Source organism: Tamandua tetradactyla, chromosome 1 (genome assembly GCF_023851605.1).
Source record: "Tamandua tetradactyla isolate mTamTet1 chromosome 1, mTamTet1.pri, whole genome shotgun sequence".
NCBI lineage: Eukaryota > Metazoa > Chordata > Mammalia > Pilosa > Myrmecophagidae > Tamandua > Tamandua tetradactyla.
In genome coordinates this window covers 87,882,468-87,954,556 of record NC_135327.1, presented here as the reverse complement: position 1 = coordinate 87,954,556, position 72,089 = coordinate 87,882,468, and the positions used below count along the sequence as shown (strand labels likewise).

The following is a 72,089-nucleotide window of genomic DNA, read 5'->3' as shown; positions in this document are numbered from 1 at the left end:
CATTTGTATTTCCTCTTTGGAGAAATGTCTATTCAAGTCTTTTGCCCAATTTTAATTAGGTTGTTTGTATTTTTATTGCTGTATTGTAGGATTTCTTTATATATTCTGGATATTAAAACTGATTCAGACATTTGGTTTCCAAATATTTTCTCCCACTGAGTAGGTTGTCTTTTTACTTTTTTGACAAAGTCCTTTGATGCATAAAGGCTTTTAATTTTGTTGTGCAACAAAATTTCTAAGGAAATCAGAAAGTTTAATTATCAATGTAAACTTTACTATTCATATTTATATAGTGCAATGCCAGTTTTAAATGCAAACATGAGCATATTTAACTCATAGATGGAAACATAGAAATTATACAATTTGTATTTCCTGGCCAGTTCCCGGAGGATGCTTCAAGCTCACCAAAATGACAAACACAGCCAGAGTCAGGAACATTGTAGGTTAAAAGAGATGATCCCTTAGGCATGGAGGCTGCTCAGGGGTGAACCCTGGCACTGGGGTGCTCTGGATGAGTACAGACTCTCACGTGTGCCTGAAACCCCATTCCAAGATGTGGGACACCTGCACCCCTCTCAGGTTTGATGGATGCTGATTTTCCTCTCTTGCCAGCAGCTGGTCAGAGGCATCAGCCTTGGCTTGGGGCAGGGTCTGGTGAGGTCCAGTCAGGCTTCTCCTCTTCCCACAGTCCTGCCACTTCAACCCATGGCAGACTGGCAACCCTCCAAACAGCTTTAAATCTCCATGCTGAGACTCACTTGGTAGGTAGATTGGGGGTGGGGGGAAGCAAGAGGTACCTTCAGCTGAGATGTGATCACTGGCTTGCCACCTGCCAGACATGCTGTGGTGCTGCCAGTCCAGGGCAGGGCCAGGCTGCCATGTCACACCCCAAGGTGCTGTGGGGCACACACCACCCCTAACTATGTCATTGCCCAGAGTCCTACTGGAGATGGAGGGTGGCAGCAGTCTGGGATAGGGACCTGGCAGGGGAGAGGTTGGGGTAACACAGGAGGAGTGGACCAAGTACCTGAGAACCCGTCCTGAGGAGGTGGCGGGGCCAAAGTAATTCAGACTGCACATGAGCTGAGACTCAAAAGCCCCTGGAGGATGTTCCATTGCCCCATTAGGCTTCACTTACAGAACAAAAATTCAAAGATAGAATTATTAGGAATTTCAAGATGGCCACCACAGAGCATTAAACCTCAGCGTTCAGCCATTCTGAGCATTCAGACCTGTGTGACTACATTCACTGCATGCCATGGGAAGTTGGGAAATCTGAGCAAAAGAGATTAGCCAATGTTTTATTTACACCCTGCCACATATGAACACACCTCTCTGTCTTGTAGTTGGCTCATTTATAATCTAGTGTCTTTATGGAAATGCTTTCCCATGGGAAAACATGATCAAATGTCAGATCGAGTGAAATAGTTAACAGTTAAGACTGTAGCACCATAATACTTCCTGGTCCCCTGAGAGGCTGATCTTATCATCAGTTTGCATAAAGAAACAAAGGAAAGAAAAGAAATGAGAAAGGAGAACTAAAGAAAGTAAATGGGAAGAGAAATGTGTGAAATTTTGTGCACAAATAATAAAAGGGTGTTTTTTTATGAGCAGGGAAAAATGTTGTGCAAGCATAAAGAATTTTGTTACCTACAATAAGGGATTGTTTTTCTTCATCAAGCCTTTTATTACTATGGAAATTTTTTTAAGTGTTGAAGTTTTAGATATTAAAAAAAATGAAAATAATTACAAATTACTGTGATCCAGAACTTAATGTATTTTGAATATTTTTCAACAGACTGGATTTTAAAGACAGCACTTTTTAGAAATCAGGATTATTGTTTGACAATTTTGTTATTCATGTTTCTGAAAGGCTTACGCCAGCCACGCCTCAACCTCTGCATCCACAGCCATTGCCGAAGATGTCTTAAGTATGCCTCACCCCAGCTCTAACAACCCTACAGTCCCAAATCCTGGCTCTGATATATGTAGGATGTTATTGTTCTGACTTCAGTGCCCCAAAAAGAAGATTCTGCGTACAATGAGCTTTCGTTCTACTTAGAAGAGAAAGACAAGAGCAAATAACTCGATAATTTCATAGAGCTCTAGGTGCCAGGAAGAAAATGAAGCTGTGTAATGGGACAGAAAGGGGAATTGTGAAGTAGAGAAGAAAGTGTCTTGAGAGGATAGTCAGGGAAATTTTTATGAGAAAGCAACGTTTGAGTAGAAACTTGAGTGGAAAAAAATACTGGGGGGAAAGCCTTTCAGAAAGAAAGCTCTGTGAATGTAAAGCCCGTAAGTGGATATGACCCTGAGCTGTCTAGGAAGACAGTGGCCGCCCAATGGCTAGGAGCACATGACTGATGGGAAGTGGTTCCAGATGAGATCTGGGAAGCAGGTGGGACAATATCATGTAGAACCCGGAAGGCCTTGCTAAGGGGTATGGATTTTATGCTGAGCAAGTATAATTTAAAGCCTATTAAAGCTTTTAAGCTGGGAGTAAAATGATCTGATTTACATTTCATAAAATAACTCTCATGTATACTAATGCACTCCAGACGACAAGAGATATGCAAAATGACTAGGCAAGAGTTTACAGCAGTAGACAAAGAAATTAAGGGAGGAGGGATGGAATGTCAGCTAAGCCAAGGGAGACATTTCAGAATGTTACTGCATAGGGACCTTGCTGAAGAACCAACGGATTTTCTAAATTATTATTATTAAATATAATTTGTGTTGTTTTTCAAGAAAAGATGTTGAATTTTATCAAGTGCATTGTGAGGATTTCTGGAGATGATATTATGATTGTTTTCCCTTTTTATTAGTAATCGGTATCTTACATTCTTGCATTCCTGGAATTATATCCACTTGGTCTTGTTATATTATCCTTTCCAGTTGTTGCTGTTTTTTCTTTGCTAATAGTCTATTATTAATTTTAATATTTATACATGTTATAGGATTTAAATTTATATTTTCTTTGTAGGATTTTTGAAACAGAATGCATGCTTAAGAACTTAATTTTTTGTGCTTTGGATTAGAATATTTCTTAATGGTTGGTAGAATCCCTCTGTGAAACTACTTGGACCAGGTGCTTTTTGTTGAGGTGTAGCTTCAGTGACAACTTTTAAATTTCTTCTATGGTAATTAGTCTAACTACATTTGCTAATTTATATTTTCCTAAATATATCCTTTTAGGATATATAATAAAAATGTGTCCTTTTTATTCATGTTCTGAAAGTTATTGCACAGAATTAAATAATATTTTCTCTTATCATTATGTTAATACACTTTATATTTTTCTCTTTATCCTGTCTTATTTTTTGTATTTTTACTCTTTTATTTTATTGTGTGTTTATTTTCTCACAACTAGCTCTAGGATTGATTTATCTGTTTCACTATTTTCTCTTTATTAAATATTACTTCTGTTTTATACTTTATTAAATCCAGATTCATCTTTCCTGGCATTTTTCTATTCTTTTTAACTCCCTATTTCTTGCTAAACTCACTTCTTTTCATAGTTTTTATTTATTTATACAAGTATATAGGACCATGAATTTTTTTCTCTAAGCATTATTTTAACTGTATCCATAACTTCCAATATGGTGTGTTATTTTGAATTTTTGAATTTTTGTTTAATACAAAACTCTATGATAAAAAATGTTTTTAATTTCCAGGTGATAGGCATTCTTCCATTTTAGTACTTAATTTCTATTTTTATTTAATTGTCATCAGAGAATGTTGTTCTAACTTTCTGCCTCCGGAACTTAATTGATGATTTAATTGGTGGTTTAATCTATGGTCAATTTTGTGACTACTTCATGGACACTTTATTTTTTGGTTCAGAGTTCAACATATGCTTAAGAGAAATAATTAATTATTTAAGTAACAGAGGCTCCTGTAACCAAGAGTTAAGAATGAACAAATAATATGATTACTGAATCATTATACAGATTCTTACTTTGTTGCATTCTTACTTTTCTTACTTTGTTGCATTTTGTAAAATGACCGAAGGGAAATGTCTGAGGTGCTGAACTGGAGCCAGCTGCCTTGATCTTTGATAATGACTGTATGACTACATAGCCTTTAATCTTGTGATGGTAAAAACATTCCGACTGGCCACACTTGTGCCCCCTTATCCTGCTTTTCAATATTAGAGTCCTATGATCATAAAAGCCTGCCTACAATGTCTATTAATGAAGAAACTAGAGTCAGCCAAGAACTAACCCACCCGAAGTTCTAAACTATCTTTATTAGAAGTCAGACCTCACCAAAATGGGCCCACCTGACATTTGCAGTAACTTCAACCTATATGTGACCTCTACCTCTTTAGATACTAAAAATAACATCCATCATCATATTAAGGTCACCATTTTCTTACATACCTTCTGTGATTAAGCTTGTAATTAATCTCTGCATGCTCAAAAATTTGATCCTCTCTAACTTCCTCATGTCAAGCTAATACACTCATTATCCTAAAACCTGCCTATCATTAGATGCTATATAACTATCATAGTTGCAGTTCAGAAAGACATATTTTAAGACTGATAGGCCACCTAATCTCTTGGTTATGCTTATCAATAAACTCTTTCTCTCTTTGAAATCCCTGTGTCTCAGGAATTTGTCATTTGAGTGCATCAAGTAGAGAACCCCTTCTTTTGATCATGATCACTTCTTTATCTTAACAAATTTTGAACCTACTTGAAATCTTGTGAACTACGTGGAGTCAAAGTTTCCATCTAATGATGTGTTTCTGCCTGCTTCTGCTTAAATTTCCTATATATTTTCCTCTATGACAGTTGGTGACAGGAATTTTAGATTTTTATTATGGGTTATAGCTTTCACCATTATAAAGTCCTCCTTTTTCACATGTAATGTTTATGGTTTGAGTCCAAGCCTATGAGAAGGTAAGATTTAAATATTTTCTCTTTTTCTCTGCATTAACCTCTCATGCCTTTCCCTATTCTTATCCTTTCAAAGTCATCTCATTTAAGTGTGCTTCTTGTGTAAAGTACGCATTCATGTGTTGCTTTGTGATCCAAGCTGAGAGTCCTTTTATTTGAACAGGTGGGTTTATATATGTTTGGTCTTAGAATTTTATTTCACTTTTTTTTTTTTGCTTTTATTGTTCTCTTTATTATTTTATTTTTCAGTAAATGGTCTGCCTTTCTGTTGTATTCTTTGTGATTATTTGGGCAGTTTGTGTTTTTATCTGGCAGCTATTTATAATCATGTATAATTTACTTAATTTTTAAATTAAGATTCTCTACTATATAAGCAGACAGAAGTAGTATAATTTTACTTCACCCTCATTCCTAAAATAAAATGGGTAAACTGGAAATATTGCTGATAAAAATCCATCTATTTTTCAGTCAAATAAGCCTAACATTCAATGTTATCAAAGGAAAATATAAGTCCAAGGCTTGAAAATAAGAAACGGAGAAGTGACTTTCCTCAAGATACTGCTCTGGGAATACACAAGCACCCATGGGATCTTCAAGTCCAGATTTTCCATTTCAGTTTCATTATATCCTTTGCAAAGTAGGCCTGAGCAGGAAAATTTATTAAGCATAATCGTTTCTGGGTCATAAGATGGCTTTTAATGGTTTATGAGATAATTACCTTCCTGTGATGGGCAAGGACAAAAAATCCTATGATAGAAGAGTGTGAAGGAATAAATACTAAAACTAAATGGAAGGTTGCCACTTGCATCTTCCCTCCTGCACTTCTCCAATGAACAAGTAGTGATTCCTGATTTAAACATTTCTGAATATTGCTGAGTGGAAAAAAATTTATAAGACAGAAGGTGTTCCATGGACTGTATTTATTAACCTGTTCAACAACCTTATGAATAAAGTACTATTAACATTCTTACAGATGAGAGAACTGAAGCTTATAGGAATTGAGTAATTTTCCTAAGGTCATAACATTTATTAAGTAGCAAAAGCAAAATTTATACTCTGGCCATATGACACTAAAGTACATACATTTTTTTCTTCTACTACACTATACCTTATGAATCTATGGGCAGAACTGCAGCGACTTTTCATTTTATAATTCTCTTCTTGGTTTCTTACAATGTATATTTATCATTACTATAATAAAAGCTGAGGAAAAAAGAAGGCTTTTGAGAAATTTGCAAAAGCATTGATTTTCTTACTATTCAAATGCATATTTATTTATTCATTTTTTCCATTTCTGCTCCCTTCTCAAAACCTCACTCCCAAATTTTATAAAATGGATAATAGGAACCCATTATAGACCTTTTTCTTTGACAGCTCAGCTACCCAAATAGTATTATTCCAGGACTAACAGTTTTCCTCTTCGATGGAGATTTGAATGAAACACTGGGAATTCTCCAGGGATGGCTTTTACTGGATAACACATACCAGCTGTATTTTCAATCAGCAAGTTGCCTTTAGGCTGCTTGTTTGCTTTCTCGACTGAGGAGAAGTCTCCCTGCCCGTTCCCTAAGTGCATAATGAGGGTGTTTTATAGGACGCAGGGTAACTTTAGAATTTCTTCACAATATTTCTACTGTATGTTATTTCCAGTTTAGTGTACACACTTAGGACTACTTTTTTAGCTGCCACATATGTCATGGTTTAAAAGGAGACATGTTCTCCTTAAGTTATTTGTCATGCCTTTTTAAAAAATCCTATATGGGAAAATCTCTTGACATTGTTCTGCTAAAAGTATATCTCAGAGGGGTGCAAGGGTAGTTCAGTGGTAGAATTTTTGCCTGCCATGTGGGAGACCCAGGTTTGATTTCCACTCCATGTACTTCCCAAAAAAAACAAACAAGCAAAACAAGCAAAAACCAAACAAATAAACAAAAAATTCAACAAATGGTGCTGCAATTACAGAATACTCACATGGGAAAATAATGAAATGTGACCCCAAAATAGAGCATACAAAATATAAATATTTTTTGTTTTTCTGGAGTGCATAGCTCTAAACCACCACAGTCTGGTATTAATGCAGCCCGTCCAGCCTATTTTTGATCAGTATTTGCATGGCATATTCTCTTTTTCCTTTCTTTTACTTTTAACCTATCCATGTCTTTATTTTTATCTTGTGCCATTGCAGATAGAATGTAAGGATTTCTTCTTTAAATCTAATGAGGCAACCTCTGACTTTTCATTGTCTATTTAATCTATTAACAGATCTATTTATAGCTTATATAATTATTGATAAGATAAAGTTTGTCTTCCATCATAGTATATTTTTCTGTTTAACCCCCATTTTTTCTATTTTTCCTCATTCCCTGATTTTAAAAAATTAACTGATGCTTCTTAATGCCCCATTTTATTTTTTCTGTGACTTTTTGGCTAATCTTTCTTATTTCATTTTTATTTTGTATTGGTTACTCCAGAAGTTACAATAGGTGCCCTTAAGTTACCACCATTTGTCCTGAATACATGTTAAGCCATATTCGTGTATAATATGACATTTACAACGATATGTTTTCATTAACCCTTTCCCTTCCTTTGGGTTAAATTTGTTATACATTTTGCTTCTGTGTTTGGGATGAACTCTAAAACATATTTACTATTATTTTTACTTTTAAGAATCAATTATCTATTCAGAAATTTTTACAATGAGGAAAAAAGTCATATTTAACTACTTCACTTAGCATTTCTAGTTCTCAATTTTTTTTTTTGCATAGATCTGAGCTTCTATGTAGTGTCATTTCCTCTCAGCCTGAAGAACTTCCTTTAAAATTTCTTGTAGTACAGGCCTGATAGTGATTAATGCTCTTAGCTTTTTTTATCTAAAATGTCTTTATTTTTTCTTTCTTTTGAAGGTATTTTTGTTGGATATAGAATTATAGATTGATGGAATTTTTCTCCCCTTCTGCCTCTTTCAGGTCATTAAAGATGTAATTCCATTATCTTCTGGCTTTGTTTCTCATGAAAAATCAGTAGTAATTCTTGTCATTGTGTTGCTCTATGTAATGCCTCTTTCCTCTGGCTGCTTTTCTTTCATTTTGAAGAAGTTGATTATGATGCACTAGGTGGTTTGTGTGTACGCAAGAGAGAGTGGGGGTGGGAGAGGGAGGAAGAGAGGGAGAGAGTTCATTGTGCTTAGCATTCACTGGACATCTTAGGTCTGTGGGTTGATATTTATTATCAAATTTTAGAAAATCTTCCTCTTCTTCAGAGACTTCCACTTCACATATATTGGATGACTTGATGTCGTTCTGGATGTCATCTGGGCATTCTATTTTTGTTGTTTGTTGTTGGTGGTGGTGGTCTTTTCTCTCTCTGCTTTATTTTGGATTGATCCTGCAGATAAGGCTTCAAGTTCACTGATTTCTCTTCTGCAGTATCCAGTCTGTTGTTAAGCCCATTTAATGAATTTTTATTTCAGATATGGCATTTTTCAGTTATAGAATTTCCATTTGGTTTTGTCTCTTCTGTTTCACTGCTTAGATTTTCCATCTGTTCACTAAACTTTTTTTTTAAGTCATTGGACATATTTAACTGCTTTAAATTCCCCATCTGTTCATTCAACCATCTATGTCAGCTTTTTTTCTGTCTCTATTGACTGCTTTCTTTTCCTTCTGATTATGCTATGTCTTTTCCTGCCTCTTCTTGTGTCTAGCCATTTTTTAATGTTAGACATTGTTTAATGCTAGCCATTGTAGATACTATATTTTTAAATGTCTGGGTTTTTTTGTCTTTCTTCCTATGAAGGGTTGAATTTAGGTCATATTATGGTGGACATAGAGTAGACTTGGATCTATAGCTTAATTGTAATTACTCCTATGAGTAATATTTTTTTTGTTTGTTTTTAACTCTATGCTTACTATATCTGGCAAAGTGACATTATTTTGGCTGATCAAAATTTCAACATCTTCCACTGTTGTGTCACCTCTGATATCTTCGTTCATGTCATGGCCCCAAATCAGAACGTTATGCCAGAATTTATGGAGCCTCTTCCTGAGGACACGCAGATAATATTCAGCCAAATACTCAAAAGAATCCCTGTACAGATAGCTCTCTTATGGGCCATCTCTGTGCTGTCATCTTCTCTTCAGTACCCAGTCCTGAAAATCTCAGTCAATCACAGTCCTTAACTCTAATATCTAAATTTCTTCTGCCCAGCAAGCCTGCTGCTCTTCACTTTCCACTGTTAACAGACTCTCATATATTGTTGGTAAAAATATAAATTGCTAAAAAAAAATCCTGTAGAGGACAATTTTACAATATGCATTAAACTTCAAAATGCAAATGAGGATGTTTTCTGTGACCTCCAAAATAAATTTGGTGGAGAAAGTCAGGTGAAAGGGGGTGGAAGGATAATTCAGTGTTAAAATTCTTTCCTGCCATGAGGGATACCTGGGTTCAATTCCCAGTCCATGCACTTCCCAAAAAACAAACAAACAAAAGTCAGGTGGAGCACAGTGTGTATAGCATATAAATATATATATATATTTTTTAATCGCAAGTCTTTGCTTGCAATAGCTTGTGTACACATAATGAAACTTGAAACAATTAAAACCTTTGGAGACATGTGAAAGTAGGGATAAATGTGTAGATGGAAAACTTTTTCACAATTTACTTTTATTTGCATTTAAAAATTTTAAACTATGTGAAAGTTGTACCTATTTAAAATGAATAAATATGTTAAAATAAGTATCACAAAGGACTGAAAACCTGCAAATAATACATCTAACGATTCACAGAGGTTCACAGGACCCTACTTTGAGAATTTCTATTTTATAAGTTTGTTTGATTAGGAAACATGTACATGGAATATATTCAAACAGTACAAAAGTGAAAGTTAAATTTCTATCACATTTCCGACCCCTCTCTCTGTATATAACTGCCAGCTTTTAGCCATAGAATATCTCCAGATAGTGCCTGTGTGTATATTTTTTATGTACTTATACACATTCTGTATATTTATAGACCAGAACCTTTTATGAATACTTGACAATATGATGACATGTGGCATTCCTTTTATGATTTTTGGTCTAAAATACTTTCAGTAATTTAAATTTTCAAACAACATCAGCATTTTAATAGAAATTGTTCCACTTTTTGGTAAGGATTTATTTGTGAAAGCCTCCTATTAGCTGTTAAGACCCTGTGCTTTATATCTAGTCCTTTTGTAATTTCTGAGATGGTTTATTGCTCCTTTACCTCTTTTTAGCTTCATAATCACTGAGATTCATTAAAGAGTATTCTGGGCTTTTTTTAACAATAGTAATTTTCAACAATACAACTCTTGGATGTGTTTACCACTTCTACTTTTTCTTTCTAGTTTCTTATTCATTAACATCTACTATATTATTTATTATTTCCTTTTTCTTTTCTTAAATTTATCTTTTTCTATTCTTGAGTTACAAATTAGTTCATTTATTTCTATTTGTAATTATAATTTTAAAATCATTAAAAATATGAATTATTATCTGATGACATTTTGCTATGGTGTATTATCATTCACGAAGAAGTGCAACTTTAAAATTTCTAGATTACTAAAATATTGGTCTAATTGCATTGTGACCAGAAAATTGGACCTGTATAGTTTTTCCTTGTAAGAAATCATCAAGGTTTTCTTTGGGGCCTACAATAGGATTAAGAGGATTCCTTCTCTTCTTATTATATTAGATACTTGACACAAATATACTAAATGAAGACTTATGATGCTAAATTTCATTTATTTTCTTGCTTGTTGCCTATTAGATTTTTCAAAACCTGGAAAAATATCTTTTATAAAATTCCACTGTAATTGTTATTTTACTGATTTCAGTTTTTGATATAAATGAAGATTTCATGCTATATAAAATATTAAATGAATGTGTCTGCTCCCTTACAATTTTAATCTCAGTGAGAAAAAGCAATTTTTTTCTGGAGGTAGGTTTCTAGATGCCTCAAGGCTAGAGAACAGATGTTTCAAGGCTAACGAACATTCCTTTGAAGTTGATTCTATTCCTTCTTGTCTATTGCCTATTTTAGAACAAATTTCATTATCATCAAACTATATATTTACCAAGAAAATATTTCTGGCCCTAACATATGACTAACTTATTGTAAATTATATCAATAAAATAAAATTCCAGCAAAAAAGATCCTAAGATTGAAGATCCCAAGAATTTACACTTGATTTTAGCATATTTGTATAAATTGCTAACTTTTCTTAACAACGATTTGAAGAATGCAAGTTCAAAGGGCAGAATTATGAGCTGAAATATACTGCAAGTTCACCTGCAATTTGTGTGTGTGTGTGTGTTTGTGCATGGTCCAAGTATTGACCAGGTCTCCCACATGGAAGGTGAGCATTCTACCACTGAACCATCCATGCACCCTTATATCTGCAATTTTAAAGCAACCAAGGCTTCACTGTGTATATGGATACCAAAAAAGGGCAGATGGTCCACCACACTCCTTTCACCCACACCACCACTTTCAGGCATTATCTTTGGCTATGCCAGACACTGAAACAATCGATTTTTACCTTTGCCTGTTATATAAATATTCTCCTTGTCAAGAGACTAAACTTTGTTGGGGCAGTACATAAAAAGCCAATTCAAGGTTTTCAAAAAGATCAAATGGATGGATATTGATATGACTATAGTACAGGCACTAACTTGCAGAAATGTACTTTATGTATGTTATCAGAAATATTGCAACTCTTGTTGAAGTGGTTTCTGCCATAATAAAGAATCAATCCAAGCCAAAAAATTTTCATAGAATTATAAAATGTTAGACCTTGTAGGAACACTAAAGAGCATCTGAAATATATCAGACAGGGTCATTTCAAAAAAACAGATAGTATATATAAAAAAGGATAATTTAAGGAGAGCTTTAAAAAGAACTAATTACAAAGGCATAAGCAGTGAGTAGGGAAATGATAATGGATGATGCAGTACCCTGGGATTAGTAATGGTGAGGTGTAATTTCCACCCTTAAGCCTGAAGGAGGGAGAGAAGGAAGTGGTTTCTTACATAGAATGAGAGACAGACCTGGAGAGTTCCAACTTGAGAAGAACTGAGGTGCATGGCCAGCTCAACAGTAATGCAGAGAAGGAGCTGGAGGAATAAATACCTCAGCGTCCTGCTCCTACCTCTCTCCCAAATCCTACCAGTGCTCCCCATAGGCTAAACTCAACTTAAAAACATGTGCAATGAAAGCCACAAAATACCATTGAGAGGCATTAAAGAAGACCTAAATAATTAGAGAGGTCTTTCCTTTCATGAATGAGAATACACTTTTTGATTAAGACATCAATTCTGCCCAAGTTAATATAAAGATTCCACCCAATCCTAATCAAAACCCTAGGAGGAATTTTTGCAGAAATCTGAAAAGCTTATTCTAAAATATAGGTGGAAATTCAAGTAATTTTAAGTAGCCAAAACTATTTTGAATTCGAGGAACAAGTTTGGTAGACCTACATGATCTGATTTCAAGACTCAGTTTTAAAAAAAAAGCTACAAAAATCAAGCAGTGTGATTTTGGTAAAAGAATTTAAATTAGATCAATGGACCTGATGAATCCAGAAATAGGTCCACACTTATACGATAAATTGATTTTTGACAAAGACGCAAAAGAATTTAATGGAGACATGACAAAAGTATTAGAAATCCATATAGAAAAAAATGAACCTCAACCCCAGCTTTACATGATCATACAAAAGTAAATTTAAAATGAATCATAGACCAAAATAAAAAAGCTAAACTTCTTGGGTTTCTATACTAAAATATAGAAGAATATCTTCACAGCCTCTGGGGAGGCAAAATATTCTTATTTAGTACATAGAATTCATAGAGCATAACAAAAAACAACAGTAATTTGAACATCATCAAAATTAAAACTTTTTGTTTATCAAAAACCACAGCTGAACTCCTACTCTGGCCAAGATGGAGTAAGAGAGACCGCATTTGCCTTCCCACCTGAAACAACCATAAATCCGGACAAAATCTATGAAACAATAGCCTTCATGACAGTGGTCATCAGGCAACAAAGGAAAGTGATCGCGGAGAGACAGAAACAAAGGAAGTGAAACCTAGGATTACCCCAGTTTAACACCTGGAGAAAGTTTCCAGGCTATGGCACCGGGAGGGGAAGAGTTTGACAGTCTCCCTGAGTTAAGGAGACAGGATTGGGAATCCAAGAAATCCAAGGTAGTTAGAGTTCTTGGGGCAGGGAATTGGTGAGGAGAGAGCTGAACAGAGAAACGTTTGGAGATGGGCAGAGGGGCCCCTCAAATCTTCAATTAAGTACCGGTCAGAGCTTGTAAGAGAACTAGTAAGGCTGGGAAATGAACAACTAGAAAGTAATAGAGGCAGGAGTTACTGGGGCTCACATGGGCTGCCTGAGTTGGGAAAGTTCACAACAGCAAGACTGAAAGACCTCACAGGTTATGGGGCATGAATTAGAGTACTAAAAAGGATCTTGGGTGGTACGTTGGTGGCTCAGTGGCAGAATTCTCGCCTGCCATACCAGAATGAAATTTCCAGGTATCAAAGGCATCACTGGTGAATTCTAACAAATATTTAACAAATATATATATATATATATATATATACAAAGATACTTCCAAATATACAAAAATACTTCCAGAAAAATGAAGAGTATAATTCCCAGCTCATTCTATGAGGCCAGCTTTATTCTAATATCAAGACCAGACAACAAATAAAAAGGAAAGTAAACCAAAGGCCAAGATCTGCCATATGCACAGATACAACAAATAATATTTTTAAATATCAAATTGAACCCAATAATATATATGCATGATAATACAATATGACATAGAAGATTTTATCCCATAAATGCAAAGTTGGTTAAATATTTGAAAAACTATTAAAGTAATTATTTATTAAAGTAAAAATATAAAAAAGAAAAAAAGGATAATAGATGCAGAAAAAGCACTCAACAAATTCAACATCCACTCATCATTAAATCTCTCAGCAAAGTAAGAACAGAAAAGAACCTCCTCAATCTTTTAAAGGGAGTATCTGTTAAAGGCCTACAGCTAATAACATACTTAATAGTGAAAGACTAATTAAATATTGCCCCCTCCAAGACCACAAACAAAGACAGTATGTTCCTTCACACCACTTCTGTTCAACATTGCATTGGGAATTAATTTTGCAAAAAGAAACAAAAAGCATCCAGATTGGAAAGGAAGAAACAGTTGTTTTATTCATAGATTATGGTGGTTTACATAGAAAATCCTATGGAATCTATTTAAAAAGCTACTAGAATTAAGTGATTTTTTAGCAAGGTTACAACATGCAAGATCAATATAGAAATATCAAATTTATTCCTATATAATGAGCCATCAGAAATTTAACTTTTAAAAAAATAATTTATCATAACACTAAAATACATGAAATTCTCAAGGATATAGCAAAAATTGTGAAAGCTATGATTACTAAAAATTACAAACTATTGCTGAGAGAATTTAAAGAAGAGCAAAATAATTGGACAGCTATGCCACTTACATAAATCAGAGCATTCGATATTTTTAAAAGGTTATCTCCTCAAATTGATCTATACGATTCAATGTATTCCCACTCAAAATCCCACTAGACATTTTAGTAGAAAGCCACAACCTAAATATGAAATCCCTTTGGGAAAAGAAAGTATCTAGAACAAGAAGAACAAAGTGGTAAGGCATATATTACCTGACTTCAAGACTTATTATAATGCTAGAGTAATCAAGACAGTCTGATGTGGAGAAGTAATAGACCAATATATCAATGGAACAGGATAGTGTCAAAATAAATTTTGACAAAGGCGTAAAGGCAATTTGCTTTCCAACAAAAGATGCTAGAACAACTGGAGAACTATATATAAAAGCAAAAGAAAGCAGATGCTCAACATTATTAATCATTAGGGAAATGCAGATTAAAACTACAATGATATACCACCACATATTTATTAGAATGAATGAATTTTAAAAAACTGATTATATCGAGCATTGAAAAGAATGTAAAGGAACTGAAACTCTCATTCCACTCCTAGGTATTTTCCTAAAAGAAACGAAAGCATATTTCCATACAAAGACTTGTACAAATGTTCATAACAATTTTATTTGTAATAGCTAAAAGCGGGAAATAACCCAGATATCTGTTGACAAGTAAACAGATAAGCAAAATGCAATATATCCATACAATGGAATACTATGTGGCAATAAAAACAGAATGAACTATTGATACATGGAACGACATAGATGGATCTCAAAATAATTACCCTGAGTTAAAGAAAACAGAAAAAAGAGATTTTGCTCGTTATGTCTCATTCATAAAAAATTCTAGGAAATGTAAACTAATTCATAATGGCAAAAATGGTTTCCCGGGGAACAGGATATGTTGGGTGTGAACAGGAAAGATAGATTCCAAAGGGATTCAAAGAAACTTTTTGAGTAATAAGATATATTACATGGATTGTAGTAATACTTTCACAAGTGCAAACATATGTCAATACTTATCAAAGTGATTATTTTAAGTATGCACAGTTTATCATATGACAATTACATATCAATTATTTTCTTCAAAAAAACAGAACACAGTTAAGAATTGAATGGGTAAACATGGTTGGGGAGAAAATATTTGAAATATGCATATCTGACAAATGGTTTGTATCCAGAATATATATAGTTCTAAAATCTCCTATACCTAAAGAATAAATGACCCAGTTTAAAATGGGCAAAATATTTAAACAAATATTTCATAAAAGAAAGTATGAGAGTGTCCAACAAGCACAAGAAAAGATGCTCAACATTTTCTTCACCAGGGAAGTACAATTTAAAACCACAATCCATGCCCACTACAATCATTTAGAACAAAAATACAAACAATCCAATTGTAAGCCACGATATTAAGGTACTAGAAATTTCACACAGTGTTTGTGGGAGTGTAAGACGGTAATCATCTTAGAAAATTCTTTGGAAATATTTTATAAAGTTACACTAACCCTACACTTACCTTATGACCCACCAGTTTCACACACCATAGCTAAACTATCATGCAAACCCAAAGAAAAGGCTCTTTCAGGTACATAGTGACTCAGAAATGTTTTTCTTCTTCATAGTTATTATTGGGGAGTCAGTGGAAATATGTTCATGCAAAATCAGAAAAACATATTAATTGAAAGATATAGGGTCTAAAACCAATGAATTAAAAGTGAGAGATTAATAAAAATAGCTCCCAAATTTACAGTTATATTAGTATAGCAAGCAATTAGGATAGCTAGAAGTATAAGGAGAAAGGGAGAAAGATGGATTCTCTAGACTGAGAATTCAGAACAGCATAAGGAAAGATAAAGGTTGATAGCGTATGGGAAAATTTAAGACAGCCAATCTTAAAATATTTAAAGGAATACAGCACCTATATGCCCAAATAAATCTGCAATAGAAAGGCTACAGTAAAAAGGACTGCAGAGAGCACTGATTCTTTAAAATATAGACTGAACACTAAACAACTGTGGCAACTCTTAATGTCATTTTAAATTACTTTTTCCCTTAAATTAAAAGGATATTTGAGAATCTCTTATTTCTTGGGTTAAGAAAAATAAGAAAACAGAAATACAACAGATACTTCAGTTTCACATCATCTTCTGCGGTGGTCAATTTCATGCATCAGCTTGATCCAGTGATGGTGTCCAGTTGTTTGATCAAGCGAGCACTGGTCAAATTGTAACTGTGAGAGGACAGCATAGATGGATTCATGTAATCAGTTGATTGTATCTATGACTGATTTCATTTACAATCAGCAAAGGAGACTGCCCTCAGCAATCAGAGGAATCTCCTCATCCAATCAGTTGGAGTTCTTAAAGCAAGAACTGAGGATTTTAGAAGTCAAAGGGAGCATTTCTACCTTTTCTTCAGCCAGTCAACTTCTCCTAGGGAATAAAAACCTTCATCAGTTTCCAGCTTGCAAAGTTACAGAGTTCGGACTTGTGGACTTGCCAATCCCCACAGTAACATGAGGCAATTCCTATAATAAAATCTCTTAATATTTTTATTTCTCTCTTCTCCTCTCTTTCTCTCATCTCCACCCCCCACCCCCAGACCAGCCCTCTCTCTCTCTCTATCTCAGAGAGAGGTTCTGTTTCTCTGGATAATACTGACTAAAACAGTTTCTTTTCTTTCTGTTAAATTCACAAAAAAATAAATTTCATACCTTCTTACCAAAAATATTATGTAAAGTATATCCCATAGTTATGAAAACTATTTCTCAATCTAGTTGCCTAACCCCACACAACTTTCCTTATGTGTATATGCACAGAGAGCTGCCTGCAATCATGCTTATTTAATGTTAATTATATCTCTCAGTAGTGGGATTTGGGTGACTTTTGTTTTTTAACTCTCATAGTCATACATTTTTATACTGTTTGAATTTTTACAATAAGAATGTATCATTTCTGTAAAGATAATAAAGAAGCAAACTTTAATAAAGGAAACTTCACCAAAGCATGCAAAATGTATAATAGCCTAAAGCTACATGGGGTGCTGTCATTTTTCCAGGGAAAACTCAGAAGTCAATCTGCACAAGCTGGGAGCCGGCTGGCAGTTCATCTGTGTCTGCTGCCATACCCCAGAGGCTGCATCTGTGTTCTGGAGGCTATGGCATCCTCTGCCCCCCCATATCCCTAATGCCTTTCCTTGGAGGAAATTGTCATGACTACAAAGCACTCCAGCCAGCATGCTTGGTGCAACAGAGACAATTTAGTCATGTCGCTATTAACTTTACTATAAATAAGGATATACAAGTGTAGACCATTTAAAGAGGCACAAATACAAGGGCCTCCATCAGTTATCATCCTAAGAGGGATGTAAACCAGAATAAAGTTTTAAATAATTACTTGGGAATGGTAAGTCCAGAAAAGAATGAAAGAGGTACAAACAGAGAAAGGAAATGATGTTATAAACATTCCACATTCCTCTATTCAATGTGTATTCACTTATTGATTTATTATTTATTGAGACTCTGACAATGTTCGTTGAGCTAGAACTGCAGGGTAAACAGATAGGGTAGACTGATTCATGCCTTTTTAGTGCTTTTTTAGTGGGAAAGGGAGAAAATAATCAAACAAGTGAAAATTATAGTCGGTGCATTAAAGAAAACAAACAGCGAATGAGATAAACAATAGCAGAGTGTTCAGGGAAGGTCGCTCTGGGAAGAGATGATTACTGGAGATGAGAACCATAGAACGAGTGAGTCATGCAAAAAGGATGCAATGGAGTGCTTTCCTTGTAGAAAGTGTGAAGACCCTGATGGGGTAGGGAGTTTGGTGAATTTGAGGACCTGCAGAGGGTCAGCACAGCTGGACAGCTGGGGGGAAGAGGAGAGTGACCCCACCCCTAGAGAAGGGCTGAGGACAATCCAGAGCAGCAGGCGGGCTTACCTTTTTGGGAGTTATACCATCTTTAGAACCAGGCCTCATTTACTATCTTTGATACAATCTTAGAGGAGATTTCCTCCCTGATTGCTATAGTAGGATCTGTGGTCCCAGAAGATATGTTCACCAGAAACCTGTGAATCTGTCCTTATTAGGAAAAAAGGGTCTTTGCAGATGAAATTAAGTTAAGGACCTCCAGATAAGATCATTTTAGATTAGAGTGGGCCATAAATCCAAGGACAAGTGTCCTCAGAAGAGAAGAGAAAAGAACACACACAGGAGGCCATGTGAAGGCAGAGGCAGAGATGGGAGGGATGCTGTCATAAACTGAGAAATATCTGGACCACCAGAAGTTGGAAGAGGCAAGGAAAATTCACTCCTATAGCCTCAGGAATGTGGTCTTGCAGATGACTTTGATTTCAGACTTCTGGCTTCCAAAACTGTGTGACAATAAATTTCTCTTGTTGCAAGCCATCCAGATTGGAGTGATTTGTTATGGCAGCCCAAGGAAACTAATAGCTACCAGTGTTTCTCTCTACTTTTCTTTCCCAAAGACTTACTCACTCAGAATAACCTGGAACAATTTATCTACAACAGGTGATGAGATGTAGAGGGGGCAACAACAAGCCTCCCCAGAAAGAAGAAACTTGGCTTAACCCACCTTTTCAGTGTCCCACCTTTCAGTGTCCACTGGAATTGTCCAAAGAGCACAGCCCAGGGCCACCAGTCCTGCCTTCTAACACCCTCTTGCCTAATGTACTGAGAAGAGATTTTTGGATGCTTGGCTTTTTAAAGACTCCCTCTTTTAATGCTTTAGGATTCTGGCATTCCCTTGGGGCCATCATTTAACCAACTTCTATTAAAACAATCAGGAAAGTGTTCTTTGCTTTTGCATTTTTTATTGTGTTTTCTATATCTCCATAACCGATTCAGAATTCTCTCCATCTTTGACCTTAGACATATCCAGGCCAGACTCTCCTCAGGAAGAAGGATTTATGCTGCAGGATCTTAGAGCAGAACATTCAACTGAAATTCTCACTAGTGGTATCTACACCCCCAAGGGAACAAAATCACTTCTAATGAAGCCATGGACCTTCCTCCTTGAAATCTTGTCCTTGCCTGCTAGCTTGTGAGAGCTCTGTGCCTATTAAGGAAACCATCCGTATAAAGGTGCTTCCCTCTCCAGAGACAGGAAAGGGCTCCTCATGGGACCTCTCAGGTTTTCTATGTGGTCACAAGTCACTCAGGGGCAGACTGGCCAGCCTCGGAACACAGAGAAGAACCGAGAAGGTAGAAAAACCCCAGCTCTGGTAGCAGACAGAGTAGGCTGAGTTTGAGCAGTAGGACTGTGCATGTTTGGCTGGAAGAAGGGGTCTCTTACTCAGAATAGGACCACACTTTGAACCAAGAGCTGAATGAGGAAATGAAAGCATCAATGAAGGGTACGAATAGCTGAGTTTTGGCCTTGGGTGTGAGGCTGGGAATCCAAAGGGGAGGTGGCTGGACCACAGTGGAAGACTGCTGTCCACAGCTGAGTCCTCAGTGCCAAGATGATAAGTCAGGCAGATCCCAGGCTTCAGAGCAGAAGCAAAGAGAAACCTAAAGTCGTTTCACCTGGGCCACTGGACTATGTGTCAAATGACAGCGGCTTGTTCACCAACCTTCTCTGCATCTCCAATCTTAACAAGACCAAATGTTCAAACCCTAAATAGAATATGACCATTAAGACATGTAACCTGTAAAATGTAAACTCCCCTAAATTATCCTTAGGAATTTAGGGACCAGCTTATAGTTGGAAACATAGATCACCATTGATCCAAAACCTATCACAGAGAATATTCTCTAATCGTTTACTTCTCTTTCACTATTTCAGAAGTTCCCAAATGTTAGCTGCTCATCACAATTACTTGGGGGAGTTTCCTAAGTGACAGATGCGCCAATCTCACTTTATCTGAATAGCTGAATAGGACTAGAAATCAACATTTTGAGCAAATACTCTGCAGATATGCTGGTGTGGCTTGTGCAGTGGGAACCATGTTTTGGGAACCACTCCCTAACTGGGATGGCCCCAGAGTGAGACCCAGTCTTGGTCATGTTTTTACACCCATCACAAATGCTTATTGGCCTGAACTGAACTAATAAATGCATCTCTGAAGTATGGATAGGATGCTAGGGGGAACACCTGGAAGACAATTACACAGACTCAGGGATGTTTAAGCTTAGCGTTATGGATTGACTCCTGTCCCCATTCCCCACCAAAGGACATCTCAGTCTTATGGCTGCAAACTCATTTGTAAACAGGATCTCTGAAGATGTTATTAATTAAGATGAGGCCAAACTGAATCAGAGTAGGCTTTGCCCCAATATGACTGGAGTCCTTAAAAGCAGAGGATGTTTAGAACAGTCAGTAGGAGACAGATAGGAGAGAGACGGCCATATCATGGAGGCAGAGACTGAAGTATGGATTGCTGCAAGCCACCACCAGAATGCTACAGACCTCACAGAAAACATGGCCCTGAAGATACTTGGATTTTGGACTTCTGGACTCCAGAACTGTGAAACAATAAATTCTTGTTCAAGCCAACTAATCTGTAGTACTTTGTTATAGCAGCCGTGGACAAATGAAGACACTGAATATCAACCCATAAGTAGAGCACTGGCAGGCAAACACGGGTGGGGAATAGGAAATTCCCAAACAGGAAGCAGTTACAAAGAAGGGATGTAAAGAAAGTGGAGGAGAGGTGGCTGAGGATGGGCTACAGGAGACCCTGCTCTGCTCTTCCTCCTTAGGTACTGAGAGGGTAGGGCCAGACCAGCCAGAAAGAGTCTCTGCGGTTGTAGGTGATTGTAGGATGATTGTAGGAGCCTGGAATTTATATCTTTCCTTGACTTCTTCAAGACTCAGACATCTTCAGTCCCAAATGACACTCTCACTGTGAAACTCTTCTGATTTTTATTTTTCTGGTCTTCCAGCCCCATACCCCTTATTTATTGCCTGCCCTTTGCCCTACTCTCTGACTTTTCTCTTTTCCTTGCCTTGCCCTCTGAGTCAGTCTCTTCTCTATCTGGAACTCAATGGTCCTCTCCTGTAAATCTCAGCTCTGCCCAAGAGGGGCAAGGGAGGAGAGGAGTAGAGAAAAAGGAAGCAAGAGAGGAAGGAACACAAAGAGAGAGGGAGAGAGGGGGGAAGTTAACCTCTACTAAGCATCTGTGTTGTGCAAAGCACTGTCATAGATGGCATTTTGTTTAATCCTTATGACAAGCTTTTGACACAGCTACTTCAAGCCCAAACTGCAAACTGAAGCTAAATAATTTGCCCAAATTATACAAGGGTTTTGCTTCCCTTCTGTAGATGCATGATTAAATGGTTTATCCTTGCTGGATGTAATTTCTGCAATCAATCCCAATTGAGTGGCAAAAGGCATATTTATATTTTTGTATTAACCACAGTAATAATTAGTACTAGTATTCCATTGACTTCCTATGCAAGAGAAACATCTTTAGGACCAGTTCCTTATTTACAATTATACCCAAGGAAACTTTTGAAGGCTTTTCTCAATTCAGAAGGAGTTACTGTAAAGGAAAAAAATTCCCAGCAGAGTTCCTGGTTTGAGAGCTTCACTCTGGCTCTCAACGTTCCAGTGAAGTTCTGGATACAGTGTGTTCCAGTGAAATTCCCCAGAGATCCAAGTATACAAGCTCCCTAAAATCTCAATCAATGGTACCTAAAGGGATTTTTTAGAGAATTAAGCATTTCTCAAAAAATAATAAGTTCCCATACTCTGATTGTCTAACATAAAATGGAGGCAGCGGGATCATCCAAAAGATTATTTGCCATTGGATATGGAAGGACAAGGCAGGACAACAGCCTGTGTCCCAAGAAAGTAGAGATGAGAAAGAATAGACTCACACATTCTGCCCCTCACTATCATGGTATCAACCATTCCCATCCCCAATACTTTCATTGCATCCAGCCCAAAGCTCCAAAAGAGTAAGATCAACCCAATGAGAAATAGTAGATTATCTGCATGACAATGTCAAGTTCTCAATCCTTTTTGTATGAGTGATATAATACAAGAGTGAATAAATGATCATGTGGTAATAAAGAATTCGCCTCCTAAAGAAAGCACTATCAGATACAGCAAAGAAGGATAGCTGTGAACATGTTCCTATTTGATAATACAAATTGATCAATGGGGTGTGCTTGCCCAGCTGGGAACATTTCCGACCCCCTTCTAAAATAGGTATGACCATATTAAATAATGAGCAGTGATGGCTGATAGAATTATAGTGGAAATAATGTGTGTCAGTTTCTAGCCACAGCTTTTAAGAAGTGGGGTGCCAAGTGGATAAACAAAACGTGGGATATACATGCAATGGAATATTATGCAGCAGTAGGACAAAATGAGGTCCTGAAACATATGAAAGCATGCATGAACCTCAAGGACATAATGCTGAATGAAATAAGCCAGACACAAAAGGATAGATACTGTATGGCTTTGCTATTCTGATCTTGGTAAAGTTAAACTCAGAGGCTTATAATGTAGAATATAGGGGACCTAGAGAGTCACAGATGCTAGAGATGGGTGAATAGTTAGCTAATGAGGTTGAACTTAAATGTAAGGGAAGAGATAGAAGTGAAGGCAGTTCATTAGTAGGTTTATAAGTAATATTTCCATATCGAAGGTGAACATGATTGAAAGGGGGTGTATAGAGTCATGTATCCCACCAATTAACACTACAAATATAAATAAGTTCTTGCATGAATTATTTCAAAGCACTTTATGTACAAAGGGTAAATAATAGAGGGTTATAGGGTGGAAACTATTAGGGCAGGCTATGGTCTATGTTTAACAGGAAGACATCAGCAGCACCACAGCAATACTAGGGGTAAATAATCGGGGGAGAGGGACAAGAGTTAATGGGAAATTTGGATTTTCTATCTGATGAGGGCATGTTAATCTGTTATTTTTCTTATGGGGGCAATGAAAATTGTATAAAAGTGAGAGTATTGATGGTTGTACAACTAAGTGAGGATAATGTAAGACATGGGTTGTTGACTTTGGACATTATACATGATGCCCAATGTATGGAGGTGGCTGAAGGGTACATTGAGAAGCAGAATGGCAAACTGTGGTATACGCATATGGTAGAATGCTGCACCACAGAAACTAACAAAGTAATGAAGCATGTAGCAATGTGAATGAAGCTGAGGTACATTATATGGTACAAAATAAGCCAGAAACAAAAGAACAAATATTGTATAGTCTCTTTTAGAAAATACTTATAAGGAAATTGGGGCCTAGATAGTAACTTTTTATATCAATCACATTTAGCCCAGGGCTATAAATGTTATTTCTAGATTTTGAGATGCTGTGCTATATATATATAACCTGCTATATATGCTTTCCTGGAGCTTTGAGTATCTGTGTAACACCTAAAGGTCAGAATTGGAGTTCTGCAGCTCAGAAAGTCAGCATTGCTACATACAATAACTGTTAAAGAAACTGAAAAAAGAGATCAGTCTTCAATTATAGATAAGAATGAAGCTGATCTGGTCAGGGCTAAGGTAAATCAGAATACAGAGTAAAGGATGATATTGTCTGCATTTTGGAACTTTATCTATTGTGTGAGACCAAAGGAAGAAAGGTTTGTTTTGTCCAGAACCTAAATTTTCTGTAGCACATAATCTAACTCAACCTGTCTGGATGGTTAATTTAAATAACCCAAACACAAGGAGCCCAGAATGGGAATGAGGATTTGGAATTCTGCATAGCTTCATATAAGACATGAACACATCCCAGAGTAAGGTGGGCAGATAACTAAAAGGTATGGGCAAAGTCTCTTGAGGGAATGGAGAAAAAATAGGCGACTGTTACATTTTCAAATCAGGGAAGCACCTGATACTGTTTCAAAAGTTAAGGATTCCCATGTCAATAGGCCAAGCCCTTGATCCTGAGGCTTGTTCTTATGAAACTTATTTCTGTAGCGGAGAAGCTAAGCCTACCTACAGTTATACCTAAGAGTTACTTCCAAATAGCCTTTCTTGTTGTTCAGATGTGGCCTTTTTGTCACTAAGCCCAACTCTACAAAGAAAATTATTACCTCCCCATTATGTGGGATATGATGTCCAGGGATAAAAGTCTGCCTGGCAGTATGGGACATGACCTCCTGGCCCTGGCACCAGGGGATTAATAACACCTTCTGAGCTAAAAGGAGGGAAAGAAAGATAACAAAACCTGATATCAATTGCTAAGAGAGTTCAAACAGAGTCCAGAGGCTATTCTGGAAACTACTTTTATGTAAGCTTTAGCTAGAGATTGCAAATTACCACCTGTGCCGGTTTGAAAGGATTATGTACCCTAGAAAAGCCATGTTTTGATCCTGACCCATTGTGTGAAGGCATCCGTTTCTCTGTTAAATCCCTATTCAGTACTGTAGGTTGGGAATTTGATTAAATTCTCTCCATCGAGATGTGACACATCCAATTGTGGGTATTAACCTTTGATTGGAGGGAGATGTGATTCCACCTATTCCAGGTAGGTCTTGATTTGTTCACTGGAATACTTTAATAGAGGAAACATTTTGGAAAAAGCTTCAGAGCCACTAGATCCATGAAAGCTGAGAGCCAAAGCAGCCAGGGCCTTTTGGAGATGAAGAAGAAAAATGGTCCCAGGGGAGCTTCATGAAAGAAGAAGCCAGGAGAGAAAGCTAGCAGAGGTTGCCATGTTCGCCATGTGCCTCTCCAAATGAGAGTGAAACCCTGAATTTCATCAGCCTTTCTTGAGCGAAGGTAACTTCTTGTTGGTGCCTTAATTTGGTCATTTCTGTAGCTTTACTTTAATTGGGATATTTTCACGGCCTTAGAACTGTAAACTTGCAATTAATAAATTCCTCCTTTTTAAAAGCCTTTCTGTTTCTGGTATATCACATTCTAGCAGCTAGCAAACTAGAACACCACAGTTTGCCAAACCCTAATCAAAACCATTCCTGTCAACCCTAAAAGAACAGCTAGGGCTTTATCTGTGATTCTACAAAAGTTTCAAGCACTATGATTACTTTTCAAAAGCATACTACCTCCAGATGGGTTCTAGACCAGATAAGACTTGAAACTCAGAAGGGCTAGCTTCTCTAAGAACATCAACTCGTTCCAACACCCATCCTATATTATTATTAACAGCTCTTTCCAACATGAAAAAGTAGAATGGGCTAACACCTAAAGATTGAGAGAAGGATCAAAGGAGAAGGAGGAGTTATAACAGAGAAGGTAGGGTTTAAAAATGAATATGACTGCTGAATCATATTGATATTTCTTTTAGTCTCCAGTGTCTTCAAGCAACAAGAAGGAAAACTTTGAAATTGTGGATGTGTAACCTACTCTGAAATCTGTTCTACAACTACTTGTTAAAATGTACTTTGAAATTTATTGCTTTTCCTGTAAATATGTTTAAAAATGTTAAAAAAAAAAAAAAAAAGAAGTGGGGTGCTTCCCTCTTCCCTTTCTGCCAGATGAATTCAAATAACTGTGGGAGTTGTCTTAGTTTGCAAAACTTCTATGACAATATCACACAGTTAGATGAGTTAAATAATAGGAATTTATTGTCTCAAGATCTGAGACTAGAAGGCATGTTTCCTCCCAGGATTGGTAGCATTCTGGTGCTGGTTTTCCACCATCCTTAGGGTTCTTTGGTATGAATCCCTGTCTCATGTCACATGAGGAGATACTCTCCTTCCTCTCTTCTGTGACTTTCTGATTCTCTTTAAAAGGTCTCCAAATCTAGATTAAGTCTTATTGGCCCATACCTTACCTAAAAATAGCATCATCAAGAGATCCTATTTACACAGTGCTCACAGCCGTGGGAATGCAGATTAAGATTAAAATCTTATTTATGTTGGGGTACCTGATTCAATCTACTGGCGGGGCCCTAGGTGTCCCTGAATCCCAAGTGGGTAAACACTGCCTGCCATACAGAAACACCCACTTCAGACTGTCATGTAAAGATGAAATAAATTTCTTTTGCATTTAAGTTCTATTTCTTAAGGCAGCTCCACCTACTTATAACAATGGAAACATGGGTTCCAGGTTAAATCTGGAACAAATAGTATTCTTTTACAGTCCAACAAGGGGCCATCTTCCTGCTGAGAAGGTTGTCCATGGGGGCCTGTCAGGCTGATGGGATTCTAACCCTCAACTCTGTGCATCAACATCAATTTGATTCAACTCTAAAGTTGAAACCATGGGGAGTTTGAGTCTCATCCAAGTGTGCTGGGAAACTAATAGAGTTTTTGGCAGGGAAGCAACCTAATTAGATTTACATTTTAGGACCAGTAATTCAAGACCAAAGCAGGGCCACTAGGTAGAAGCTATTGCTGGGATCTAGGCTGCCAGCAGTGTAGACTGAGGGTAATGAATCTATTCAAAAGATACCTAGAAGGGAAAAGGAGGAAGGACGCTAAAGAATGAGTAGAGTGAACACTTAAGAGATAGGTAGAGACAAAAGAGCCTGCTAAGGAGACTCAGAGAAAACTAGGGGAAAACACAAAAGGCATTTCCCACAAGGATGGGAACCAAGGATAGAGAAGTAAATAGGCTCAGATATTGCTGAAGGTCAAATGAGAACCCTGTCCATTTGGTTGTTTAATAGTTGTTTAATCCTGTCCAGGGGACAGGGTGGGGTGAGGGCGGAGGAGGGTAGCTAAACCACATTGTAAGAGATTGAGACATGAATATAATGTGAGGATATGGAGATAGAAAACTCATTAAGAAGGGTTGGTTGTAGTTAGGAGGCTAAATAGGAGAGTAGGCAAAAGGAGACACAAATTAAAGAATCTCTTTCTTTTTTTTTTTAAGGATATGAGAGAATTGTTCAAATGCCACTGAAAAGCAACGTGCGGAGAGGAAGCAGTTGGACATACCTGGAAGACAGAGAGAATAATTGATGGAGCAAGTCCTTGATGATGCTTGGGAGATGCAGGGAGTGTGGGGTGCAGAGTAGGGAGAGAACTTGCTGTTTTCAGGATGAGGGACCCTCTAATTTAAAATAAGAAGTAAAAAAGAAGGAGTACAAATGTTTGGCAGATTAAGTTTGAATGGATAATGAGACCAAAGACATTTATCTGATCTACAGAAGAGGAAAGAGAAAGCATCTATTAAGTCTACTTAGAGCCTCTGTTAATTCGAGAGAAAGCAAAAGGGCTCACACAGGATAACTTAGAGAGGAAACACACACATGAAAAATGATCCAGGAAAAATCTAGAGTGAAATCTCAAGGAAATTCTGGACCATGTAAACGAGTAGTTAAAAACGTGGGCTTTCGCATCAGAGAAACAAAACTTTGCCTCCCAGTTTTATTTAATAGTTGTTTAATCTTGTACAATTTGCATCACCTTTCTAAAGACTCCAATTCCTAGTATATGTAATGAGATTATATACACAAGGCAATGAGCATTTGGGGTAGCATATTAGTACTCAAACTACTTTTGGCAGTTATCATTATTATCTGTCAAAAGAGTCCAAGGAACTCTGACCTTCATGGATCGAATGCAGGTATCCAGAGATCATGAGTAGTGATAGGGAGAAAAATGGGATATTTTCCCACAATATTCAAGAAATGGACAGAGATTTAAACAATAAGAATAATGATGGAGATGGAGGGCAGATTTGAGTAACTGACATTCTATCATGAAAGACCAGGTGAAGAGTAACATGCTATGAACGAAGATGTGCATTCACTCTCTTGTTCTTATTAGGAGTTTTTACACAATATGCCATGTATTTATGAACCATCCACTTTTGCAATATGAAGCAGAATTTGTTTTCAGGTCTACAGTGTTGAAGCTGGTTGCAGTCACATTGGAGGTATGTAACAGGAAGTTTTGCTCATGTGTTTTTCAATTCAATTAGGGTTAAAACTGAGTTGTATCCTTAATAAAATTTTAATCTGTTACAACATTGGCTTTTCAGATACATTTCAATAATCACCTGCAATTTGTACAAACTAACAAAAAACTGGCAAAATGACAGGCACTGATGTTGCCCTTATTTTCATTACATCAGGAGTTTTTTCTTAATTTATTTCTTTAATGATAGAGATTGTAATTATCTACAGTATGTCATTACCAGCACTCATTTTTCTTTTCTATTAATAAATGCACAGCAGTTTTTACATTAATGCTAAGGATAAAATTACTTTTTGTTTTTTGGCCCACTAGCTAAAACTTAGGAGCCAATTCCAATTGTATGAGAGAGGGTAATTGAATCATGTATCAGAGTACCCTGCTGACCTGGAGACATGTGTGTGTGATCGAAATGGCTCCCAGAAATGCAGACAAAATCAATGCCAATAGAACCATACTAAAATTCATCCTGGCAATTTTTCTAATTGCCTAGGATAAATATAAATCCTTCAAGTGTCAGAGTTTGCAGGGAATAATAAATCAAACCTTCACCACACCCCTTCCTCTAGGTTTAGAAATCAGTCAACAGAGGCAGACAGATGGAGAACACATAAGTCTATTACTATATTACTAATAATGCTGATTAGGGAATGCAATTTAGCATGCAACCAGAGAGGCAACCTGATTCACTATTGGAACACAAATATAAACCTGGTAACCTGGTCACTATCAGTGCTGGACAACTGCCCAGTTGCCCAAAAAGGCAGGATCCTTCCTCAAGCAGAGGAGGAAAGAAGGTTCATTCTAGGTGGGAGAGTCACAGAGGGTTCCTGGACACTCCCACACATGACCTTTTCCCTGAAGAAAATGTGGACATCTTACATGACAGCTCAGGGCTCCAACACGGTGGAAACAGAGATTGCCAGTTCCCTTGAAGACTAGCCCCAAAGCTGGCACATCACTTTCACCATATTTTATAGCTCAAAGCATTTCAGGCCAATGCAGATTCAAAGGTGTAAAGGAATAGAGTCCTCTTTTGGATCAAGAACTATCAGATTCAAGCGATTTCTCACAGTGAGCCTCTGACGGGGCTGCAAAGTTGCCTCTGCATACCAATTTCAGGCTCATCAACATCTCCTACAAGTTTCCACTGAGGGATGTTGCTCTGGGTTCTAAGGAATGTGAAATAAAGAGAGCTCTGGCATACACAGGATTAATAAAATTCTCCCCTGCTAGGGATCTTACAGTTCCTCAATTTAGATAATGATGTATGAAGCTTGCTATGCCCTGGCTATTAAATGAAAAATGAGTCTCATGAAAGGTGAATCACTACAGTCTGTAGATTGTATTTGTAACAAGAACCTCATCTTCTTAACATTTAAAATAATCTCTTGTGTTTGAGAAGCTGAAGGAAAATCACTTTAATATGTGTTACAATTTTTCATTTCTCCATTTAAAATTGTTTTCTCATGCATTTTCAATTTGAAACTGATAACAGTCCTATGTGCCTAGACACAAAAAGTTTGGGGCCTTGACTAAGAAGCTAGTCTTCTCCCTTTAAAACAAAACGTTGCCTTTGTTCATGGGAAGGGAGGGAAAAAAAGAAAAGGAAAGAGGTGAGGGGAGGGGAAGGAGGGGAATGGAGGAGAGAGGAAGGCATGCTGGTTTGAAAGTATTATGTACTCCAGGAAAGCCATGTTTTAATCCCGATTCAATCTTGTGGGGGCTGCTGTTTCTTTTAATCCTGATTCAATACTGTAAGGCAGAAAATTTTAATTAGATTATCTCCATGGAGATGTGACACCCCCAGTTTTGGGTGTTGAGCTATGATTAGATGGAGATGTGACTCCACCCAATTCCAGGTGAGTCTTGATTAGTTTACTGGGATACTTTAAAAGAGGAACTATTTTGGAGTCAGAAACAACAGAAGGTTCAGAGCTAGCAGGGCCCAGAGCTAACACAGATCTCAACACCTGTAGAACAAGAGACACGGATTGTTTGGAGCTGCTTGATCACAGCAGACATCACCATGAGATGTTAAGCAAGCCAGAAACTGGAAAGAACCAATGGAAGCCAAGAGATGAGAGTCATCCCTGGAGAAGCAAGTGAGGAACCCCCACAGGAACAGGGGCTCAAGGCAACAGAGCCCAGGTGCAAGGGACCAGCAGATGCCATTCACATGACTACCCAGCTGACAGAGGTGCTCCTGACACCGGCCTTCCTTGAATTAAGGTAACTTTCCCTTGATGTCTTAGTTTGGACAATTTAATAGCCTTAGAACTGTAAACTTGTAACTTATTTATTTAATTCCCTTTTTAAAAGCTGTTCCATTTCTGTATATCAGGTTCTGGCAGCTTATAAACTAATACAGAAGAAATGGGTAGGGAAAGAAAAGAGAAGGGGCAGGAAGGGAAGATGAGGGGGAGGGGAAAGGAGGGGAGGGAAGGGGAGGGAAGGAGATTTTGTAGAAAATCTGAATAAACAGAAGCTTTAAGAATCGAAACAAACAAGCATAAAGCACATCTCAGAGATGATGCTTATGGTGATTTAATTTGCAATATACTCCTATTTTTATCCTTAGTTAACCACAATAATAAACCTTAATACTTTCAAAATCACAAGTGCAGTTTTCCAGTAGTTCTCATACTATAAAACAATTACATATAGCTTTATTTCTCCATGTCACAAAACACTCTTCAAAACATAACTTGTAAGTAATGTTTTTTAATTTGATCATCTAAACTGATATACTATAAAATATTACAGAAAAGTAATAAAGGTGAATTTAAGAATTCTCTGTAAGCCTACCACTCACAGATTATCACTACTATCATTTATGTGCATTTCCTTTGAGAAATATTCTAATACAGGTAAAGGAATTGAAAGCCAAATATACCTATCTCTTTACATATATGTATGTATATATTTTTAAAAATTAGGATAATTGCATGTTCTATTTGCTAAGCTTCATTTTTACTAGATAGCACATGATGAATATCGCCCCAAGTTTTACCTTCTATTATGCTTCCCATTTGTTTCAGTTTGCTAAATCTGCCGGAATACAATATACCCCTAATGGAGTGCTTTTATAAAGGAGATTTATTAAGCTACAAGTTACAATTCTAAGGCCATGAAATATCCAAATTAAGGCATCGAATAAGAGGATACCCTCTCAGAAGAAAGGCCAGTTTTCTCTGTCTGGGGTTTCTCTGTCACATGGGAAGGCACATGGTGACATCTGTTGTCCTTCCCTCCAGGCTTTGGGTTTCAAATGGCTCTCTCAGTTTCTGTCATTGCCTGGGGCCTCTAGCATCTTCTGCATCTCCAACTGTCTGTGCCTGTGTCAGCTCTGAGCTCCTTCTCACTCTGTGAGCTCCTTTAGGATGTCAATAAATTGATTAAGACCCACCTTGAATGGATGAGGTCACAGCTCCATCTAATCAAAAGGTCACACCCACAATTGGGTGTGTCACATCTCCATGGAAACAATCTAATCAAAATATCCCACCCTACAATAGGTCTGCCCCAACAAGATTGGACTAGGATGAAAAGAATATGGTTTTTCTGGGGTACATAATAGTTTCAAACCAGCACACATTCCACATTATTACAAAAAATTCCAAACACACAGTCTGATGGTTTGAAAGGATGCATGCCCCCTAGAAAAGCCATGTTTTAATCAAAATCCCATTTCATAAAGGTAGAATAATCCCTATTCAATACTATATGTTTGAAACTGTAATCAGATCATCTCCCTGGAGATGTGATTTAATCAAGAGTGGTTGTTAATTGGATTAGGTGATGACATGTCTCCACCCATTTGGGTGGGTCTTAATTGGTTTACTGGAGTCCTATAAAAGAGGAAACATTTTGGAGAATGAAGGAAATTCAGAGAGAGCAGAGAATGCTGCAGCACCATGAAGCAGAGAGTCCACGAGTCAGTGACTTTTGGAGATGAAGAAGGAAACTGCCTCCTGAGGAGCTTCATGAAACCAAAACCAGGAGAGAAGAAGCTAGCAGATGATGCTGTGCTCACCATGTGTCCTTCCAGATGAGAGAGGAACCCTGACCGTGTTCACCATGTGCTTTTCTAGATGAGAGAGAAACTCTGACTGTGCTCACCATGTGGCCTTCTCACTTTAGAGAGAAGCCCTGAACTTCATCAGCCTTCTTGAACCAAGGTATCTTTCCCTGGATGCCTTTGATTGACATTTCTACAGACTTGTAATTGGGACATTTTCTCGGCCTTAGAACTATAGACTAGCAACTTATTAGATTCTCCTTTTTAAGAGCCATTCCATTTCTGGTATATTGTATTCTGGAAGCTAGCAAACTAGAACAGACAGAAAAGTTGAAAAACTTGCACAGTAACACCCATATACCCACTGCCTACACATTACAATTTTCAACTCCAATTTTTATGACTCTTTGGATGAGGGTCATTCCTGGGATTCTCTCTGATACTTACAACCAGTTGGGAAGCAGGGGTTGGGTAGATGCAGTGCAAGCACTCTTGCTAGCAACAAACACCCTCAGGCAGAGGGACTCCACAAATTGTTAGAAAGTGCAAAAATTATCTGCTAGTGGAGTTGGAGTAAGCAAAAGGTGATGAGCAATCCTTAGAGTCAGAAATAATTTATCTATGGTTACATGGTCAATGATCAATTCTCTATTGCCACTCCGGATATCCTCTCTCTAGCTTTCATCACAGTTCTTTGAAGCCTTCATCTAAGTTGTGGGTAGCTTTCCAAGTTTATTTTAAGGCAGTTGAGGAGAAAGGTTTTATCCTTCCAATGCTTGTCAGCATGAAGAAGTCAGCCCCAGATCTGACAGAATTCATTGTATTGTAAAGAAAATTTGCTTCTGTTGTTAAAAAATAGCTGGGATTCACTTTTTAGCCCTTTACGCATATTATCTAAAATGTCAAAAAGCTTTGCTATTTGAGAATGTAATGGTCCTCTAGGACGATACAGACATTCACACCAAATAAACACACTGACCATGAAAAACTTAGCAGTTTGGGAAAAAACATTGCAGTCAAATTCTATGTGAAACGGTCCAAGTCTGTGGTCTAAGTAGAACCCAAGCATACACAAAGAGGTAGAAAGAGTTGCTCTCTCCCCTGGAGATCAATTTCCACTAAGTGAAGGAAAAGAAGTGACTAAGAAATTGCTCAACTTTCCACCAGCAGTGAGATTCCATTCAATCCCACTGAGCAATAAAGCCTTGACCACCCCATCTCCACTCCTCCTGCTCATGGTGGGGTGAAGTAGAGAAGAGCTTTGAGTTCCTCCTTGAGAACAAGAAGTACTAATTGTGAACATCTAAAAACCGTCTTACACCATGCTGTCCCTGACATTTCATTTGAACCTCACCTCAGCCTTGTGATGTGAGCACAGAGATATTTCTGGATTCAGTGCCTCAGACGGTTTTTAGGACTTAGGTGTTCTGAAGCCTAATTCTGTTCTTCCCACGACACCACTCTTATCTCTCCTCAAATTAAAAAGAAATTTGTTCCAGATAAAAAGCTGAACAAAATAACAGGCAATGAGGTTTTATTAAGAAACCACCCATTTGACAGCTTCCCTCATTCCACAATATGGTGTTTATAAAATGTTTATTGCCTTCAAGGAATTTAAGAAATTCAATCTTCCTCCTTTTCCTCGTATACCTCCCAGCAAATTGAAAGCTATTCTGACAAAATGAAGGGAGCAGAACCCTTGCATCAAGGTCCCATAACTCTCATTCTGCTAAAATGAAATTAGGAGGAAACTGCCCACCTGAGATACTTTAGACAAAGTAATGGGCAGGGCCCGTGAATCAGCAGGGCATTCGTTTATCCTGGTCTCGTTCTGGGTCTCTGGGGAATACCCTCTCAGCCTTTGGGTCTCAGGGGAACCTCAATAATTTACTGTCATAAAAATGAAAAATCACTGCATGCAAGTGAAACCAATGAGTTCTGTGCAACTAACATAAAGTGATTTTTTTTCCCCTCCCACAAAGCACTCAAATCAAGAAAGGACTACATCAAGGAATTTCCAAAGAGCTGCCTCTTTCCTCACACAACCCACTTAGTCTGAGCTCCTGACATGCATTCAGGAGACTATCATTTGGCCAGTGTCTAGGGGTAATGTAGAGTTCTGTGATAACATTTTTCTGGAATAACTAAGGATGTCTCCATAATTGCCTCAGATAAATTTTGATTCGTTTTCCTTGAACTCACAATGTATATTTTATCTCCACAGTGGTGAGTCATCTGCTTTTGGATATTTAATTGGCTTTTTAAAGATTAAAAGATAACACCTCACCCAAGCCTCTGGCACTCAGCAATTAATCCTTCAGGCTAGTGAGAAAAGTGTAGAGGCAGACAGAGAAGCAAATGTGGAAACCTGGTCTTAGTGGGTTTTTAACTCTATGCTAATACATTTAGTTGCCACTATTGATTTTCCTATTCTTAAGTAAGCAAGCCCTTGAGACCCTCAGGCCTAATTATCTAAGGAGAAAATTCTGGGAATATAGCAGTAACACCCACAAAAAAGTCTTCAGTAAATCAGGGTCAACAATTGTCATGATTTTCCTCAGAGACCAGACTTAAGGACCTACCAAAGTTCCTACTTGATTGACTTCTAGAATGCTATTCCAAATCTACAACATCAAGTCCTTGATCTTCTTGCATTTCTCATCAGTGATCTTAGTTTCCTAGGGATGTGTAACAAACTGGGTAGCTTAAACAACAGAAATTTATTGTCTCACAGTTCTGGAAGCTAGAGGTCCAAAATCAATGCTCCCTCTAAAACCTGTAGGAGAAAATCCTTCTTGCCTCTTCTAGCTTCTGGTGCTCTCCAGCAATCCTTGACGTTCCTTGATTTGTAGCTGCCACAGCACCTCAACCTCTGCCTGTGTTGTCACATGGCCATCTTCTGTTTCTGTCTCATGTCTCTTCTCTCCTTCTTAGAAGGACACCAGTCATATTGGATTGGGGCCACTGCAATCCAGTTTGGCTTCATCTTAACTAACTACATGGTCAAAGGTCCTATTTCCAAATAAGATCATAGTCAAGGGACGGGGGTTAGAGCTTATCTTTTGGGGACACAATTCAACTCATAACAGGAGTCAACTCAGAAAGTTGGAAGAAAATTTAGTAATACTTCATGCAGTTATCTAGCCACCCTGGCCACCCGTTACCTTATCTGTAAAATGGGCCTGTTGTGAGTTCTAATGTATCGTGCTTACTATATTGTGCTTCCCCCTCCATCTCTCTTTTCCTGACTTCTGCTATACTTCTTCCCTTCTCATGTTGCTGTCTCCATCTTTATTTTAGGAAGTTTGCTCTGCTGACAAAAAATAGGTTTCAATTAGTTCTGATGAATCATACAAAGTTTGAGCAGGAAAGAAATTTAGAGATCACCCAATCAAACCTCTTCATTTTTTAAATTGAAAAATCAAGCTTCAGAAAGATAAGTAATCTTGATCAAGATGCTGCTGCTTGCTTTTGACAGAAACTCTGCCCTGGTCTTCTGACTCAAAGCTGCACTCTTCACATACACTCACACATACACACACATACACACACGCACGCACATCAGGAGTTCAACATTTTTTTTTTTAGACAGTGGAATCTTTCTGGGAATGAAATATTATGACAAGGGCAATTTATCAAGAGAATAAATATAAAGTGAAGAGCAGAGTCTGGAGAATACCAGCTAGACCTTCCTTCATCCCCGTCAGAGGCCTCTATCCTACGGCACCTCCTTAAGATCTCTGAGAAAGGTAGTGTGCTGGTTTGAAAGGATTATGTACCCTAGAAAAGCCATGTTTTAATCCTGATCCAAGTTTATGGGAGCAACTTTTTCTTTTAAGCCCTATTCAGTACTATCAGTTGGAACCTGATTAGATTATCTCCACAGAGATGTGACTCACCCAGTTGTGGATATTAACCTTGGATTAGAGGAAAATGTGACTCCACCCATTCCAGGTGGGTCTTGATTAATTTAATGGAATCCCGTAAAAGAGGAGATATTTTGAAGCAAGCCATAAGAACCATGAGAGCCCATGCAGCCAGAGACCTTTGAAGATGAAGAAGAAAAATGTCCCAGTGGGAGCTTCATGAAACAAGAAGCCTGGAGAGAAAGCTAGCAGACATTGCCATGTTTGCCATAAGCCTTTCCAGTTGAGAGAGAAACCCCGAACTTCATCAGCCTTTCTTGAGTGAAGGTGACCTCTTGTTGGTGCCTTAATTTAGACATTTTTATAGAATTGTTTTAATTAGGACATTTTCATAGCCTTAGAAACTGTAAACTTACCACTTAATAAATTCTCCCTTTCAAAAACCATTCCATTTCTGGTTTATTGCATTCTGGCAGCTAGCAAACTAGAACAGGTGGTTATAAGAGTATTTAACAACCTGGAAGGCCTAGACTCAGAAAAATCAATACAGAAGCCTCAGTCAAAAAGTTAGGTCACATGAGTGCATACCGAGTGAACACCTGCACCTCTGCACAGTGTGTAAACCATTGCACTTTACCATGCTGGCAGGGACACAGGTGGAAAACATTAGGCATCCCGCATGTTACCAACTGGAAAATTCTAGAAATTGGTATCCATAATATTTTCTGCCAGAACACTCACATCTAGTCACTGGTTAATCAGTGTCAACATTCTTTGAACGTTGACTTTAACTCTAAATTAAAATACAGAGTTAAAGTTAATGACAATTACTTTGGCTAAGCAGAATAAACTCAAAGTACAGCATAGCAACTTGGTCAAAATTTCACACAGTGGGAAAGCAGGAAGTGTCAGCAACCCGTGAGAAAAGGCAAGCATTTAAAAAAAAATAGAGCTTGAAATACACACACACATACATATGGAGGAGCTTCTGAAAAACAATATGGCAACTGAAGAATACTTTTAGAAGAGTCATGCTTGGAAAAGCAGTACAAAAAAAAATTAAAATCATAAAAATCCCAACATACTTCTCCATTATTTGCAGATGGAAAGAACCAAGAAGCTGAATCAATGTTATTGTCCCTCATATCAAAACTGTATATTCTCTTTTGGATGTCCAGGATGGCTGCTTAGTGAGGTGTGGGATTTAGTTCGTCCTCCAGAGCAGCTAGTAAATAGCCAGGAACTGTACAGAACAACTGCTGGGGCCACGTTAGTGACTGGACACACAGCACAGACCAGCCAGGACAAGCTGGACTAGCTATGAGCCCACCCGGAACCATGAGTCCCCCAAGCCTTGGAGGCCAGCGCCCCTCCCCCACAGGCTGATTTCTTGAGGGGAAAGGAAAGAGACTTTACTTACAGCAAGGGGCTGAACTCAACCAAGCTCCAATTGTGGAATTAATTAACAAATTCTAGCTACTAAAAACAGATTCCCAATTCAGCTGAACCTTGAATAAATGCTGAAGTTGCTGGGTTTTGCCCTGCAGCAGAGTGAGGCAGGGCTGACAAAAAAAGAAAATAAATAAAGCAGAGGTTTTGTCAGCACAAAATACTTGAAAGGTCTTGGCCCTGAAGGGAAGAAGGGAGCACATAGGACCTAGAGATACATAGAGCAACATACAAACTTCAGCTCTTGATTGCCAAACCCAAGGAACAGGGTCCTGCTCTGAAAATAATTTTTTTCTTTTCTTTTTTGTGGCTGTGTTTCTATGGGTTGACTGCTCTTTGTATACAATTTCAAGGCTTCTCAGGCTCCAACTGCCTCCAAGCAATGATGGAATTAAGCTTGTCTGAGAGGCAAAGAGGATGGTTAGGTGAAAGGAAGTAATTCCCTGAAGGCTGTGCCTTCCCCAGAGAGGAGTGGGACCCAGCTCAGTTTGAATGCCTCCTTCAAGTAATTCAGATCCCAGGGCCTGGAAAACTGAAGCAATTAAAGCCAACATACAATCTCTCCTCTGTCTCAACCACAGCCCCAACAGGGAGGGTCTGCTGAAGTTAAAGGTTCCTCATCACTTTATGCTGGTGGGACCCACAGGCAGATAAGCACCACATACTGGGCAGGACAGGAAAAACAGAGTCTAGAGGCTACATAGGAAAGTCTTTCAACGTGCTGGGTTTCATCCTCAGGGAAAACTGATGCAGGTGACTCTTTCTTCCTGAGAGGAGCCAGTATGTTCTGGGAAAATCTGACTGTGGTTTATAGTACCCAAGAAAAAGACACTCCTAAGGGAGTGAAAAAAAAAAAAGGAACCATACAGGCAAAGCAAGAAACAGGAAAACAAGAACGGAAAAATTCTGATCTGTTAAAAAAAAAAATCTAAGCTAGAGTTCTAGAATAAGCTGAACTGAATATCAAAGAACAACAGATAGACAACAAAGTCATCCAGCAAGAAAATCCTAAGTAAAAAAGTGAAAACAATCTCCAGAATAAACTAATTAAGGAAATTAAATGTCTAGATGTTAGCAAAAAAAATAAAGAATCATGCTAAGAAAATTGAAGATACAGCCCAGTCAAAGGAACAAACCAATAATTCAAATGAGATACAGGAGTTGAAACAATTAATTCAGGATGTTCAAACAGACACGGATAATCTCATCAAAAATCAAATCAATGAATTCAGGAAGGATATAGAGAAGACAGGGATGAAAAAAAGGAAAAAAAATCATATCTGAAAAAACAAATCACAGAACATATGGGAATGAAAGGCACAGTAGAAGACATTAAAAAAAAACAATGGAAATCTTCAATGTTAGATTTCAAGAGGCAGAAGACTGGATTAGTGAACTGGAGGACAGGACATGTGAAAAGCAAAAGAAAATATAGAGAAAAGAATGGAAAAATATGAGCAAGGACTCACAGAATTGAATGACAACATGAAGCACACTAATATATGTACAATGGGTGTCCCAGAAGGAGAAGAGATGGGAAAAGTAGGAGAAAAAATAGTAGAGGAAATTATAACTGAAAATTTCTCAATTCTTATGAAAGACTTAAAATTACAGATCCAAGAAGTACAGCATACCCCAAACAGAATAGACCCAAATAGACATACTCCAAGACACTTACTAATCAGAATGTCAGATGTCAAAGAGAAAGAGAGAATTTTGAAAGCAGCAACAGAAAAGCAATCCATCACATACAAGGGAAGCCCAATAAAACTACGCATAGATTTCACAGCAGAAGCCATGGAGGCAAGAAGACAGTAGGATGATATACTTAAGATTCTAAAAGAGAAAAACTCCCAATCAAATTTTGATTTCCAGCAAAATTGTCTTTCAAAAATGGGGGGAAATGAAAACATTTTCAGATAAAAAAATCACTGAGAGAATCTGTGACCAAGAGACCAGCTGTGCAAGAAATCCTAAAGAGATAGATAGGAAACAACAGTAGAGAGAGGTGTGGAGAAGAGTGTAGAAATGAAGACCATCAGTAAAGGTGGAAAGAAGAAAAATTAGATATGACATATAAAATCCAAAAGGCAAAATGGTAGAAAAAAGTACTGCCCATACAGTAATAACACTAAATGTTAATGGATTAAACTCCCCAATCAAAAGACATAGACCGGTAGAATGGATTAAAAAAACAGGACCCATCTACATGCTGCCTACAGGAGACACATTTTAAACTCAAGGATAAACATAGGTTGAAAGTGAAAGCTTGAGAAATGATATTTCATGCAAACAATAATCAGAAAAGAGGAGGAGTAGCTATTCTAATATCCAACAAGTTACACTTCAAATGCAAAACAATGAAAAGAGGCAAAGAAGGACACTATATATTAATAAAAGGGACAATTCAACAAGAAGACATAAAAATCATAAATATTTATGCACTGAGCCAGAGTGCTCCAAAATATATGAGGCAAACATGGACAACACTGAAAAGATAAGCAGACACATCTACCATAATAGTTGGAGAATTCAATTCCCCGCTGTCATCAGTGGACAGAACATCTAGACAGAGGGTCAATAAAGAAACAGAATTTGAATAATACAATAAACAAACAGACTTAACAGACATTTATAGAATATTGCACCCCACAACAGCAGGATATACCTTTTTCTCAAGTGCTCATGGATCATTCTCAAGGACAGACCATATGCTGAGTCACAAAGAAGTCTCAATAAATTTAAAAAGATCTAAATCATACAAAACACTTTCTCAGATCATAAGGGAATGAAGTTGGAAATCAATAATAGGCAGAGGACCAGAAAATTCACTAATATATGGAGGCTCAAAACACACTCTTAAACAACCAGTGGGTTGTTTAAGAACAAGGAAGAAATCACAAGAGAAATCAGTAAATATCTCAAGGCAAATGGAAATGAAAACACAACATATCAAAATTTATGGGAGGCAGCAAAAGCAGTGCTAAGAGGGAAATTTATTGCCCTAAATGTCTATATTAAAAAAAGAAGAAAGGGCAAAACTCGAGGAATTAACTGCTCACTTGGAAGAACTAGAGACAGAACAGCAAACTACCCCCAAAGCAAGCAAAAGGAAAGAAATAATGAAGATTAGAGCGGAAATAAATGAAATTGAGAACATGAAAACAATCGAGAAAATCAACAAAACTAGAAGTTGATTCTATGAGAAAATCAATAAGATTGATGGACCCTTAGCAAGGTTGACAAAAAGAAGAGAGAGGATGCAAATAAATAAAATCAGAAATGGAAGAGGAGACATAACCACTGGTCCCACAGAAATAAAGGAGGTAATGGGAGGATACTATGAACAACTTTATGCTAATAAACTAGACAATGTAGATGAAATGGACAACTTCCTAGAACAACCAACATTGATTTGAGAAGAAACAGATGACCTTAACAAACCAATCACAAATAAAGAAATTGAATTAGTCATTAAGAGGCTCCCCAAAAAGAAAAGGTCAGGACTAGATGGCTTCACATGTGAATTCTACCAAACATTCAAGAAAAAATTAGTACCAAATCCTGCTCAAACTCCTCAAAAAAATTGAAGAGGAGGGAAAACTACTTGAAGCAAACACCACCCTCATTCCAAAGCCAGACAAAGATACAAGAAAAGAAAATTATAAACCAATCTCTCTAATGAATTTAGATGCAAAAATCCACAACAAAATTCTTGCAAATTGAATTCAGAAGCACATCAAAAGAATTGTACACCATGACCAAGTAGGATTCATCCCAGGTATGCAAGGATGACTCAACATAAGAAAATCAATTAATCTAATACACCATATCAACAAATCAAAGCAGAAAAAACATGTTACCATCTTGATTGATGCAGAAAAGGCATTTGACAAATTCAACATACTTTCCTGTTGAAAACACTTCACAGGATAGGAATAGAAGGGAATTTCCTCAACATGATAAAGGGAATATATGAAAAACCCACAGCTAGCATCATCTTCTATGGGGAAAAACTAAAAACTTTCCCCTTAAGATCAGGAACAAGACAAAGATGTCCACTGTCACAATTGTTATTAAATATTGTGTTGGAAGTTCTATCTAGAGCAATTAGACAAGAAAAAGAAATACAGGGCATCAAAATTGGAAAGAAAGAAGTAAAACTAACACTGTCTGCAGATGATATGATACTATATGTTGAAACCCCCCCAAAATCCACAGTAATGCTACTACAGCTAATAAGTGAGTACAGCAAAGTGACAGGTTACAAGGTCAACACTCAAAAATCTGTAGTGTTTCTATACAGTAGTAATGAGCAATCTGAGGGGGAAATCAAGAAAAAAATTCCACTTACAATTGCAACCAAAAGAATAAAATATTTAGGAATAAATTTAACTAAGGATACAAAAGACCCATATAAAGAAAACTGCAAGAAATTGCTAAAAGAAATCATGGAAGACCTAAATAAATGGAAAGCCATACCATGTTCATGGATTGGAAGATGTCAATTCTACCTAAATTGATTTATAGATTCAATGCAATACCAATTAAAATACCAAAAACTTAGTTTTCAGAAATAGAAAAACCAATAACCAAATTTATCTGGAAATTGCCCCAAATATCCTGAGAAAGAAAATGAAGTCAGAGGTCTCAAACTACCTGACTTTAAGGTGTATTACGAAGCTACAGTGGTCAAAACAGCATGGTACGCCATAAAGATAGATATACTGGCCAATGGAATTGAATAGAATGTTCAGATATGTCAGACCCTCTCATCTATGGACAATTGATCTTTTTTTTTATTTTTTATTTTTTATTTTACATGGGCAGGCACCGGGAATCGAACCCAGGTCCTCTGGCATCACAGGCAAGCATTCTTGCTTGCTGAGCCACCATGGCCTGCCCTGGACAACTGATCTTTGATGAGGCAGTTACGCCAACACACCTGGGACAGAACATCTCTTCAATTAATGGTGCTTGGAGAACTGGATATCCACATGCAAAAGAATGAAAAAGGATCCATATCTCATACCCTATATAAAAATTAACTCAAAATGGATCCAAGACCTAAACATTAGATCTAAGAACACAAAACTTTTAGAAGAAAATGTAGGGAAATATCTTATAAATCTTATGACAGGAGCAGTTTCCTAGATCTTACACCCAAAGCATGAGCACTGAAGAATGAAATAGGTAAATGGGAACTTTTGTGCATCAAAGTTATTTATGCACAAAGTTTTTATGTTTATATAAAAACACTTTTGTATGTCAAATAACTTTGTCAAGAAAGTAAAAAGACAGCCTACCCAATGGTAGACAATATTTAGAAACGATACATCAGATAAGGCTCTAATATCCAGAATATATAAAGAAATTGTTCAACTTAACAACAAAAAGACAAACAACCCAATTACAAAATGGGCAAAAGACATGAACAGACACTTCTCCAAAGAGGAAATACATATGGCCAAAAGGCACATGAAAAGATGCTCAACTTCCCTGGCTATTAGGTAAATCCAAATCAAAACCACAATGAGATATCATCTCACACCCACCAGAATGGCCATTATCAATAAAACAGAAAATGAAAAGTGCTGAAGAGGATGTGGAGAAAGAGGCACACTTATCTACTCTTGGTGGGAATGTAAAATGGTACAACCGCTGTGGAAGGCAGTTTGGTGGTTCCTCAGGAAGCTAAGTATAGAATTGCCATATGATCCAGCAATACCATTGCTAGGTACCTATTCAGAGGAAATGAGGACAAGAGCACAAATGGACATTTGTACACCAATGTTTATAGCAGCATTATTTACAACTGCCAAGAGAGGGAAATAGCCCAAATGTCCATCAACAGACAAGTGACTAACCAAACTGTGGTGTATACATACGATGGAATATTATGCAGCTGTAAAGCAGAATCAAGTCATGAAGCATATAACAACATGGATGGACTTTGAGGATATTATGCTGGGTGAGATTAGCCAGAAAGAAAAGGATAAATACTGTATGGTCTTACTGATATGAACTAACATTAATGAATGAACTTGGAGAATTTCAGTTAAGAACAGAGGCCACCAATAGTCAGAAATATGGTAGATTTTGGGTAATTGGAGCTGAAGGGAAACAGATTGTGCAAAAAGGAAATTGTGCAAAAATTCAGAAATGGATAGCACAATACTACCTAATTATAACACAACAATGTTAGTACACCTAATGAGCTGAATGTGAGAACTATAGAGGGGGGAGGGCTGGAGGCACAAATGAAACCAGAAAGAAAGACAGACAAAAACTGAGATGGTATAATCTAGGAATGCCTAGAGTATACAATGAGAGTGACTAATTGTACAAATTAAAAAATGTTTTTGCATGAAGAACAAAGGAATGTCAATATTGCAGTGTATTGAAAGTAGATGGTAGCTCATATTTTAAAACTTTAATTTATGTGTGAGACTAAAGCAAAAAATGCTTATTTGGTACAAAATTTATATTTTGACTAGTGCATTTCCTAATATAACTTACATGGACAGTTCAATTGAACATCATAAGGACATGGAACCTTGAGAAGGGCATGATATTTTGTAGGATTGTCCAGAGTGATGCCCTGATAAATCCCAGAATGATTTGAACAGTGAATAAAAAAGTATTTGCAAAGTCCCATTGGGGGAATGTCAAGAAAGGGGGAAAATTCTACTTCCCCATTTGGAGAATCCCTGATATTCTCACAAGCAGTGGAGACAACCAAATCAACAGGTCAAGCCCTCAATCTTGGGGTTTGTTCATATGAAACTTATCCCTGCAAAGTATAGACTAAACCTACTTAAAATTAGGCCTAAGAGTCTCCCCCAGGGAACCTCTTTTGTTGCTCAGATGTGGCCTATCTCTCTCTCTCAGTCAACATGGCAAGCAAACTCACCACCCTTCCCTACATGGGACATGACTCCTAGGTTTATACTCCCTGGCAATGTGGGACAGAAATTCTAGAATGATCTGGGACTCAGCATCAAGAGATTGAGAAAAACCTTCTTGACAGAAAGGGGGAAGAGAGAAATGAGACAAAATAAAGTGTTGGTGGCCGAGAGATTTCAAACAGAGTTGAGAGGTTATCCTGGAGGTTATTCTTACACATTTTACATATACCCCCTTTTTAGTTTAAGTTGTATTAGAGAGGCTAGAGGGAAGTGCCTGAAACTTTAGAGCTGTGTTTCAGTAGCCATGTTACTTGAAGATGAATGTATAATGATATAGCTTTTGCAATGTAACTGTGTGATTGTGAAAACCTTGTATCTGATGCTCCTTTTATCTATGATATTGACAGATGAGTAAAAAATATGGATTAAAAATAAATAAATAATAGGGGGAACAGAACAAATGTTGAAATAAATTGAGTAGATTGAAATACTAGTGAACAATGAAAGGGGGTGGTAAGGGGTATAAAAAAATAAGGGGAACAAAGGTTAAAATCTATTGAGTAGATGGAAATATTAATGGTCAATTAGAGGGAGGGAGGGGCAAGGAATATGGTATGTGTGAGTTTTTTCTTTTTTCTTTCTATTTCTTTTTCTGGAGTGATGCAAATGTTCTAAAAAATGATCATGGTGATAAGTATACTACTATGTGATATTGTGAACCATTGACTGTACACCATACATGGAATGTTTGTATGTTAAGAATGTTCACATTTGCGTGTTGTTTTGGTTTGATAATACAAAATAAATTAAAATTTTAAAACCTGTATATTCGCTTGGTTGGGAAATAAATATAGAAAGGAAAATAATTCAGATTTCCTGGCGATGACAAATAGGCTTGAAAGTCTTATGTTTGCCACTGTGCATTTCCTAATCATTGTCCCATGTTGCTCATCCCATTGTCTCCATAAGCTAAAGACAATGCCCATGGGCACATCCAAATCTTCTCTTCAAGTCCAGGTTATGATGCAGAGAACACAGCATAAAACCACAACTCTGAGGTGACATAGATCCTGTTTAATCTCCCGGCTCCCCTGGTTGTGGGAAACCATTAGTTGTAGGAGCCTCAATTGTCTCACGTGTTGAATATCGTGAAGCATTGTGTTTAATCATTTTGTTGCTAAATATAATTACTGTTAATTTTAAGTTTATTACTATTAATATTTCTGAAAAATTTGAGGATGACTATTAGTGGCATATGGCCTAAGGTCTACCATATTTTAACAAAGTCCACAGAGAATTAAGGGGAAAGCATCAGACAGAAATTTCACACAGAAACTGCAATCTGAGACTCAAGGAGCCATTTCCAGTTCTCCTCAGTTTTGGGTAGCTCACTGAGAGCTACATCTATGTGCTGATAGCATAGAGAGAGTTAAATATTCTAATCTCCAAATTTTAGGTTTATTTCCACTCATTGTCTATGTAAGCAAAAAAAAAAAAAGAACTCAGAAATATAAAACAGATCCCACACTAAACTTCCTTTGCCATTTTTTAAGGATATTTTATTTAACAAACACTTGTACAATCCTTATTACTATATGTGGGGGACTCTTCTAAAACTACTATAAATATTACCTGCCTTAATCCTCAGCCCCATGAGGTAAAATAGCCTCATGGAAAGAAAGGTTAATTAATTTTCCCAAGATCACACAGCTAGGAAATAGTAGTGTTGAAATTCAAATCCAGATGTCTGATTCCGAAGTTTGTGTTTTAGCTATTATATTACACTGCATCACTAAGAATAAAATGTTGTATTTTAAAAGTTTTTTTGCCATCATATAAATAGAAAACTGAAATCACTAGCCTCCAGGGAGTTTCAGAAGGTACTCAGGAGCCAAGAACAAAAGTACAATGATTCTCTTAAATCTCTTCTTGACTGCTAGAACCGCAAGGTATTTAATCTTCTTCACTTAATCTTTAACAAGTGGATGCCTCTTGAAAATTATGAAGGATAAACTAGATGGGTTTTACAGGCAAAGGCAGTATTCTAACTGCCCTGTTGAATTAGCAGAATGGTGAAGGAGTAGGCCTGGGGCTATGACAGAGTCCCCATGCTTTCCTTCCAGTAGGTCTCCTCAAGCTTGGACCTCTAGCCTCACAAAGGCTGTATGAATATATGCTTCATTTATCACTCTAAATATATGGTTGCAATGGTTGTTATTTAGGGGTTGTTCTAGTTTGCTAGCTGCTGGAATACAATATACCAGAAACAGAATGGCTTTTAAAAAGGGGAATTTAATATTGCTAGTATACAGTTCTAAGGCCAAGAAAATGTCCCAATTAAACAAGTCTATAGAAATGTCCAATCACAGGTATCCAAGGAAAGATACCTTGGTTCAAAAAGACTGATGAAGTCCAGGGTTTTTCTCTCAAGTGAGAAGGCACATGGTGAATACAGTCGGAGTTTCTCTCTCAGCTGGAAGGGCACATGGCAAACACAACGTCATCTGCTAGCTTTCTCTCCTGGTTTCCAGTTTCATGAAGCTCCCTGGGAGGCATTTTCCTTCTTCATCTCTAAAGGTTGCTGGCTGGTGGACTCTGTCTCGTGGTGCTACAGCATTCTCTGCTCTCTCCGAATCTCCTATTCTCGAACATGTTTCCTCTTTTATAGGACTTTAGAAATTTATCAAGACCCACCCAAATGGGTGGAGACATGTCATCACCTAATACAGCTTAACAACCCCTCTTGACTAAATCACATCATTCAGGGAGATGATCTGATTATAGTTTCAAATGTACAGTATTGAATAGGGAATGGGATTTTGATTAAAACATGGCTTTTCTAGGGGAAAACCCTTTCAAACCAGCACAGGGGTGATCTCTTTTATGGGGCTAAGGAAGGGACATGCCTTAAGTAACTGATTCAGAGCTCTGAAACTTACATTCTCTGGCTGTTTCTTTTGCTAGTATTAAAAAGAACTAGCTCTTTCATCCATCATTATCTAAGAGCCCCAAATACACTGAGGCATCGAGACAAAAAATGCCTGAACTGAAGCATAGGAAGACATCTCTGATGATGAGGACCTCCAGCCTTGATGATTTAGCTAAGCAAACATGAGATTTCATAACAAGCATGGGTCCAGGAAGAAGAAAGGAGGACCAATGTTATTACTAATAGGAGGAAATCAGTTCTTCAAGTGAGCCTACTCACTTTCCTGGTTTCTCTTTGGAGAATTAGAAATGTTCACAATAGCTGATGGGTTTCCCCTTAAGTAATTTGGGAAAAAAATAAGTTACAGCCCCACTGACAAGTGAATAGACATACTGTTTAAGCCATCCCCATCCACCCACAGGGAGACAACTAAGAAGTGATCCCTCCCCTCCCTTCCTCAGAATGACAGAACCATGGGAAACCCAGAAAGAGAAAAAGTTCACTTACGAAAAGCTGTAAACTGAGATCAAAGCTTGCTAGAAATGGGTAGGGAGACAGGTGAAAGTTACTGGGGCTCCAGTTATTCTTCAGCAAGAAATGGAATAATGTCCTGAGAGACGAGGACACAGAGGACTGCAGAGATGGAGATAGTTGGATGAAAGAGGGACAGTTCCACCAGGGGCACTCCCTAGAGGCCCAAGGTGGGACTCTCATCTCTGACATCTCCCTGCAGCACCCACACTCCTTTGGAGTTCCAGAGGATGGACCAAAGTCACAACTCCCAGTTCTCAATCTCTGTACAGGTTTGGGATACGTACTTGAACCCTGTAACAAGAAAGTTGTTGTGGAGATATTTGGGATAGAGAACATAAAGCACAGGTAAGCTGGGTCTCAAAAGGAAAAAGTAAACCATTTGTAGTATTTGATGATTCCTCGGTGTGACTACTCCCATGATGGCTGATTTCAAGCTCCCGAGTTCACTGGTGTGCAGCGTTGAAAGCGAAGTGCACACTCTCCAGCCCACCACAACACTGGGGGGAGGCCACATCCCCCTAGAATCACCTGGCTCACCTGAGCAATCAGCCTGTGCTTTGTAGATGCTTCCTTTAGAAGTTTACAAGCCAGCAGATGACACTCAGATAAAAACAAATCTGGATTTAGTAAGGAGAGTTTTTACTCTAAGGGATTATTCCAGGTGGGGAAATGAGAAGGAGGGGGCCCCTGCAATAGGGTGAAACTGCTACTCATGAGCACCTCAAGGGTTAGGGAAGAAAGGTTTTCCTTTTATAGGGAGGAGAAACAAGATCAGAAAGAACCAGGTGTGGGGAAGTGGGGCAGTGGGGTGAAAGAGTGGCACGATCCGATTGTAAGTAGATCAGAGGGCCCTTTGGAAGCAGCTGAGTACTGGCCCAGGCTGAGGGCAGGCTAAAGTATAGACACCTGGCAGAAGGAGAAGAAATTAACCAAAGTTTGATTAAGAAACATTTTGTTCGATCAGTGGGCACAGCAGTTCAGCTAATCACTTATGAAGTAAAGAATGGAAACTCGGAGGGTCTGTGTCTGCCCTTGTCTTAAGTAAACAAGGGGTCATCTCTGAGTCTTATCTAAGTCTGATGAGGAAGGCTGGTTCTTTATAGGAACCCAATTTCCAAAACACAAAGGGTGGAATATTTTTTAACCTTTGCTGTTTTCCAGAATACAGAGCTTGGATAAAGTTCAACATTGTCATGATCCTATAAACTTCAGAGTCCATTCAACTAGTTTCCTTGGCCTTCACCCTCCTCCAGAAGGTATGGAAGGGATAAGGATAATTCAGGTGCTTGCCTTGAAAATATAGGGTGATTATAAGCCTCTATTTAGTGTGACAGTTCTTGGGACTGTTCACCCAAGCCAAAGAGCCCTCTAATAATACCTGGGTGCTGAAATCCACCCAACTTGAAAAAATAAGTCAAAGAATGGTAAACAGATAAGGGGACAAAATGCCACCTTGTTACTGGAAATGGATACTAGAGGCAGGGTTGCAGAACAGGCTTATATTTGTGCTCAAGTAGACTTCCGAATAGAAAACTCCAAAATTACAGACTTACCCACCCAGCAGCCCTTGATCAGAGCAGGTCACTCCCCAGAAGTAAAGCGTTGGGAGGAGTAGGCACCTACAAAATGGGAAGCATGAAGGATTGTAGTGGAGAATCCATGCTCTCTGCAAGAAACCTGGTCTCCGAAAGTTTAGGGGGAGGAAGTGATGAGAGAATGTGCCTGTCTGGGCCCAAGCACTACTGGACCAGAGCAGAGGTCCTGAAACATCTGTGGATTTTTGAGAGAGAACTACATTGTGAAGGGGTAGAGGGGAAAGTTGTTCCTGATGGAGGCTTCTCCCAAGAAAAAGAGATGGGGAGGGAGGGAGCTAATCTGTCCAGTTTCCCCTCTGTAACTCAGATAATTCACCTCAGAGGCCAGGAGTGTCATGCTAAATGATGACCTTCCGCTAGAAGAGGGAGGAAGGCACCAACTTTGCCCCTCTACATGGCCTAGCTTATGTCCATCTTAACTCACTGAGCTTTACCATTAAACTTTTGGTCAATTAGGGATGTGGCTGTCCCCGCAGGAAGAAGCTCAGGTCTACAGGGAAGTCCTGTTCTCACTTTCATCAGGTCCCAACCCCAGGAACGAAACTCTGCTTCTTTGTGTATTTTCTTGAGACTGCTGATAGGCAATTGAGTGCCTCCAGAAGTGCCTTAGAAGAGTTAATTAATTAAGATGACCCTAAGGGCATTCAGTTCCCAAGGCTGAAAATTTGCTGCTTTATATCCCATCCTAAATTATGTCCAGTCAGCATATCGAGGTTCTGCAATAAAAATACATGAATAAAATGGGGATGGATACTACCCTGAATTTGATTAAAACTTCTCCCTTAATCAAATTCTAAGAAAGAAATGAAAAGTTCAAAGATTAGCTTCCTTGCTTATTAAAGAGGAAAAATCATTCTCTCCAATTTAATATTCTGCTCATGTCAGCTAAAGTGATTATTATAGAGCCTTTAACCTGTAATAAAGGCTCTGCTTCCTGCAGAACTCTCCAGAACAACGTAGCAGGCAAAACACCTCACACAGCACTCACTCCCTGGCAGTGCCAACGCCCAGCATTTCTTGATTGGTCTTCTTGTTACAGGTCCAAGTACTTTTTCATTTTTTGTCTCTCCTGACCCTTCTCAACTCCCAGTAGGAGCTGGACAATTAATTTGCTTACCCTAGCTGAGCCTCGCGGTCTATTTTTTTGTCCTGAGTCCCAGGTGGACATTAACCAGAACTTCTCAGTACTGCTTACAAGACTAAGATAACAGAATAGCATCAAGAACAATGTGGTCCAGTGAATCAGCGTCTTCCTCCTCAAAAAAGAAAATTTAACATACCTGAACGGTCAGCTGAAAAAAGAGTCATGAGGACCCTGCATGTAATAACCTGCACGTCAATATCCAGACCTAATCCCTGACGCTGGCACAACAAGGCATGCTGGGGACAGCACGAGATTGAGAAATGTGCCCGCGCCCTCCTCACAGAGATGTAACATCATCACTGACCTGAAAAAAATAAATCATGTAGCCATTGCTTAGTTTTTGATCCTTACCCCCTTTCCTTTACCTATAGAAACCCTAACTCACATCCCCACTTTGAACTCGTTTTGGGAAGATTCCTCTAGTTCCTCGCGAAGTACATTTGCAATAAATTGTCTTCACGCTGAGAGATGTTCGCCCTTTGTAACTCCGGGTCTGGCGGGCCCTTTATTAGAAAGAGCTGGTATCAATTTGGCATTTCTGCCAGGCCCCACATGCTGCTCTGAGATGCAGCCCTCATTCATGTCTTGAAAGCCGCAGGGCTTTCCTGGATCCCTCACGCCGCGCTCAGCAGCTGCCAGGAGATTTTCCTGGAGGACTGAGGCAGGAAGTTCCGGTGAGCTTCTACCATCAGCCGACGCAAGGCACACTTGGATGATGGTGATTTCAAAGTTAGGACTTTCCCTGTGCTAAGTAAGTGCGTATTTTCTCGTCTAATACGTATTTACTTTCATTTTATCCGTCTGTGCTGTATTTGCTTTCACTTTGTCCGTCTACTTTTGCCAAGGAGACTGTTGAATTGGTGCAGGCTCGTAAATGTGGACTCGGTGGATTTGAGCCCCGCCATCTGTGACTCCAGGGTTGTGCCCCACCTCCTTGGTTTCGTATATTGTATTTTTAAATTGGGGAAGCTGTTTATTATTGAGGAGCTCCTTGTTTGCATATTTTGGCTTTGCGGTTTTCTTTTGCTCTTAAATTGGAGAACCTCTTAATTGTAAGGAACTTTGTCTTAATGTTTTGTCTTTGCAATTTTCGTTAATGTTGCCCAGCCATGGGAAATTCTCAGGACATGCTGGCTATGTCTCCTTTAAGTTGTATTTTAGGTAATTGGTCTTAATTTGGTGGGTTCCCCCTTAAAAAACAACAAAAGAAATTATTTTCCTATTATAATGCTGCCTGGCCACGGTATAAATCGGACAACACCAAAAAGTAGCCTAAGATGAGACTTTAAATTTCAATACCATCTTGCAGCTAGTTTTGTTTTATAAAAGAAACCACAAATAAGGTAAGGTATCTTATGTTCGTGCTTTTAAAAAATTATATAGTAATCATAAAACTTTGAAGAAGTGTAAATTCTCCTTAAAATTGCCTATTAGTTTCAAAAATATATGTTTTAAGTATCTGGCATTATTCTCATAAAGCTGATTTTGATGGTAATTGTATGTTGTGATATGTTTGCCTAAAGATAGTTTCCAAAATTATTTTTGTAACTTTAGTATATAAAGTAAAAAAGATGTGTTTCTATTAAGGAAAAAATAGACTAGCTTTTTACTAAAATAAAATGACTGGTTGTTACAGAGTGAGAAAGAAAAAATTGTCAGAAAAAACTGAATAGGTATAGTAAGGCACAAAAGGGTCACAGAAAAGGAAATTATGGTCAAAGCTGGGAAAAGATTTAATGGGTCTATCTAAAAAATATTTTAAAGCTTTGATATCAAATAATATACTGATGCAAAACTAAAATTTAATTTTTTCTCTGTTAAAGTGGCAAAGTTTTCTTAAATTATTGGTCTGTTTTTAGTAAAAAGTTATGAACTATATTTTCTGGGTAATCAGTGTAAAAAAAAGTAGAAAATCTGTGTTTTATCAGACTAATTTCTTATACTTTATGTTGAGTTTATCATGTTTCTAGTTATTTAAGAAAAATAAGTCCTCTCACTTTTAAAAGAGCTGAGTCTTTTCCTTAACTTTCATTAAACAGAAAACCAAATATTGTTTCAAACCTACAGTTTTTAACAATTTGTTTTCTCAAGGTTAGACCCTGAAAGGTACCTTTTTATCCCAGTTACAGATGTGTTATTTTACCTTGTGAAAAAATGAAGTGCTAAAAACAGTTACGTGCATTTGCTATGTCTTATTAAGAATAAGAAGAAAAACTACAAGGGGAAATTAATAGCTGGAAACTATGCCCAGCTAAGCTTAGCAGTCTGCTTTTTGTAGGAAGTCCCAGAAGGAATTAGCCGGACCTTTTCAGTTCTGCTACTAGAATGAGATAACAGAATAGCATCAAGAACACCCTGTGGCCCAGTGAATCAGTGTCTTCCTCCTTAGAAGACCAAAATTAACATTTTGAAAAACTGCTTATTTTGTTACTAGGTAAGAGTAAAACTCAAAAGTTTTCCTTGAGTTTTAGAAAAGCAGAGATCTCTACATCATCCCTTTGCCAAAATGTGCTAATGTCTCCTACACATCAAGAATTTACCTTTTCTTGCTTTCTGGGAAGTTCTGAGCATTAAGTATGCTAAGAAAATAAATGACCATTTTTTGGGTCATGTTTAGAGAAACTTGGTAATGCTGTCCTCAGGGACTATGCCATGTAATGAGACCCATTTAATTTTAAAATAATGCTTCATGAATAAGGAAAATCTTTTTATTTATCTAAAACTCTAATAGGAATTCTTCTACTTCTCTAACTTTTGGTGTCAATGTTTTTTTTAAAAAAACTTCTGATATTTAAAAATCAACTGCAAAATCTCCCTTCTCATTAAAAGGAAAAAAGAATGTTTTGGAAATATCTTTCCCTCCTGGCCCTATTATTGGATGGTTCATTTTATTAAGTGCTTTCTCCATAAAAGTAGAAATGAATACCAAAGAACGTATGAAAAATACAAGAAGCAGATAGAAGGAAACAATGCACACTTAGCTCATTACCCAAGAAAAGACACTGTTAACATTTCAATATTTTCATTTATGATTTCCTTTGAGCTTTTATACTTATAAAATTATTTCCTGAGACTGAAAATAGGCCAATTACCCATAAATTAAGTTATTCACTTAATGTAATTCTAAATTGCAAGTCTTTATTATAATGCAGTTCTAATAAAAATCCCTGTGGGTTTCTTTCAGAACTTGATTAACTCACTCTAAATTTCAACCTAAAGTATAAATGGATGAGACCAAGTCAATTTTTTTGAAACAGCAAAGAAAGTAACCTGATAATACATGTTACAATTAAAAATGTATTTATCTTTTGACCAAACAATCCAATCTGGGGAAAATCTCCTAATAAAATTCAATGCTAGTATATAAATATATATGTCAAAGGGTGCTTGGGGGTGTCTGTTTTGTTTTGTTTTGGGACTGCAGGTGCAGAAAGTTGAGTTTCACACTTAATTCACCGAACATTAACTGGCATCACTCACACTGGAAGGACGTCCTCTTGTCTTTTATTATTATGACGATGTGTTTGTTTGCTTCCTTTAGATCCTCAAACCTCATTCATTATTTCTTCCTTCCCCGGTGCACCACATTGTAATTATTCTTTTATTCTTTCAGAAATGGCCCATAAATTGACTTCCTTTCCTTCTTATGACAAAAAATGCAGGCGAGAACAGCACCATGCACATTCCCTTTGGACCCTATATAAAAATTTATCTGGGGTACAGAATATATATACTTATTTTCACAAAGTACTTTGTGAATTAGTTTACATATTACTTGCATTTTTTTTTCAATTTTGCCAGAAGTCCACGAGTTTACCAATTTCCTCTCATTCTCAAAAATACTCAGTATTCACTTTTGCAGAAGCAGTGGGGATAATACCGTGGACCACTGTTGTTTTAATTCCCATATATTTAATAAATAGTGAGTTGGACTATTACTTCATATACTTAATAGTCATTTGATTTTTCACTTTTGAAATTTGAATATGCATGCTCTTGCACATTTTTCCATTTCGGTGTCCTGATTTTTTTCTATTAATTTAGAAGAAGTTCCTTAAACATCTTAGATTTTAATCTCTTTTCAGTTTTATATTTGACAAACGTTTTCCTCCAGTCCATTGTCTATTAACTTTGTCTATCATGTTTTTCATTTAATAGATATCTCAGTTTGATGTAATAAAATTGGCTAGGTTTTCACATTGAGAGTTATAGTATTTATAGTCTTCCTTCTATTAAAAATCTGTCTTCTCCTCATTGATGTAGTATTATCTTTATATTATATCAGGTTTATACATGGCTCTAAATACATGGCTCTGTTTTTCACTCTTTATTGAGTTCCACTCATCTACTTACACCTGAACCAGTAACCCATCTTTTTCATGACAATGACCTTGTACTAAGTCTTATTATCTGTTAGATTTATTCCTTTCTTTTTTTCTTTACTTCTTCAGAAATGATATGGGTAGTTTCAAAACATATTAAGCAAAAATTGATAGAAACAAAAGAAAAAATGTACAAATATACAATCTTATGGGAGACTTTAGTACATATCTACAAAAGAAAATAATATAAGAGGGCAAAATTAGTAAGGTTATATAAGATATGAAAGAAAATTTGCTTTAAAATTGGCTTGATAGACATAGTACATTTAACCCAACAATGGGAGAATATTCATTCTTTTCAAATGCATTTATACCATTCCTTTCAAGTTCACATTAAGAAAAAACAAAAGCAAAAACAGTTCACATGCTGGGCCTCAATCAAATATCAACAAATTTTAAAGAACTGACATCATTCATTCATTGTATAATTTCTGATCATAATGGGATTAAGGAAAAAATTTTAAATACAAAAATATAAATATAAATTAAGCAATATACTTCTAAGAAAACTAGAGGTCAAAGAAGAAATGACAGTGTAAATTAGAAAATATTGAACTGAATGATAATGAAGAGATGGCATATCAAAACTTGTGACATGTAGCTAAAGCAGTGCTAAAGGGAAATTCATAGCCTTCAAGGCATACAATATACATATTGGAGAAGGAAAAAACCTGAAAGTGAATCATTCAATCTTCCATATCAAAGACCTAAAACAAATAAACAAACAAACCCCAGCCAAAAAAACTCAATGAAAGTAGAAAGAATAATAAAGAACAGAAATTGATGAAATACAGAGAAAGCATACAATATGGAAATTCATCAAAGCTAAAAGCTCATTATTTAAAATGATGAAATTGAAAACCTATATAAATATTGATCAGGAAAAAATAGAGAAAGCATACACTACCAATTTCAGCAATGAAAAAGAGAACATTACTTCAGATTCTTTATACCTGAAGCAGATAAACAATGTTACACCAATAAATATGACACTGCAGATAAACTGAACAATTATTTAAAAATTGCAATTTACCAAAATAGATATAAAAGTAGAAAATATGAATAATTTCCTATATCTATTAAAGAGATTAAAGCCATTTTAAAACACATTTACACACACATATACACCTTCTAAACCCACATTGCTTTATAAGTAAATTCTTCCAAATAATTTAGAAAGAGATAATCCAATCTTATGCCAAAATTTAAAGAGAATAGAAAAAGAAGACTGTGTCCAAACCTCTTTTGTTAAACTAGAGCAGTTGTATGTTTACAGAAAAATGATACAGAGAGAACAGAGTTCCCCATATCCCCTCTCACACACATACTAAACTCCTTTTATAACCTTGACTTCAAAATCTTTACAAAAGGACAGTCTTAGAAAAGAAATTTATAGAACAACCTCTGTCACGAGCATATGTATAAAAATACTAACCAGAATAATAGTTACAAATCCTGTTACACTGACATAGGTTAGCACATTATATCAATATGTGTTTTATTCTAAGAATGCCATGTTGGCTTAACATGTAAAAGTCAATGTAGTTCAACTCATTAGCAGAAAAATGAAAAAATATTTATAATCATTCAATAAATGCAGAAAAACCATTTGTTAACGCAATACCAAATTATGATAAAAGCTTTTAATAAACTAGGAATAGAAAAGAACTTCCTTTATTTGATAAAGAATAGCTACCAAAAAAATCCCAAGAAAATATTAAACTTAATGGTGAGACGTTCCTAGCTTTTGCCCTGAAATTGGGAGAGAAAGAGTGCAGTGGTTTGAAGTTGTGCATACCCCAGGAAAACATAATCTTGAATCTTGAATCCATTCCTATAGGTATGAAACCAGTGTATATAGGACTTTTCAGTTAAATTGTGAGCCACCTCTTTGAAGATGAATCTTAATCCTATTACTGGAACACTTTATAAATGGAAGCAAGACAAAGAGAGAAAGTCACAGAAACAAGATGCTGAAATGAAAGAAACCCAGAAGAGAAGGGAGATATCAGCAGATGCCACCATGTGCCTTGCCATGTGGCCGGTAAGCCAGGATTGCTAGCTGCTGGTCTTCAAGAAGAAAGCATTACCTTGATGATACCTTTATTTAGACATTTTCACAACCTCGAAAGTGTGAACTTGTAAGCTAATAAATTTTCATTGTTGAAGGTGAGCCATTTCATGGTATCTGCTTTGTGCAGCTAGGACACTGAAATAAAAAGGATGCACAATATTGAACTTCTCTTCAACATTGCAGAGGAGGTCCTAGCCAGTGCAATAAGGCAAGAAAAAAAAAAAATATATATATATATGGTTATTACAATGAAAGCAAAACTCTCATTATTTGCAAGTGATGAGATTATGTAGAAAATCCAAAATAATTTTCAAATATTTTTAGAATTGATAAGTGAATTTATCAGAGTTGCTAGAATCAAAGCCAATATACAGTTTTATTTGTATATGTCAACAGTAAACAAATAGAAAGTGAATTTTAAAAAAGATTCCATTTATAATAGCATCAGAAAATATCAAGTAGTCAAGAATAAATCTAACGAAGATATGCAAGGCCCCCACATAAAAAAATTACCTAATATTGTTGAGTAAACTTAAGAAAGACAAAAAAGGCATATATCATGTTCATGAGTGAAATCTTCTATAACCTAGGTGGTTCTGAAACTCTAAAACAAAAAGTTAGTCAAATGTTTTAATAACATTTACAACATAATAACTTTAAAAGTTTTTGCATAAAGAAGAAATAGATAAATAGATTCTCCTCAAAACAATACTTTTTCATGTCAAAGGAAAATGTCAGGAAATTAAAAAGGCAGCCTATGCGATGAGACAAAATTTAGAAACCACATATCAGATAAGGGTTTAATATCCAGAATGTATAAAGAGATCCTACAATTCAACAACAAAAAGACAAACAACCCAATTAAAAAGTGGGCAAAAGACATGGATAGACACTTTTCCAAAGAAGAAATACAAATGGCTCAAAAGTAAATAAAAAGATGCTCAACTTCACTAGCTATTAGGGAAATGCAAATCAAAACTACAATGAGATATCATCTCACACCTATTACTAGAATGGCCATTATCAAAAAACAGAAATCTACAAATGCTGGAGAGGATGTGGAGAAATAGGTACACTTATTCATTGTTGGTGGGAATGTAGGATGGTGCAGACACTCTGGAAGGCAGTTTGGAGGTTATTCAGGTAGCTAAGCATAGACTTTACCATATGATCCAGCAATCTCATTACTAGGTATATGCTTGGAAGAACTGAAAGCATGGACATGAATGGACATATGCACACCAATGTTTATAGTGACATTATTCATCATTGCCAAGAGATTAAATAGCCCAAATGTCCAACAATGGGCAAATGGATAAGCGAACTGTAGTATATACATACGAAGGAATATTACACAGCTGTAAGACAGAATAAAGTCATGGCACATGCAGTAGTGGAGATGAACCTTGAGGACATTATGTTCAATGAAATAAGCCAGAAACAAAAGGGCAAATACTGTGTGGTCTCACTAATATAAACTAACTAAAATGACCAAACTCTAAGTTTGTCCATTCATGTCCATGCTCTCAGTTCTTCCAAGCATATACAAGTTATCAAGGGATAGAAAAAGGGTAGAGATTAGGCTTTTGATGCTGAAGAAATGCAAAATGTTCAACAGAAGTGGTTATAAAGATTCAGATATGGATAGCACAATGGTTTAAGATGGTCGTACAATATTGTAAGTATAATAAACAAAATTGAGTGATAGTGTGGTTGAAAGAGAAAGGCTAGGGGGCATGTATGACACCAGAAGGAAAGACAGGGGATAAAAACTGGGATTGTATAACTTAGCAAAACCTAGAGTAGACAATGATGGTGATTAAATGTACAAAATATAAGAGAGTTTTTACAGGGAGAACAAATGAATGTCACCATAGCTAGATGTTAAAAATGAGATGGTATATGGAAAAAATGCAATTAATGCAAACTAGATCTATGGTTAACAGTACATTGTAATGATCTTTCACTGATTGCAACAAAGGCGATATACTAAAGCTAAATGTCAATAACGGGGAAATAAGGGAGCGGTATGGGATTCTTGTTGTTGCTGCTGTTCCTCCCCCCCCCCCCCCCCCCCCCCCGCTTTCCTCTTCTTTCTTTGTGTAAGAAGTGGAAATGTAGTCATATAGATTGTGGTGGTGAATGCATAACTATGCAATTATATGGCAGCCATTGATTGTACACGTAAATGGATTGCATACTATGTGAACAAAACAGTTTAAAAAAAAAACAGAAAGATACAAGTGCTAGAGAAGATGTGGAGAGAGAGAGATGTACTATTTTTTTATAGTTTTTTTATTAATTAAAAAAGAATTAACAAAACAATTAGAAATCATTCCATTCTACATGTACAATCAGTAATTCTTAATAACATCACATAGTTGCATATTCATCATTTCTTAGTACATTTGCATCGATTTAGAAAAAGAAATAAAAAGACAACAGAATAAGAATTAAAACATTAATAGAAAGAAAAAAAAAAAAACCTATACCTCACATGCAGCTTCATTCAGTGTTTTAACATAATTGCATTACAATTGGGTAGTATTGTGCTGTCCATTTCTGAGTTTTTATATCCAGTCCCGTTGTACAGTCTGTATCCCTTCAGCTCCAATTACCCCTTCTCTCTTTTTTTTTAAATTAACGGAAAAAAAGAAATTAACCCAACATTTAGAAATCATAGCATTCTACATATGCAATCAGTAATTCTTAACATCATCACATAGATGCATGATCATCAATTCTTAGTACATTTGCATCGGTTTAGAAGAACAAGCAACATAACCGAAAAAGATATAGAATGTTAATATAGCGACAAAAATAAAAGTAATAATAGTAAAGTCAAAACAAAACAAAACAAAACAAAACAAAAACCAATAGCTCAGATGCAGCTTCATTCAGTGTTTTAACAAGATTACTTTACAATTAGGTATTATTGTGCTGTCCATTTTTGAGTTTTTGTATCTAGTCCTGTTGCACAGTCTGTATCCCTTCAACTCCAATTGCCCATTATCTTACCCTGTTTCTACCTCCTGCTGGACTCTGTTACCAATGACATATTCCAAATTTATTCTCGAATGTCTGTTCACATCAGTGGGACCATACAGTATTTGTCCTTTAGTTTTTGGCTAGACTCACTCAGCATAATGTTCTCTAGGTCCATCCATGTTATTACATGCTTCATAAGTTTATCCTGTCTTAAAGCTGCATAGTATTCCATCGTATGTATATACCACAGTTTGTTTAGCCACTCTTCTGTTGATGGAGATTTCGACTGTTTCCATCTCTTTGCAATTGTAAATAACGCTGCTATAAACATTGGTGTGCAAATGTCCGTTTGTGTCTTTGCCCTTAAGTCCTTTGAGTAGATTCCCAGCAATGGTATTGCTGGGTCGTATGGCAATTCTATATTCAGCTTTTTGAGGAACCGCCAAACTGCCTTCCACAGTGGTTGCACCATTTGACATTCCCACCAACAGTGGATAAGTGTGCCTCTTTCTCCGCATCCTCTCCAACACTTGTCATTTTCTGTTTTGTTGATAATGGCCATTCTGGTGGGTGTGAGATGATATCTCATTGTGGTTTTGATTTGCATTTCTCTAATGGCCAGGGACATTGAGCATCTCTTCATGTGCCTTTTGGCCATTTGTATTTCCTCTTCTGATAGGTGTCTGTTCAAGTCTTTTTCCCATTTTGTAATTGGGTTGGCTGTCTTTTTGTTGTTGAGAGAGATGTACTATTAACTGTTGGTAGGGAAGTAGAACAGTGCCGCCCCTCTGGAGGGCAGCATGGTGGTTCCACAGGAGGCTAAGTAAAGGGTTGTATGATTCTGCAACCCCATTACTATGTATATACCTGGAAGAAGTGAAAGTAAGGACCCAAATAATCATTTTCACACTGTTATTTATGGTGGTATTATTCACAGTTTTCAATAGATGGAGATGGCTTAAGGAGACATCAGCTGATGAATGGAAGGACAAACTGTGGTGCATGCATAAGACAGCATACTGACTGACTGCAGGAAGGAAGTCATGTGGCATACAACCAGGTGAATGGTACGTGAGGCATTATGTTGAGTGAAATAAGCCAGAAACAAAAGGAAAGACACTGCATGGTCTCACTGGTATATACTATGATGAACAGACTCTGATAATTGAATTCAAGAGCCTAGGTTATTGGGGGATGGAACATGGGCAGAGATTGGGCAACTGATGATTACATAGTTCAGAATGTTCATTAAGGCTCATTATAAGGATTCCTAGATTGTAAGCTCTTACGGCAATCACATCTATTCCTGAGTTTTAACTGCTATTTCTAAATTCTGAGATGCTGTGTTTTTTGTCTATAACCTGGTAGTTACCTGGAACTTTGGGTATCTGTGTGATATCTGAGGCTCAGAGTTAATTTTGCAGCTCTGAAAGTCAGCCTTACTTCCATACAGCAACTGTAAAAGAAGCTGAAAAAGAGATCAGACTCCAATTATAGATATTAATGAAATGGACTTGGTTAGGACTAAGGGAAGGCAAAATGCAGGGTAAAGAATGATATTGTCTTTATTTTAGAACTTCATCTTCTGTGTGCGACCAAAGGAAGATATGCTTATTTTGTCCAAAATTTAAATTTTCGGTAGCACACTAATTTAACCTGTCTATTCAGTTTATCTAAATAACCTAATTACATGGAACCTAGAATACAGAATGAGATCTTGTTGTTTTCTATAGGCTAAGGTATTACCACAAAACATTCCAGAGTATTTGAGGCAGAAAAAAAAAGTATTTTCAAAGTCCCCTTGAGGGACTGGGGAAAAATATGGAACTATTAATCTTCCTCACCTGCGGAATTTCTAATATTCTCTCAAGCATTAGGACTCCCAATTTAATAAGTCATACCCTTGATCTTGAGGCTTGCCCTTATGAAACTTACCTTTGCAGTAGTGAAGCTAAGCTTACTTATTGCCATACCTAAGAGTCACTCCCGGAGAACCTCTTTTTTTGCTCAGACGTGGCCTCTCACTCTCTCTCTAAGCCGGCTCTGCAAATAAAATCACTACCCTCTCCCCTACATGGGATATGACTCCCAGGGGTCTAAGTCTCCCTGGCATCCCATGGATGAACTTGGCCCAGGCATCATGGAATTGAGAATGCCTTCTTGACCAAAAGGGGGGAAAGAAATGGAGCAAAATAAAGTTTCATTAGGCTAAAAGATTTCAAGTAGTGTTGAGAAGTCATTCTGGCGGTTATTCTTATGCAAGCTTCAGCAGATAATGCAAATTGCTACATTATTCCAAGCCCCAACCAACAGTATTCCTGAAAACTCTAAAGAATACCCTAGGCTCTATCTAAGACTCTATAAATGTTTTACCTAATAAGTTTATTTTTTTCTTCAGAAACTTTTAAGACCCCCAGATTGTTCCTATGCTAGATTAGTCCTGAAACCTAGAGGTATCCATCTATCCAAGAACATCTACTAATTTCATACCTTTACCCCAGAAGGTCAACTCCCCTTCAAAGAAGTTAAAATTTGTCATTTAACTTCATGAAAAAGTTAAAAATTGTCATTGCCCAGACCATTGAGAGATTGATTAAATGATAGGGAAGAGGTGATTAAATGAGAGGGAGGAAGTATATCAGAAAAATTTGGATTTAACAAATGATTATGACTACTGATATACTATACTATAGATAATTTCCTTTGCATTTCTAGTGTGTTAGAATCATGTTGTAGTTAGGTTCACGTGTCAACTTGGCAAGATGATGGGCCCAGTTGTTCTTTTGCTGTTGATTTACATTTCATCTGTGGCTGATTATATCTGCAGGTGGCTAAGGGCAATGCCTTCCACCGTAAGTGAGGCTTAAAAGGTTAAGTCAGAAGAGAGAGAGAAACGGCTCAGCACAGCTCCAAGGAACTCAGAACAGCCCAGCACAACTCAGCTCAGAGCCGCTCAGACCCAGATGTTTGGAGATACAAAAAGGACACACCCAGGGAAAGCCAATGGAACCCAGATGCCAGGAAAGAAAGCCAGCAGACATTTGCTGTGTGTCTTCTCATGTGACAGAGAAACACAAATGAAGCTAGATGCCTTTCCCCTGAGGGACTAAATAAACCCCTTTATTTAAAGCCATCTCTGATGTGTTGCATTCTGACAGTCTTAGCAAACTAAAACAAATAGCTAGAAAGAAATATTGGAAATTGTTGAGCTATAATCCAGTAGCACTGATTATTGGTAATGATTGTATAGTTATACAGCAAAGAAAAAAAAAACCTTGGCTGCCTGTGTTTGTATGGCTCTACTTCTGGATATTTATTCTGTTCTGCTGACCTATATATCCATTTCTGACAATACCATACTGTCTTAGTTAACTTATCTTTATTGTATGCTTTTAAATTGCATAAAATGTTCTACTAGGTGATAAAGGAGGGTGGGATAAGAGGTATAGGATTTTGGGGGGTTTTCTTTTTTTCTTTTTATTTCGTTTCCTAGCATATGGCAAATGTTCTAAGACTGATCATGGTGATGAATGTACAACCATGTGCTGATACTGTGAACCACTGACTGCATACTTTGGATGGATTGTATGGTGTATGAATATATCTCAGAAATACATTTGAAAAAAATTACTACCTGAAAATTATACATATATATGTGTGTACACACATATACATATAAAATAAGCACAAAAAAAAAACAAATAACATACTTATAGAAGATACTAAAACATCTTAGTAAAGGACTAATTTTCCTAACATATAAAGAACTCTTTAAATGAAAGGAAGATACAAATATGTTAATAGAAAAATGTGCAGAAGATATGAATAATTTAAAAATGAAAAATGATAAAAATGACTCAAACTTATGAAAAGATATTCAACTTAAATCATAACGAGAAAATAATGCACATATTCTCATAGTGCATGGAGCTAACTATTTCCCACCTACCAGTCCAGCAAACATTATAAAGCTTAACAACAAACCCTATTTGGTGAGGTTACGGGGAAAAAAGAACTCTTTTGCACGGATGGTGTAAATGCAAACTATTACAACCCTTAAGGAAGGGAATTTTGTAATCCCTAACAAAACTACACATGAATTTATATTGTGGCCCCGTCTTCCCATTTCTAGGAGTTAACCATGAAGTTATATCTCCCACCATATGAATACACATATGCACAAAGTTATTCTTTCCAACTTTGTCTATAATTGTGGAAATACTGTAAGCTATCAAAATGCCCATAAACAGGAGATTGTTTTAATAAAACTATAGTACATCCACAAAATGCAGTACTAAAAAACTATTAAAAATAATGGGAATGATTTCGATAAACTGATAACCCTGTGCCAACTTAGAGAAGGATCAGGAACAGTGATCTACTTGGACACTTTTGGAGCCAAATTAAGCTGTCATCTCAGGGAGTACAGGGTGGTGGACTCCCTGACTCTCTTCATTTGAGGTCTCAGCTCACTGACAACCCCAGGCAGGACAGTTAGGCACACACTGGTGAGAGCCTAGCACTTCATCTGTGACAGGCCATATGCTGGGCATTGAGTCGGAGCATTCATGAGCCTTCTTATTCTGAGAGTGATGTTACTGACCCAGGACTCCAGTAGAAGTGGGTGAGAACCACCTTCAGAGGTTGAAACTGCAGGAGGTTGCCCTCCTCCTACTGGAAACCACTGGATGATAGTGCTTTCCAGGGTAGAGTTATCTTCAGCCAATTCTGCTCTACTCCCAAGGCCAATACCCTTTGGGAGGTGCATTGGCAGGGTGGGGTGTGAGATCATGTCAAAGATTGGATATTTAGAAAAGGGATAGGGTTCTGTGGTCTGGAAATTTGACTGCATACAGTGCTTGGTTCAACCTTTCCGAAACCACTTGACTAGGAGGGAACCCTTGAGCAATCTCTTTTTTGGGAAAGTTCTAAAGAAAGGGAAGAGAACTCCAGCATTCCTACCAGTATTAGTTAGAAGGAGAAGAAACCCCTCCAGTAGGGAAATTCTCTGGAAAATAAGCCTTGGAGATACTCAAGGACCCCTGGGAACAGATAGAACTTATCCAACTTAGAGAACAGAACAGAGGAACATGAGCTAATAACAATCTGATGTATATTCTTCATCCTTTCTTATGTTTACTAGATCTTTTAATGCTAAGTTACAGTCATGTAATGAAACTCTGACATACTTAAATGGGATGGGCATGGTGGTTCTTACTGAATAGCTCTCATGCCCTATGAAATAGTCTTTGAGAAGACTAAAGCCTGAGATCTGTCTGGATTTAGAAATGTGCAGCAGACCACATATTTCCTTTTCTTTGGGTACTTAGTTTTTAAGGCAGCTCTTCATTTACAATACAGAAATAAATATTTCAGTATACCTAAGTTTATGGAAAACTTCGGTTTGGTCAAACAATTCTATTCACATACTCCTATGATAGGAAAGAAACACATTTTCAATCAAGATGTTTTAAAAACTATTCTCTAGTCTCATTAATAAACAAAATGCAAAACTCCATTATGAAGAAATTGTGTTTCTTCTTTATATGAAGAGATACTGTAGACAATCCTAGAATAAAAAACTCCAAATGAAAGAGTATTAGAGATTATACTGATAAATATTCAGCTCGCAAAATACCCTGATTGCCCAATCTCTTTTTCCTTTATTTTCTTGCAATAACAACTGAAACAGTAGATGAATGAAAATATGGATCAAAATGAATTGTTTTGAAGTAATACATGGGCAATTTCTATTATAGAGTTCACAGTTCATAAAAAGAACATGTTCAAAATATGTTTTCTGTATTCAACCTGACAATTTGTCTTATATCGTTATCTTTGAGAATAGAGTTATAAAGAAAACAAGGTCTATAAAAGAACTTTGCTCTATCCTCATTTTTGTTCTCAATATTTTGATTAATGATCTAAGTGTGGACAGCAATGGCATGCTGATCTAATGACCCTGGCCAGGGGGTTGTGGAAAAGACCAACCTTGCTATCCCAGCAAGAGAACTGGAGAATGTTAATATATCAGAGGAAAGAACTAGGGTTTACTAAGGACCACCATACTGGAAAGGAGCCATTATTTTCAGTCAGCCCCATCCTTTAGTTCCTACAGATTTAGTGGAAATCAACAATGCTATGTGGCTGCCAATATAGTTGATTTGAGTCTCAGGCTAGCATGGTACCTGGAGAAAAGGAGGCCATATCCCCAGCATGTGCTGAGTCCATCTAGAGTTAGCTGGAAGACATCGTTCAGCTCTTTATCTAACTTATGAACAGGAACTCTGACCACCTGGAACAAATTCAGAGGAGGACAAACAAGGTGGTGAAAACATCAAAATAGTCACTTGAGGAGCCACTGAAGAAACAAAGAGGAGATTTATGGAAGGCATGATATGTATTCTCAAATATATGAAAGCTGCCGTAGAGTGAAGGGTCAAGACTGGCTGTCATTCCAGAAAAGTGGCTGACCCCATATCTGCAAAAAGAGCTGTGAAAGAATAGAAAAGGCTGCCTGAGTAGGAAGTGAGGGCCCATCCTTGTGGACATTAAGCACTCAAGTATTTGTTGGGAATGATTTGGGGGATTCTTGGGTTAGAAATAGTGGTGGCTGGGGGTGGATAAGGATTGGAGGATTGGCTTCTGCAATGTCTTTCACACCAAAACTCTACAAGGCTATATATCTGGATCCGCTTTCCCTAATGTCTCTTCTTCTCACCCCCAAACCCCCACCTATCCCTTGTCACTGTTGCATGAACAGTCCACTCTCTGTGTGTCACTTTCTTCAGGGATCCCAGCAAAGATCTCTTCTTCCTCCTGTTTTTATCATCCCTTACAATACTAATGTAAAGGGTTCTAACATCCCTTGCAGCATTGCCTTATGCTATGTGACTGTGTTGCGTGTCTTTCTGCCCCACTTGACTGTGTGCTCTGACGTGTTAGAGGCTGGCTCTAACTCCCTGCCAAGTACATACCCTTTGCCCAAAAGCTTCTGGTTAGAAGTGGGTATATGATTCTTTATAAATACATACATAAGCAACCCTGATAAAATAGAATGTGCTTTAAGAAAAATGGGGTTGGTTAGAGATCTCAAATACTCACGTGGAGTGCAAAAAACAGAGGGAGGCAGCTGAAGCTTAAATGTTCCATTGTCTCACCAAACAACATTGTAGCTACATAAAAAAAAAAATTACTCATGAATTCAAAAATTTGTTTTACATGTTGAAGAAACCACTGCTTTCTGATGTCAACTATACAACTGCTCAGTGATCAAAATCATAGAAAGCAGGAATTCAGAAAAAAAAAAGGAACAAGCTCAGTAGAGTATTGCTTGAGCTCAGGGTTCTGATTATGCTCAGTCTGACATGCTGGACAATTAAGCACAGAGTCAATAATTGTCTGCTTTCCAGACTCATTAAATGGAAGCCCTATCTGGCCATTTCCTGGTGTACAACTTCTTCATGGGGGTTCTACCTAAGTGTACCTGAGGTTCAGAGTTAACTAGCAAATTTGTGATCGTCACTCTGTGGGGAGAAGTTACCTGATGGTTCTTTCAGACGTTTCAAACACTGGGCAAGCTGCAGCTGCAGATGCTGCCAGAGGAGCTGTCAGCCTTGCCTCCCACAGTTAGAGCGGCTGGGAACAAAGCAAAAGAACACATATAAAGTAATGTAAGAACAGTTATATTTGAGACCCTTATATGTAGTGTCAAAACTAAATATAAAGTTTCTTATAATGGTGGAACAAGGCTGACATTTGATGTCATGGCTTAGAATTAATTTTAGTTTTTAAATAATTCATTTGTGTAACCATTTTCCCATGTACCTATTACTCATTAATATCCCATTACACAGAGCAAGGTCTGGATAGGCAGAATAAGGGTCCCTGGACTTAGGGACATTTTAGCTCCTTTAGAGTACAGGTCTGGGATTTAATACACTGATGCCAGGAAATAAGGGAAATAAGAGAAGCCAACAGAATTGAAACAGTGAATTTTCCTCTCTTGAATTGCCTACTGTTGAGAGGCTCAGGAGCTGCAGAAGCAGGTTTCTCCAAGGATACCTGGTCAATGCTGGGCCCACAGGATTTACACAAAGGTGCCAAACCACTAATGAGGAGGGAGCATCTGAGGAACCCAGTACAGGTGAAGTACATGCTTTGGACTGATCTGACTGGCCATGGCAGGAGCGCAGCCAGTGGCTAGGAACACCAAAATAGGAACTCTTCCTTAGTAAGGGAGTGAGAAGAGTTGGCCATCAGGGAAGAATGCAAGGAAACCAATGGAGAAGCACCAAAGACACCAATAAATAGGTTGTCCTAAGGCTGCATTTCTTAACTGTTCCTCCTGGAACATATGCGGTAGATAATGTTCCCTTGAGCAATACACACTCATGATTATAAGCAGACATTCACAAATAACATCCCTCCCCCCACCCCACCCCCTAAACAGTTACTTGGTAGAGCACTTTTGAAAGCATTTTCTATTCAGAAAAACAAAGTTGTCACTTCAAGAAAAAGAGTAAATAATAAATGTAGCCAACCTAATTTCTAAACTTTTGAATTAAAAAAGAATAGTGTTTGCTCTCTGTGGGGTAAGGGTGGTGTCAATTGAGGACAAACTAAACCGCGAGACAAAAAGGTGTTTGCCTGGGATCTTCGAACTGCAATTCAGGGAGCTTACATTCAGGAACAACAAATTGTGTTTGTCTTGGAACTTCCAAGCAAGGGGTTTTAAAGAAAAAGATTGCCTAAATTGTTTGTGATTGGTGGATATTCAGGGTGTTCTGAATGTCCTTCAGGTTAGATAGCTTATTGATTTCTTTATGGTGTCCAGATGCCCTTACGGTTTTGAGAAACGCTGTTTATATATACTTTGGCAGTTTGTGATATTTGGCTGAGACATGCATAAAACTAACCCACAGAATGACCTCCTGACTCTATTTTAAATCTCTTATCCATAGAAACTCTATTTTGTGTGATTTCTTTCCATACGCCCACCCCCTCCACCCCCCACTTTGAACAAGCTCTTTCTTTGAAAGCATCACTGATCAACATTTGGTAATAACCCATTGGCACCAGGGAAGCTCATTCCTGGGAGGCGTGTCCCACATAGGAGGGAAGGTAGTGAGTTTGTTTGCAGATTTGGTTTAGACAGGGACCACCTTTGAGCAAACAAGGAGGTTTTCAGGGAGGGCTCTTAGGTATTAATTATAATTTTGGCTTAATTTTGTCATTAAATAAATAGGTTTCATAAGTACAAGCTTCAAGATCAAGGGTTTGGTGCATTCATATGACTTGGGAGATAGCTGCAGCTGTTATTCTGGAGATGAGACAATAAATAAGATACCCTATAGTGATAATAATAAGGAAAAGTATTAGCAAGGTTTGAAATATGCTATAAATCCAGTCTTCCCAAGATCCAAGATTTTAGCCAACTAAATAAGTCTCAAGCTTCAGAGTCCCTTAGTTCATATAATATTTGAATTTTCTCTTTGTTGTCATTAATGTTCACCTAGGTTGGCATGCCTATGGGTACGGCCAATAACTGGGGCCCTTCCATGGAGTTTAATATAGCACAAACCAACCAATTTGACAGATTGCCTAGGTCATGGTTGAGAGAAAAAGGATGGGTGGCAAGGGATCAGGAAGGAAGGATAAGGGTGTGATTAAAGAGTTTAAAAGGAGGTAGGATTCATTATGGGAGGGGCGGAGATAGATTGGGAATACAAAAGAAGGGGTGAGGGAGGAATAAAAATGTGAATAAGAGTGCTAATAGGATAATAATTATGAGTAATAGCAGATATTAATGAGATGAGTATAGCATGTGTTAATCTAAATTAGGTGATGTAGATGGCTAACGCAAGAACCAGGACTTGATTTTCATCAGTTTAAATAAACTAAAATAACCGATATGTATTAATTATAGAGGCCTGGTCCCAGATCATCTGTCTCAGTTATCATCTGCTTCAAATCTTTCATAATTTTGAGCTTTAGGTCCCTAGTAAGAATGGATTTCCCAGCAGGGCTGGGAGGTTTCTTTAAATGAGAAATATGAATACAAGAATCAATACCTTCTAACTTAGCTGCACTTGAGTTAGTTAAAAATATCTGATCGGTTTTTTTCCAGTGAGAATGGAGTACAACTTTACGGATGAGGCCTTTCCAATATACAAAGTCACCAGTCAAAGGTTAAGGTTTTGAATATCTTCACCTCACTGGAGTGCGCTGTAAAAGAACTGTTCTATCAAGGTTTCATTTTTCTTTAAGGTTTTGACTAGATCTTGACAATAGGTTAACACATTTCCTTTTATGAGGCAGGGCTCATATATTCCAAGGTCCATAGGTCTCCCTGCTATAATTTCAAGTGGGGATAGCATGTTTTCCAAAAGGAGTGGATCTTATATTTAATAATAGACTATAGGTAAGGCTTTGGTCCTTTGAGGGATTTCATAAATTTAGCTATTTGAATTTTAATTATACCATTTGGTCTTTCTATTTAAGCCTGAGGATTAGGTGTAATAGGCACAATGAAAATTTTGAAAAATAGGTCATATATTGCATATTTCTATCAAAATTTGTCCTTTAATGTGGGTTCTTGGTCATTGTGAAGCTCCAAGGGAAATTCCCGATTTAGAATCATTTTTTCTAATAAAACCTTTGCAATGGTAGCAGCAGTAGCTTGTCTATAGAAAAAGACTTCAGCCCTATGCAAGTACACACAAATCATTATTAAAACATATTTATAGCCTTGGGCTGGGTATAATCGAATAAAATCCAGTTGTCAGGTTTCAGAGGTCTAGTTGGTAAGGGAAAATGTCCTTGAGAACCATGGAAAGGTTTTCCTGGATTATGCTTGGGATAAATTAAACAACTGTGATATATTTTCATTGCTATTTTAGGGGATGAGTCTAAGAGATATTGCTTTCTCCAGATTGCCATTTTATCAGTGTTCAATGAGTCATATTATGAATAATTTCTAGTGGCAATGTTTCCTAGTGGCAATTGGGGAGGATTGGTTTACCCTTAGAGCTAAACCATGAATTGTAGGCTCATAAAAGCAGCCGGTATTTTTTCCATTTTTCTGTCTCCTGAGGAGGAGCATTTTTGTTGAGCCTCAAGAAGTAACTATTTATGTTTCCAAAACAGTTATTTGGTTCAAAAGTCTTTATAGAAACAGGAATGGGATTAGAATTTATAGCTGTGCTTTTTTTTTTGGCATGGGCAGGCTCTGAGAATCAAATCCGGGTCTCCGGAATGGCATGCAAGAATCCTGCCACTGAGCCACCATTGCACCACCCTATAGCTATGCTTTTTGCATCTGTATCTACCATGTGGTTACCAGTGCTTTCCTTTGTATTTGCCCAAGACTGACCAGGTAGCCAAAGCTTTTGGTAAGAGTATAGCATCTAGCAACTCTGAAACATAAGAGTTGTTTTTTCTTTTTAAATTTTCCTCCATTGGAGGTTAAAAACCTCTTTGTTTCCGTAACATCCTCAAATCATGAACAACCTCAAAGGCATACCCACTATTAGTATATTAGGCAAATTTACAGGTTCTTATAAGCACGAAAAGTTCCGCTTGCTGGGCCATTGTAGGATTAATAAGGAATTTGCTTCTATTACTTCGTGGTTAGAGGTATTAGTATCTCCAACACAATGAATTCCAGAGTAATCTTTAAAATAAGAACCATCTATATAACTGATAACAACTGCACTATCAATTGTTTTGTTGGTTTATTTGTTTGTTTGTAAATCTATTAAAGGGGTTAACAATTAGTCAGTTAAAGTTAGGCAGTCATGAGGTGTTTCCTAAAAAATAATAGGTAGTAAAGTGACAGAATTAAGGTTGTGAAAACAAACAAAGAATACATTGGGAAGGGAAAGTAGGAAAATTTCCCAAGAAGTTAATCTGTTAGTAGAAAATGCTTTAATAGAATGAGGGGCACAC

The 72,089-nt window shown here is 37.3% G+C and overlaps 1 long non-coding RNA gene across 2 annotated transcripts; it reads left to right on the top strand.

Annotated features, from left to right (window-relative positions):
- The first annotated feature begins 51,220 nt into the window (after positions 1-51,220).
- Positions 51,221-63,388, top strand: LOC143685131 (uncharacterized). Of its 2 annotated transcripts, none has more exons than XR_013176390.1 (3): positions 51,221-51,447; positions 61,088-61,207; positions 62,968-63,388. It is a non-coding gene; the product is annotated as an uncharacterized LOC143685131 (long non-coding RNA). The 2 variants fall into 2 exon arrangements; XR_013176395.1 differs by having other exon boundaries at positions 51,221-51,451.
- The last annotated feature ends 8,701 nt before the right edge of the window (positions 63,389-72,089 follow it).